The 72,089-nt window shown below is 27.5% G+C and overlaps 2 protein-coding genes and 1 non-coding gene across 4 annotated transcripts; all 3 read right to left on the bottom strand.

The window, feature by feature from the left end:
* Positions 1–37,238: 37,238 nt before the first annotated feature.
* On the bottom strand, positions 37,239–38,949 carry LOC111300590 (uncharacterized). 2 transcript variants are annotated; one of them, XM_022896218.2, is made up of 2 exons: positions 38,810–38,949; positions 37,239–38,710 (listed from the first exon to the last, which is right to left on the bottom strand). In XM_022896218.2, the coding sequence occupies exon 2, from the start codon at positions 38,566–38,568 to the stop codon at positions 37,528–37,530; it is 1,041 nt and encodes a 346-aa protein (XP_022751953.2). In that variant the 5' UTR covers positions 38,569–38,710; positions 38,810–38,949; the 3' UTR covers positions 37,239–37,527. The 2 variants fall into 2 exon arrangements, with proteins under 2 accessions (XP_022751953.2, XP_022751952.2); XM_022896217.2 differs by having other exon boundaries at positions 37,239–38,570; positions 38,810–38,946.
* Positions 38,950–57,338: 18,389 nt separating this feature from the next.
* Positions 57,339–62,537, bottom strand: LOC111299675 (zinc finger BED domain-containing protein RICESLEEPER 2-like). Its single transcript, XM_022895018.2, has 2 exons — positions 62,279–62,537; positions 57,339–59,590 (listed from the first exon to the last, which is right to left on the bottom strand). Exon 2 carries the CDS (start codon positions 59,561–59,563, stop codon positions 57,590–57,592), a length of 1,974 nt encoding a protein of 657 aa, XP_022750753.1. The 5' UTR covers positions 59,564–59,590; positions 62,279–62,537; the 3' UTR covers positions 57,339–57,589.
* Positions 62,538–68,515: 5,978 nt separating this feature from the next.
* LOC149513746 (small nucleolar RNA R71) lies at positions 68,516–68,621 on the bottom strand. The gene has a single exon (XR_016330177.1). It is a non-coding gene; the product is annotated as a small nucleolar RNA R71 (small nucleolar RNA).
* Between the last annotated feature and the right edge of the window lie 3,468 nt (positions 68,622–72,089).

The raw sequence follows: 72,089 nt of genomic DNA, 5'->3' as shown, positions 1-72,089 counted from the left end.
GTTCAAGGGTTACTAACCCTATCCATCATATGCTTACTCTCCATACTACCTTATTGTAAATAATACTTCACCTTGCCCATACCAGCCAGCCCTACAGCCATCTTACCTACCAACATTTCAACTCGCTTTCAGACCCTATGTTCTTATATACAATCCAAACACTCAACCTCCTACAAGACTTCAGATTCATTCTGCTAACTCAACAAATGGTTTCTGAGACTTACAAACTACTCAAGAAAAAATTATATTTGACCCAATCTCCATGACTTATATAGAGTTATATTGAGAGTTCTACAACAACCTTTTAATTGCCCCCAGCCATTTGGAGCCATTCAAACCATCCTATCCTAGGTACTATGATCCTATAGCTCACTGTGACTAACATTATAGAATTGTTGGTCATTTCACTAAGAATTGTATTACCCTAAAGCACAAGATGTAGTGATTAATCAAAAATGAAATGATAAACTTTGATACAGAAAAGATAACGACCCTAAATATTGGTGGTAATCCTTTGTTTACCATAATGTGCATGCTTTGAATAAAGACCATGAGCATCATATAAAAAAGAAAGTGAAAGAAATCAAGACTCTTTTTAGTCAATTATTTGATGTTTTATACAAAGCTGATATGATACAGTCGATGGATCCATGTAATTATCGTAAAAGATAAGTATCAGAGAAAAACTATAATCACAATAGGGTAATTGGCCACTCTATTAAAACTTGTGAACAATTTCATCAAGAGGTACAAAAGCTCATAGATTCTTATAAAAAAAAAGAGATTTCAATAAGTACCGAAGTGTCTATGACTGATAAGCCATCGATATTGTTTTCAAAACCAATAACAATTTACTGTGGGCAAAAACTAAGGTCGATCATAGACAAGCTCATCCCTAAGCCAGTAACTTTTAAAGTCCCTGTTCTATTTCCCTACAAAGACGATAAAGCTATGCCATAGAGATATGGTTGTGATATGGTAATCCAAGGGTAAGAAGAAAATACACCTAAGTTTAATGTTGCCAATATAACTGGTATAAAGGGTATAACCTAAAGTGGAAGATCCTATACGCTAGAAATGCTGGACAGGGCTAGGAAGAAAAAAGCTAAGGTAAGGGAAGAATACAATAAACTAGAAGTGGTGCTTGAGGAAGAATGTTAAAAACTAGTGTAAAAAAAAGAGGCTTGTGAATTCTTAAAGCTGATAAAAGCACAATGAATACTCTGTGATGGAATAATTAAATATGATGCCGGTATGAATCTCATTGTTATCACTATTATTGAATTCTAAACCGTATTGAAATGTCTTGTTGAAGGTGTTGAACCAAGCATATGTGACAAATAATGTGTCTATGGAGTAAGTGAATCACTTAGCTAAAAACCTAGAATGCCAAATTATATAGCATTTAATGATGATGAAACTTCTCTAGAAAAAAGGAGAAGCACTAAGGCTCTACATATTACTGTCTAGTATAAGTGTCATATTATAGCCAAGGTCCTTATCGACAATGGCTTTGCTATTAACATCATATCTATGTCAACTTTGGTAAGGCTTTTAATGAGACTAGGCATAAAGTTCTTAGAGATATTAAGGTGCCCTTGCAAATTGGGTCATGCACATTTAATGTAAAATTTCAGGTGATAGATATCTCTCCATCTTATAGCTGTCTATAGGAAAGGCCATATATTCACATGACATATTCTATTCTCTCTACCTTATATCAAAAGATCAAGTTTAATATGAAAGGTTAATTAGTGCTAGTGTTTGGAGAGGAATATATGCTTATGACTTAGCCATTGAATGCCCTATATGTAAAAGTTGTTGAAGAAGTGCTAGAATGTTCTTACCGATCTTTTAAATTGGTTAATTCTATGAGTGAATGATCTAAAAACCAATAGTTCTAAAAAATAGTGGTGAGTCAGATCATCAACAAGGGTTGGTATCCTGAAGCAAGACAGGATAAAAATTTATAAGGGATAAAAGAGCACTCAGCGATAATTAACGACATCGAAAGGTTGGGCTTAGGCTATGTGGCAAAATGATGGGAGATAAGAAAAAGACAAGCAAATAGAAAAAAAAAGAAAGATGGCAAGGCTAAAAAGGTATGAACTGGAGACTATACTTATGATTATCTCACACTTGTATGACACCTTAAGTATTAGAAGGTTTATGTGCCCGGATATAGTAAAAGATTTTGAGCTAAGTATGAAAGATGCATTCGTTGAGTTGTCTATCTATGTAATTGGAGTTGAAAGAGGGCATGAACAATAAATGTGGTCCTGCCTTTGTTTGCCAGGTTATGAGCTAAATAATTAGAGCATCACCGAAATGCCTACTACTTTTAAGACTTATTCAATGTAATTGTACATCCCAATAGCTTATGCCCAAAGGCATTGGCATGATCTTTTATGTGTAAGCCATTTATTATTATTATTTCAATAAAAATTAGGAATGATGCATTTTTATTCATTTATTTTATTGCTCTCATTTTTTCATTTTTCCAACACATATTGCCAACATATCCAATTTCATTCAATTTTAGGTCCTTAAATGAACATGAGGATAATCATGATAACGATCAAGGAATTAATTTTAAAAATTTGATTAGCACTGATGAACTTGATAACAAAGATGATATTGAGATATATGCCCTCATTTTAGACCTAATAAAATTAATTGAGCAAGAAAACAAACTAATTGAGCCTCATCAAGAAATAAATAAATTGGTAAACTTAGGAGATGAAAAGAATAAGAAAGAGGTTAAAATTGGCACCTTATTTTCATCGACAAACAAACAAAGATTGAAATATTTACTTTGAAAATTCATAAATATATTTGCTTGGTTTTATCAGGATATACCTGGGCTTAACACACAAATATTGGAACATAAATTGCCCCTGAAGTAAGAATGTAAACTAATCCAATAGAAATTAAGGCAAAATAAGCTTGAAATGCTACTAAAGATTAAAGAAAATGTGAAAAAGTAGTTTAATGCATATTTCCTACAAATGGCCAAGTATCTAGAATGGATAGCCAACATAGTATCAGTCCCTAAGAAAGATGAGAAGGTATGAATATGTGTGAATTATCATGACTTGAATAGGGCTAGCCCAAAGGATACCTTTTCTTTGCCTTATATTGACACACTGATGGATAATATGGTCAGACATTCTAGGTTTTTCTTTATAGATGGGTTCTCAGGATATAATCAGATAAAGATGACTGAAAATGACATGGAAAAGACCACTTTTGTGACCATGTGAGGTATATTTTGATATAGGGTTATGCTTTTTGGTTTAAAGAATGCTTGGGCAACATATTAAAGAGCCATGATGATGCTCTTTCACAACATGATGCATAAAGAGATTGAGGTGTATATGGATGATATGTGTTAGCCTTAAATTAATCATTATTTTGAAATGATAAAACACTAAGTTAAATAAACTTGATCAAAATTTCAAAAAAGATTTATTTAGTGCATGTTCTTAAGTTTTATTGTTTTTGGTACTAAATAAATAATATGATTTTCAAAGTTTAAACAAATCTCTATTTATATTTTCTTATTTCTAAAATCAAAACTATATTTAAACATTATTTATTTGAGCTTAAATGAAAGTCCAATTGTTGTTTTTAAAGTGAACATATTCATTTTGGACTTAATACAATGTTGATAATATTGGTTTTGAGAAATAAATTAACTTAAGAAAGTTTTTTTATAGGAGCAAAGTTTTTCAATATTGAACTTTTTTTTTTTGTATTAATTCACAAAGCTTTAATATTTAAATTTTATATGGTTGGAAAGCCCTTTGAGTCTACTTTTTAATGGATCATTAAAATCCAAATTTTCTAGGAAAAGATTTTGAATTTTTACTAGACATTTAGTTGTCTAAAAATTACACAAGAAGTAGATTTGAAAATTCACTATAATTTGTATACAATGAATTTGGTGATGAATTTTATATGATTGAGAGCCCTTTAAGTCTAAATTTTAAATCTTCAAACGGTTTTTGATTTGGATTTGTATAACTCAAGATATGATCAAATTAGTGAGTAAAGTACAAAACATGATACAACTGAGCAGCTTGATTGGATCGATCCCCTAATGCACTGGATCAATCCTTTGGTTAAACCAATCAATCTTCTCTTGTAATGGATTGATTGATTTTTCTTACAAAAGCATTTTTTATGTTAAAAAGGTAAGAAGGATTGATCTCCCTATATAAAAGATCGATCACCCCTTGACAGGATCGATCTTCTACATAAAGGGATCGATCAGGTCATGCATTTGCAAGGCATGAAATGGCATAAAACATAAACCAATCGATCCTCTCAGGGAAGGGATTGATCGAGTCTTCTTAGAATCACTCCAACAGCTAATTGTTTATGCTTCCAATGGGTATTTCTTTTTCCAAACCATTCCCAATGACTAGTTCTTTAATTCCTTTATATAATGGCCACTCCAACACACCAAGTAAATTGATGAATCAAGAGAGCAAGAACCAACAATCTATATTTTTATTCTTTAAAAAAAATTAAGAGTTTTAGAGCTTTAAAGTCTATATCTTTGTATTTATTGTATCCAAATCATATTTGTTGTTCATTCATCATTTTTTTATACTTCATTAAGCAAACACTTAGCCTTTGAGAGATATTTTAAGCTTGTATTTTTTATTAAGTGATATTGTAATCAAGAGGTAAGGTATCCTCTTGAATTTATGGGATTGAGAGGTTGCTACTTAGCCTAAAAAGTAGAAAATGTATGGTTTCTATCTTAAGCCTTAGAGAGAAAAAGATAGGACTGTAATTTTAATTCAAGATTAGTGGATTGAAGCCTTGATGTGAACAACTAAGAAGAGAGGACATAGGTGCCTCATGAAAAAAGACCAAACTTTATAAATCATTGTGTTTATTTCTCTATCCCTATCTCTTTACTTTGATTATAGTTTATATTTGCTTCAAGTTCATCAATTTGTTGTCATTTGCATTTATTGTGATATTGATTTTAATTTTTCATTCAATTATTTTGAAATTATTGTTTGGGACGAATTTGGATAAATCCAATTCACCCTTTCCCTAGATCACCATCTCACCTAAAAAGCTAACAATTGATATCAGAGCTTTGGTCTCTTTTTTTAGGTTTAACCACATCAAGTAAAGATCATATAGCTTAATTTAAGTTCCAAAAGGGTGAGAAAATCCTCAAAATTTCTATGTTTGATAAATATGAATTTTGTGAATGGAGAATGAGGATGAAGGTGTTCATAATAGCCCATGATTTTAAGGCTTAAAATGTGATAAAGAAAGGGCTTGTAATTCCTTCAAATGATGCAAACTATATGAGACAAGTGATGGGTGATGCAAAGGCCAAATGCATTCTCTATGGAGCTCTTGACTCCCATAACTCCAACTTGGTCTCAAATTACTCCACTTCAAATGAAGATGGAGGAAGTTGGATGAGCTACATGAAAGATAAATTTTCAACCAAAATGCATCATATCTTATGGCTCTTGAAGAGCCTAAGGTAACTTCTAACTTAATTGATTCAAATTCAAATACTTTTGATAAATTGCAAAATGCTTTTGATGAGTTAGTTATAGAATTTAAGTCAATGAAATGAAATATAAGAAAATGATTTCAAAATTGAATGCTGAAAATGATTTTTTGATAAATGCAAAAAATATTTTGAAAAAAGAAAATGAAAAATTGAAAATAGATTTTGAAACATCTCAAAGTAGAAATGAATTTCTAAAAAAAAATATTATTTTAAAAAAGAAATTTGATAAATTGATGAATGAAAAACAAAAGCTTTTAAAGAGTTCATTAAGTACTATAATGATTAAATGCAATTTTTGTAATTTTCATGGTCATACTATACATACTTATCCTATTAGAAGAAAAGTCCCATTTAAAATTAGACAAGTATGGGTTCCTAAAGGTACAAGAGACTTGGTCAATAACTATGAAGGATTCAAAGCAATTTGGGTACCAAAAATCAAATAAGATTATCTCTTGTAGGTGTACTAGAGCAAGGAGCTACAATGTGAGATTGAAGATTGAATACTCTAGACACACAATGGAGATGGGTAACTTCTAAACTTTTATTTTAAATGAATATGAAATTGGTTGTCTATTCTTGTTTAACATTTAGTGCTTAATGGATATTAGTATATGCTTTGTTGATATATCTTGAATATACCAATTTTATTTGATATATGTGAGCTTGAATTGAGTATGCATTTATTTTTTCTCTTAAAAGTATGATTTTAATATATTCATCATGCTTGTTAATATTATGTTTAATATTTATTTGCTTGAGATATATTTTTAGAAGAATTCATGAATTCTCTAATGAATTTATGGGAGTACATATGAATGCTCTTGATATTAAGATTGCATGAATGATCTTGATATTTTGATATTATTTGTGAAATTAACATTCTTGAGAACTTGTGCTTATGCATGATTATGTATATAAATGTTGGATATTGATGATATCATGCATGCTTTGTAAAATTATTATTAGTGCTTTATGTGATTAATTGTGTGCTAAATTATTTTTATATTTATGCATAAATTTATGGGGAGCACTTAAAGCTTATTGATTTTGAGACTTTATGTTTTGCTTTGAAAATAATTTTTGCTAGAGTCAAGCCTTGAAATATGAAATTTTATTTTAGCAAATTTTTAATTGTAAAATGAATTTGAATATCTTGAATTCAATAATTTAAACTTGCTCGAGTAAAGAAAACTTGAGAACTTGCATTGGTTTTAATTTTTCATAGTGTTACATGTAAGTTTCAAAGGATTTTGAAGCTCAAATGGTCAAATTTTGTTTTTGAACAATTATGGGCATAAAAACCATTTGGACTTTTTGAAGTGTGATATAAAACTTTTCTAAATGGTTTGAAGAGCTTAAATGTGAGTTTAAACATATTTGCCCACCTTAATAGCCTTTTTCAAATAATATGGGATTAATAGTTGACTTTTTGATTTCCTTGTTTCTAATGCCAAATGACCACTTGAACAACTTTTTTTTGTCATTTGAAACTTGTTAGAATGATTTAAGATGGTTAAAAATGAGCTTGACTAGTTATGAGATTTATTAAGGTCTTTTTCAAGCAAAAATGAGCTTCAAAATATCAAAAATAAAAATCTTGGAAATATTAAGCTTTAAATGATTTGTCCTATGCTATTTTGCGTAAATATATTTGTTTGAATGATTTTGGTATGATGAAAATGATTTTTGTGATTTTTATGCATATTGATTTGTGATTATTGAACATACCATATGACCATGTTGTTTAAAATTGCTTAACTTGTTTATAATGCTTGCATTTATGAAATGTTATTAAAACTTGATTATTTTATTCTTAATTATTTTAACTCTTGATTTGTAATTTCAAAAATTGATGATCTTCTTGTGCCTAAATCATATATATTGATGTTCGATTGTTCATCTCTCGATTTCTTATGAAATAGTCTTGAAATATGCTTTAATTATTTATCCTTATTAATTCAAGATTTATTTCTTCTCTTGTGTTGACAAATTGATGAACTTTATATACTTAAAAGATATATATTGATTTTTTGTTCATCTATATTTCTTGTCAAGATATGTGCTCATATGATCATTAATTCAACTTGATCTTAATGCTTATGATTTGAAAATACTTAAATTTTTTATCTCTTGATTTTTAAAATATTTTTAAATATACTTGCTCTTGTGCTAAATTGATTCATTAATTTTTGTGAAATATTTTAGAACTTGTGTATAATTGACTTATCATTTGGTTTGAGATTAAGTATTGATGAGCTAATTGTCTTTAATGATATGTATTGTTAGTTCATCTATTGTTCCTATCAAATGTGTGCATATATGATAAATATGATTTTTCTTGACTTGACACGGTTGCAATATGACTTGAGTGATTTTCTTATGATGCTTATTTTTTAGCTTAAGTCATTGTCCATTATGGCCTATAATTTGTGTAGACTTATTTATGCTTTTATGTTAAAATTTTCTTGAATATGTTTTTTATGATAAATATGTGTTCCTTGAGCTTTTAGTTTTCATATGGCCTAAAATTTATTTTGACATATTCTTTGGTGATTTTTTGTATACATTCTTATTGAATATGTCCTTTTTGTGTTCATAAATGATCTAGAAAGATTTATGTTTTGCACATTACTTAAGAACTTTTGCTTTAGTGCCACCATTATACTATATGATGTTTATTATGATGAATGGTCTATAGCTTTAGTTAATATTGAATGATTTGCTAGCAAATTGGCAACTTATGCTTAATGAGCAAAATTTTTTTTTGCCTATAATGACTTAGAATATGGAACTGTTTTCCAACAACTGATATAATTTTTATCAATTGATATTCTTGATGCTATTAATGAACATTTCATTATCAAGAATATTTTTTAAGTTTATGCTATGAGAACTTGAAATGAGCATGAATGAACTAACATTTTTGGAATTTCAAGTGGAACAAGCAAAGCAAGTCATCTTCATCAATCAAGCCCAAGTACATCAAAGACTAGCTCAAATGATGTGGAATAGAGGATTCAAAGCCTTACTCAATTACAATGAGCACAACAACATAGCTTGACAAGGGTGGAGGTAATTGTATTGAATCTATGTTATGTGCCTATGATTTATAATGTTTAATGCATGATTTGATAAATACTTGCTTTGATATGTGCAAAAATGAGATATTATGTTTGAATTTGTGAACACTTTGTACAAATTAATCACCAAGCTACTTGATAAAATTTTCTTAACTTTGTTAAATGCTTGGATTGATTAATATTCATGCCTAGTTCTTGATTGCTTTGATTAATAGTTTTTATTGCATGAATATTTGTTTGAATCTTTGGACATGGATATGAGTTGAATATATTGATTTTTTTGATCTTTCAATTGCCTTGACTCATAGATTATGAACTTGCAATTTTAGAATTTTATATACATGTTTCTTGATTGAATCCATTGAGATAACATGTACCAAATTGTGCCTAAATGTTGTATTTTTTTTGAATTAGGTATATTACTTATGTATTTTGCATACGCTTGTATGATTTTGATTGAAATATATGATTGGGTACTTGCATATGTTTAGATTAAATTCATTGCTCTGCATTGAAATAATTTGGATTATAATTGAATAATTATGCTTTCATTATTTCTTTGCTATAGCATATGTGCTCATCATGTTTGAAAAATCATGCTTATATAATCTTTGTTAGGATATGATGATTAAACCTCATTACTCATTAATACCTATGATTTATTATATACATATGAGCTTTTGGTTCTTGTTTGGATAGGATAGCTTATGAATGATTACTAGTATCATTTATGCATGTATTGAATGAATCTTTCATATGTTTGAAGCATGTATACTCTATGAAAGTTATTGAATAAAATTGGTAACAATTGGTATCAAACTTGCTAAATAATTTTTTAACTTTCATGGACACTTGTTTATGTGCCTATCCTTGATATAGCTTACACCTTTCATGCAAAATTGTGCGTGCTTTAAATTGATTAATCCTTATTTTAGAAAGGAGAAGAAATCTTAGAACATAATTTTGCTTGATTTGTTTTAGGATAATAATTGGTATGCTTTATGATAACATATCTTTAACAATTGATATCCTTAACAATTAGTATGAGCTTGTATGCATGTGCTTGAATTTATGCTTAATTGCTATTGATGTTTTAGGTTATAAGCACATATTATGATAACATGATTTATGAGTAAGTTGCATATCATTTATTATCCTTTTGCTCATAAATTTCATGTGGTTAAGTTGAATGAATGATTTTGTGCTATAACATTTTAATTAGATACACTATGCTTTTGTGCTTGAATATATGTATGTGAACTTCATTGTGCATATTATACTTGATTACATGCATTCAAAACACTCTTGATATTATTGGTATAAAGCATTTTATCCCATGCCTTGAATTGATCTCTCTTTCTTTTGAAATGACAAAAAACAGTAGAGAGTTTAGAGATATTTCTTATTGTATGCTTAAGCAATTGATATAAGAGCTTAAACAAAAAGAAAGAGAAATGTTTCATGAATATATTTGTTAATAATGCCTCTTTGTGTTTATTTGCTCATTAATTTGCTAATGCCTTTTTGTTATGACAAAAAATGGGAGAATTATTTGGTGGATAAATTTACTTATGCTTGATATACATATGTTTATATGTGCTTAATTGTTATATATGCTCTAACATATGTCAGTTGAATTGTGTTGAATTAGGATGCATAAATTGAGGAGGAATTTTGTCATACATTGTTTAAGGGAGAGTTTTTCAAACTATTTTTGAAAACTTAAATATCTTAAAGAAAATTATTTTTTTATCAAACAAATTTATCTTTAGGTTTTGTCATATAAAAAATAGGGAGATTCTTAGCCTTGAATTAATCCTTATTTTGAAATGACAAAACATTAAGCTAAATAAAATTGATTTAGATTTTGAAAAAGATTTATTTAGTACATGTTCTTCAGTTTTATTATTTTTGGTACTAAATAAATAATATAATTTTCAAAGTTTAAACAAACCTTTCTTTATGTTTTCTTATTTTTTAAATCAAAACTATCTTTAAACATTATTTATTTAAGCTTAAATGAAAATCCAATTGTTGTTTTTAAAATGAACATATTCATTTCGGACTTAATATAATTTTGATAATATTAGTTTTGAGAAATATATTAACTTAATAAAGTTGTTTTACAAGAACAAAGTTTTCTAATATTGAATTTGTTTTATTTTTCTGTATTAATTCATAAAGCTTTAATATTTGAATTTTATATGGTTGGAAAGCCCTTTGAGTCTACTTTCTAATGGATAAACAAAATTAAAATCCAAATTTTCTAAGAAAAGATTTTGAATTTTTACTAAACACTTTTCAATTATTTAAAAACTATATAAGGGGTAGTTTTAAAAATTCACTATAATTTGTATATAATGAATTAGGTGATAAATTTTATATGGATAGTATGAATAGAAAGCCTTTTAAGTGTAGTTTCCAAATCTTTAAATGGTTTTTGATTTGGATTTGTATAACTTAAGATATGATCAAATTAGTGAATAGACTGCAAAATAAGATACAACTAAGTAGCTTGACCAGATCGATTCTCGAATGCACCAGATCATCCCCTAGTTGAACCAATCGATCCTCTCTTATAATAGATCAGTTGATTTTTCTTACAGAAGCATTTTTGTGTTAAAAAGACAAAAAAGAATTGATCACCCAATGTAGGGGATCAATTACCCTCTTGATAAGATTATTCCCCTACATAAAGGGATCAATCGGGTCATGCATTTGCAAGGCATGAAATGGCATAAAACATAAACCAATCGATCCCTTTAGGGAAGGGATCAATTGGGTGTTTCCTAGAATCACTCAAATGGCTAGTTTTTCATGCTTCCAATGGGCATTTCTTCTTCCAAACCATCCCCAATGACTAGTTCTTCAATTCCTTTATATATTGGCCACTCCAACACACCAATGAGGTTGATGAATCAAGAGAGCAAGAACCAATAATCTATATTTTCATTCTTTCAAAAAAATCAAGAGTTTTAGAGCTTTAAAGTCTATATCTTTGTATTTATTGTATCCAAATCATATTTATTGTTCATTCATCATTTTTTTGTACTTCATTAGGCAAACACTTAACCTTTGAGAGATTTTTTAAGTTTGCATATTTTATTAAGTGATTTTGTAATCAAGACGTGAGGTATCCTCTTGAATTTGTGGGATTGAGAGGTTGCTACTTAGCCTAGAAAGTAGAGAGTGTAAGGTTTCTATCTTAAGCCTTAGAGAGAAAAAGATACAGTTGTAATTTCAATTTAAGATTAGTGGATTGAAGTCTTGGAATGAACAACCAAGAAGAGAGGACGTAGGTGCCTCATGGAAAAAGATAAAACTTCTATAAATTATTGTGTTTGATTTCTCTATCCCTTTCTCTTTTTTTTATTATAGTTTATATTTACTTCAAGTTCATCAATTTGTTTTCATTTGCATTATATTGTGATATTAATTTTAATTTTTCATCAATTATTTTGAAATCATTGTTTGAAAAGAATTTGGAAAAATCCAATTCACCCCCTTCTTGGATCACCATCTCACCTAAAAAGCTAACAATATGATTGTGAAATCTCATGAAAGAGAATATCATGTCACCAATCTCAAGAAGTTATTTAAGAGGTTGAGAAAATTTCAACTCAAGTTGAATCTAGCCAAATGCACATTTAGGGCAAAGTCATGAAAGTTGCTAGGCTTTATGGTCAGTGAAAGAATGATTAAAGTCGATCCAGACAAAATACGAGCTATTCAAAATTTGTCACCTCCAAGAACACTGAAAAAAGTTTGAGATTTTTTAGGTAGACTAAACTACATTTCTCGGTTCATTTCTCAGCTTACCTATAAGTGTGATCCTATTTTTAAGTTTTTTTGCAAGAATAATCATAGAGAATAAAATAAGGAATGCCTAAAGGCTTTTGATTAAATTAAACAATATTTGTCAAAAACCTTTAGTATTGGTACTGCCTGTTCCAATGAGACCTTTAATAAATTTGACAATGAGTGAGAAGTCAATAGATTGTGTGCTAGGATAGTAAGATGAGTTTATTAGAAAAGAGAGAGCTATCTACTATTTGAGTAAGAAGTTCACCAAATATAAGTATGAATATTCTTTTCCAAAGAAAATGTGTTGTGCATTAGCTTGAACTACCAGAAGACTCAGATAGTATATGATATATTACCTAGCTTATAGTAAAACTGGATCCAATCAAATATATCTTTCAAAAGCCCTTATTGTCTAGAAAAATTGCTAGATGATAAGTAATACTCTCGGAATATGATATCGTATACGTGAGCCAAAAAGGTAATTAAAAAAAGTGCTATAGCTGAGTTTCTTACAAATCTACTGTTAAAAATTATGAGACAATGAGGCTGAAATTTTTTTATGAAGATTTGATGGCTATTTCCCAACTTGAAAAGGAAGGGCATGATGAGAAGTGTTAGAAAATGTACTTTGATAGAGTTGTCAATACCTTGGGACATAAAATTAGGGCAATTTTGATTTCTCTGAAAGAACACTATTATACTATAAAAGCGAGGTTAAATTTCAATTGCACAAATAACATCATTGAATATGAGGCCTGTGTCATAGGTTTACAAGCTGCTATAGATAGAAAGATTAGAGTATTGAAAGTGTTTGGAGATTTACTCTAGTTATATATCAGCTGAAAAAGGAATGAGAAATGACAGATTCAAAACTTATCTCATATCATAAGTATTTCCTAGAGTTGATCAAGCAATTTAAAGATATTCGGTTTAAACACTTGTCTTGTGAGGAGAATTTAATTGCTGATGCCTTAGCTACTTTGACCATAATGATTCGAAGTAATGATAGTACCGATATTCAGTCTATCAAGCTAGATGTTAAAGATATATCAGCTCATTGCTCTAATTTAAACAAAAAAAAATATGGAAAGCTATGGTATTATGATATTTTATAGTATATTAAAAATCAGCAATACTCGAACTAAACAATTGAGAATGATGAAAGACTTATTTGGAGACTAAGATGTGTTTTTTCCTGGATGATGATGTCTTATATAAAAAAAGTCATGATCACATATTATTGAGATGTGTAAATGCAAATAAAACAAAAAAGATTATTGACGAAATACATAATGAAATATGTGAGACACATACAAATAGACATATGATGGTAAGACAGATCATGAGAGCTAGGTATTATTGGTTGACAATGGAGAACGATTATGTTAACTATGCTTGAAAATGTTATAAGTGCTAGATTTATGTAGATAAGATTTATGTTACACCTATTGCTTTACATGTTTTGGCACCACCCTGGCCATTCTTCATGTAAGGCATGGATGTCAGTAGTCCTATTACTCTAAAGGCTTCTAATGGCTATAGGTTTGGTTTCATCATGATAGATTATTTCATAAAATGGGTGTAAGCAACTTCATTTGAAAATGTGACTCGATTTATGGTCTATAAGTTCATAAAAAGAAAGATCATTTGTAGATATGAACTTCTAGAAAGAATCATTTTAAATAATACCAAGAACCTAAATAGTAAGATAATATAGGAAATATATGCTCAATACAAGATTAAGCATCATAATTTGATGTCATACCGTTAAAAAATGAATGGGACAATTGAGTTGGTAAACAAGAATATAAAAAAAACTCTTGAGAAAATGATCGAGACCTATAAGACTAGCATAAGAAGTTACCATTTACCCTACATGCTTATTGGACATCAGTGCATACCTCTACTAGGGTAACACCATTTTCTTTGGTTTATGGGATGAAGTTATATTACCTATAGAAGTGGAAATCCTATCCTTGAGAGTTTTAAAAAAAGTTGGACTAAAGAAGCTGAATGAATTCGAAAGTGCTATGAGCAGTTGAATTTCATTAAAGAGAAGAGATTGTTAGGGTTATGTGGTTAGCCATATCAAAGAAAAATGATGAGAGCTCATGATAAAAAGGTTCAACCTCATTGTTTTTGAGAAGGAGATTTGGTTTTGAAAAGAATTCTTCCAACCTAGTATGATAATAGAGAAAAGTGGATTTCGAATTGGAAAGGGCTATATGTAATGAAAAGAGCCTTTTCAGGTGGAGCATTAATATTAGCAGATATGGATGGAGATAATTTACCCAATCCTATAAATTCTAGTGCTACGAACAAATACTATGCTTAAAAAAGAAAAAAAATGAATGAAAAATGAGAACTTAAATCGAAAACCCTAAAAAGGTGAATTGAGTCAAAAGGGGGTTCATCTAAGATGAAAACCTGAAAAGGCATCTTAGATGAGGAGGATACAACATCAAATTTGAGAATTCTCCAGCATGAAGGCTAGGATGTTCTGATGATCTCTAAGTTGTTGGTGTACTAAGTGGTTGAGTTTTCGAGAAAGCTTCAAGATATGTTATTGTGATTATTTGATTGTTTTATTTTGGGTGTTGTTACCCCATACCCATTTTTGTAACCATTATTCTTTATCAATGGCTAAAGTTGTTCTACCAATTTTTAAGAAATATTTCATTTTATTCCTTGTGTCTTTTTTTTATGACTATTTTCCATTTATTCCCAATCTATCCCTTGGTTTTTCCCATTAATACCTTGTAATGGAATAAATGTGTAATTGCATTTTTACTATTTGAAATTGAAATAATGATTGATAAATGAATAACAGCATGAAAGATTTTTGCATTACCTTAGAAAGTTTGAAAATGATAAAGGCAAATATGAAATGTTCAGTTCCTGGTAGAGACATTGAATTTTGAGAGAAAAAGATTTCTTTAAAAGAAGAATATGGGAATTGAATGAGAGGGATGATTGAGAATTAAATTGATTTGGTCTTAATGCTTAAAGATTGAAGAGTTCAAAATCCAAAAAAAAAGAGACTTGAGAATCTATGTACCATAATTGAAAAAAAATTAATCAATTGACATTTGCATAGCATGCATTGCATTTAGAAATGTCTAGTGCATGAATCTAGGAAACAGGGATATTGCAAGATCTCACATGGAGAAGATAAATATGAAGACTTTTTGGTGAAGGAATTTCAAATTCTCGTTTGCAAAAAAAACCAATGAGGTAAGATTCTAATCTTTGGAAAGGATATTTCAAGAAAATCAATCATAGACAAGAAAGATTTTTTGAAAATTTAAGGTTGTGAAGCTTTTGTTCCAAGGAGTATTTTTTTGATATTAGGAATGATTTGTAAAACATCCGGGCATAATCTTTTAAAATTTCTTCAAACATGATCTATAAGACTTCTGGGCATGATTGTTAAAAAAAAGCCTCTATTTAGATGAACCTTATTTATTTTTCAAAAATCTTTGAGCCTCTGTTTAGAGAAGCCTTGTTTATTTTTCAAAAGTTGTTGAGCCTCTGTTTAGAGAAACCTTGTTTATTTTTTCTAAAGTCATTGAGCCTCTGTTTGGAAGAGCATTGTTTATTTTTCTAAAGTTGTTCAGCATCTGTTTAAAGGAGTCTTGTTTATTTTTCAAAAGTCATTGAGCCTCTGTCTAGAGGAGCTTATATATTTTCCAAAAGTTGTAGAGTTCTATTTAGATGAGCCTTATATATTTTTCAAAAGTTGTAAGCATCTGCTTATAAGGGTTTTTATTTGTTTAAAAAAAGTGAGTGTGTCAAGTTGATTATCTAGATAAAAAAAGATGTCTACATCTTCACACAATTCATGTTGCACAAGAAATGCACAAATAGGGGCACCTGTAGATACCCTATTTGGTCTAAATCCAAAATAATTGGACCCGATTCGATTCGGCCTAATTTGATCGAACTCGAATCAAGCCCAACCTAATTCTTATTATTCATATTTTATTGTGTTTATCTTGTTTATTTATTTATTTATTTTAAGTAATTATCTTTGTATTTTTTATCTTACTATTATCTTATTTTTATTATTTTCATTATTATCATACTGTTCATTTATTATCTTTTTATTATTTTATTATTATTTTATTATGTTCTATTAAAAATAAGAAAAAAAAAGAGAATGGTAGAGGCCTAATTAGGGAAGGATTCAATCAGTTGAGGAAATTTTTATTAAAGATAATAGTAAAGTTTAATCTTAATCTAACTGTCAGATAGACTCTTTGAGGAGTTTAATTTGAGTCGGATCCCCATTTGGATTTGGATTCTTCATTATAAATAAGTATTAAATCAACATAATAAAGAGAAAGAGTTTTAGTTTAGATTTGGTTTTTTGAGGATTTCGGGGCTTGGGAATCAAATTGGTGAGGTTTAAGAAGTTTGATTACTGTTTGTTGAACGTTTCTTTTTTATTTGGAGATTTTCTAGAAATTTCTAAAATTTTGAATTTTTCAGCGAAGAATTCTAGTTTTCGGTGAAGTTTTCGACAAGAAATCCAAATTCTGACGATATTTTGATGATTTTTACAGATTTTGATGACTTCCCAATGAAGGTCTCCAGAATCTATTGAATACAACTAGAGTTTTTCTTGTTCTAGAGAGAGAAAGAGGGAAAAAAGAAAAGGAGAGAGAGGGAGAAGAAGAAATATGAGGAAAAAAGGATTTTGGCCCTTTTATATGCCTACCAAACTATGTCATTTTAGATATTTAATTCAGCCTAGGATCTGCGTGCTTTTCAATGGGTATTCCGACCTGAGCTCTCGACCCACTTTTTGACCCATATTCCAACCGTTGGCTCTAGTTGAGCCTACCCAAGAGTAGAGCCTCTCCAGTTGCTATCTTTTTCTGCAGTCAAGTCGTCTAGCCGTCAAGCCAAGCCGATTCTCTGTTTTGGTTTTGTTTATTTAATTTTATTTTTATATTTTTAAGTATTTTGCATGATTAAATTTTAAGAAAATTAGAGAAGAAAATTAAAAAAAATATAACTAAATAAAACATTAATAAATTTTTTAGAATAAGTAATAATTATCCAATGATAAAATTTTTAGAAATTGAAAAAGGTTAATTTCTATAAAATTTTTAGGTGAGAAATTTTTTTTTAAATTTATCCCAAATTGAGGAGAATTTATATAAAGTTTTAATAATAACAATTAATATTTATTTTTAAAAATAAAAAAAAAAACATAAATTTAATAAAAATTTTGAAATTTAGTACTAATTACCCAATGATGAGAATATTAAAAATTTCAAAAGATAAATTTCCTAATAAATCTCTACGTGATAAATTTCTTTAAATTTATCCCAAATAGTGGCAAAATTTAAATGAAACTTTTAAAAAATAATTGTCATATTATTTTCTTTGCAAAGATTAGGAAACTAACAAGAGTTTTTTTTTTCTAAATAAACCAAAATGGTGAAAATTTTAAAAATAAAACTTATAAAAAATTTTCTAAATAAACCTAAATGGTGAAAAATTTAGAAATAAAAAAATAAAAATAAAAAATAAATTCTGAGAATGAAATTCTTAGTAATCACAAATGGATAATTTCTAGGATATTGTTAGCCTTGAATTCATCATTATTTTGAAATAAAAAAATATTAAACTAAATAAGTTTGATCAAGATTTTGAAAAAGATTTATTTAGTACATGTTCTTAAGTTTTATTATTTTGGTACAAAATAATTAATACGATTTTCAAAGTTTAAACAAACATTTTTTTATATGTTCTTATTTCTCAAATCAAAGGTATCTTTAAATATTATTTGTTTGAGTTTAAATAGAAGTCGAATTGTTGATTTTAAAGTGAACTTATTCATTTTGGACTCAATACAATGTTGATAATATTGGTTTCGAGAAATAGTTTAACTTAAGAAAGTTGTTTTACAAAAACAAAATTTTTCAACATTGAGCTTTTTTTTGTATTAATTCACAAAGGTTTAATATTTGAATTTTATATTGTTGAAAAGTTCTTTGGGTCTACTTTCAAATGGATCAAACAAAATCGAAATCTAAATTTCTTAAGTAAAGATTTTAAATTTTTGCTAGACACTTTGCAGTTGTTTAAAAACTGCACAAATGGTAGTTTTGAAATTTCACTATAATTAGTATACAATGAATTAGATGATGAATTTTTTATGGATAGAAAGCCCTTTAAGTCTAGTTTCTAATCCTCAAACAGTTTTTGATTTGGAATTGTATAACTCAAGATATGATAAAATTAATGAGAGGAGTACAAAATAAGAGACAACCACCCAGCTTGACCGGATCAATCCCTTCCTTGTAGGGATCGATTGGTTAGGGTTTTAAAATGACCCAATCGACCTCCCTTTAAGTGATTGATCCATTTTTTATATAGAAAGAGATTGGGGTTAAAAACTTACAAAAGGGATAGATCGCCTTGCATAGAGAATCAATCACCTGGGTAGGGGATTGATCAGGTCCCTTACTTGATCAATCAGGTAGCCTTTGTTTAGCACAAAGATTGGTCTTGTTTCAACTGACTCAATCAATCCCCTATGCCCAAAAACACTCAAATGGCTAGTTTTTAAAAATTCCAATAGGCATTTTTTCTTTCAAACCATCCTTAACGGCTTATTCTTCAATTCCTCTATACATTAGGCATTTCAACACACCAAAAAGGTTGATGAATTAAAAAAACAAGATCAAACAAGTCATATTTTCATTCTTTCAAAGAAATCAAGAGTTTTAGAGCTTTAAAGTCTATATCTTTGTATTTGTTGCATCCAAATCATTATCATTGTTCATTCATCAAATTTCTTAGCACTTTATTAGGCAAACACTCAACCTTTAGAGGTATTTTAGTTTGCAAAAACTAGTTGTGTTATCTTGTAAGTAAGAGGTGAGGTATCTTCTTAATATTATAAGAGTAAAAGTTGTTATCTAAGCTTTAAGAAAAAAATAAAGATTTAGTACAAGATAGGTTTGTACCTTGTAAGATTTTTTCTTCAATTAGTGGATTGAAGCCTTGGTGAGGACAATCAAGAAAAGAGGACGTAGGTGTCTTGTGGAGAAGGATTGAATCTCTATAAATCATTATGTTTGATTTTTTTATCCCTATCTCCTTATATTTATAATTGTTTATATTTGATTCTAAGTTCATTAATTGTTATTGATTGTATTATATTTTCATTAAAAGTGCTTATTGATTTAATTCCTTATTCAGTTATCTTGAAGTCATTGTTTTGAGAAAAATTTAGAGAGATCCAATTCACCCCCTCTTGGATTACCATCTCACCTAAAAAGCTAACATTTGGTATCATAGCTTTGATCTCTTTTTGTAGGTTTAACCATCTTGAGTAAAAGTCCTGTAGCTCAATTTAGGTTCTAAGATGATGAGGAAGTCCTCAAACTTTTTATGTTTGATAAATTTGAATTTTGTGAATGAAAAATAAGGATGAAGGTGTTCATAATGGCCCAAGATTTTAGAGCTTGGAATGTGATAAAAAAAAGGCTTGGAATTCTTTCAAATGATGCATACTACATAAGGCAAGTGATGGATGATGCCAAGGCTAAGTGCTTACTATATGGAGCTCTTGACTCCCAGAACTTTAACTTGTTATCAAAGCGTTCAACTTTAAATGAGATATAAAAAAAGTTGGATAAAATACAGGAAAGACAACAATCCAATCAAAATGCATCATGTCTCATTGCTCTTAAAGATCTAGAGATAACCTTTAATTCTATTTATTTAAATTCATATAATTTTGATAAATTGCAAGATGCTTATAATGAGCTTTATGTTGAATGCGAATCAATGAAGATGAAATATAAAAAAATGATTTCAAAATTGAATGTTAAAAATGATTTTTTGATGAATGCAATAAATATTTTAGAAAAAAATGAAAAAATGAAAAAAGATTTTAAAACCTCTCAAAGTAAAAATGAATTTTTAGAAAAAGATAATATTGTTTTGAATAACAAATTTGATGAATTGATGAATGAAAAACAAAAGTTTTCAAAGAATTCATTAAGTACTAAAATGACAAAATGTAATTTTTATAATTTTCATGGTCATGCTACACATACTTATCTTATAAAGAGAAAAGTTTCATTTAGAATTAAACATGTGTCGGTTCCAAAAGGAACTAAAGACTTGGTCACTAACTCTCAAGGACCTAAAACAATTTGAGTATCAAAAATCAAATGAAAAATATCTCTTATAGGTGTGCTAAAGGAAAGAGTTACATTGTGATTTTGAAGATTGAATGCTCTAGACATATAATGGAGATGGGGTAACCTCTAAACTTTTATTTTAAGTGAATATGAAATTGGTTGCCTATTCTAGTTGGACATTGAGTGCTTGGTGGATATTGGTATATGCTTTATTAATATATCTTGAATATACCAATTTTATTTGATATATATGAGCTTGAATTGAGTAGGCATTTATTTATTTTTCTCTTGAATGTATGATTTTAATAAATTACTTGTGCTTATTGATATTGTGTTTAATACTTATTTGCTTGAGATACATTTTTAAAAGAATTCATGAGTGCTTTAATGAATTTGTGGGATTACATGTGAATGGTCTTGATATTGGGATTACATGAATGATTTTGATATTTTGATATTATTTATGAAATTGTTATTGGTGCTTGAAGTGATTAATTGTGTACTAAATTATTTTTATATTTGTGCACAAACTTAGGGGAGCATTCAAAGCTTAATGATTTTGAAATTTTATGTTTTGCTTTGAAAATGATTTTTGTTAGAGTTAAGCTTTAAATTATGAAATATTGTTTTAGCAAGTTTTAAATGGAAATGAATTTGAATATCTTGAATTCAATGATTTAAACTTGCTTAAACAAAGATAACTTGATAACTTGCAATAGTTTAAAACTTTCATAAGTGCTACATGCAAATTTCAAAGGATTATGGAGCTTAAAATATCAAATCTTTTTTTTGAACATTTATGGGCATAAAAACCATTTGAACTTTTTCAATGTGTGATATAAAACTTTTCTAAATAGCTTGAAGAGCTTAAATGTGTGTTTAAACATATTTACCCATCTTAATAACCTTTTTCAAGGAAATATGGGATTAAGAGTTAACTTTTTTATTTCCTTGTTTTTAATGCCAAATGATCACTTGAACAACTTTGTTTTGCCATTTGAAATTTGTTGGAAAGGTTCAAGATGGTTAAAATTGACCTTGACTAGTTTTGAGATTTATTAAGGTATTTTTCAAACAAAAATGAGTTTTAAAGTGCAAAAATCAAAATCCTAAACATATTATGCTTTGAATCGATTATCTTATTGTGTTTTACATAAATATATTTGTTTGAATGATTTTAGCTTGATGAATATGTTTCATATTTTTTTATGCACTTTATATGATATACATTGATTTGTGATTATTTAAAATGCCTATATGACCATGTTATTTAAAATTGCTTAACTTGTTTATAATGCTTAGATCTTGTGAAATATTTTTTTAAAACTTGATTGTTATATTCTAAATTATTATAACTCTTGATTTGTAAATTGATGAACATTTGTGCTTAAGTGGTATATAGTGATTCATTGTTCATCTTAATTTTTGGTCAAGAGATGCACTCATATGATCATTAATTCAACTTGACCTTAATGCTTATGATTTGAAAATAATTAAAATTTTTTTATCTATTGATTTTTTAAATATTTTTAAATATACTTGTTCTTGTGCTGAATTGATTCGTTAATTTTATAAAATATTTTAGAACTTGTGCTTAATTGACCTATCTTTTGGTTTGGGATTAAGTATTGATGAACTAATTGTTTATAATGATATGTGTTGTTAGTTCATCTACTGCTATTGTCAAGTGTGTGCATATATAATAAATATGATTTTTCTTGACTTGACATGGTTGCAACATGACTTAAGTAAATGATTTTATTGTGATGCTTATTTGAGCTTAAGTCATTGTTGATTATGGCCTATAATTTGTGTAGACATATTTATGCTTTTGTGCTAAAATTTTCTTAAATATGTTTTTAATGATAAATACATCTTCCTTGAGTTTTTAGTTTTCATATGGCCAAAACTTTATTTTGACATATTCTTTAGTGATTTCTTGAATATACATGATTATTGAATATGTCCCTTTTGTGTTCATAAATTATTTAGAAAGATTGATGTTTTGCACATTACTTAAGAACTTTTACTTTAGTGCCACCTTTGTGCTAAATGATGAATGGTCTATAGCTTTAGTTAATATTAAATGATTTGCTAGCAAATTGGCAACTTGTGCTTAATGAACAAAATTTTCTTTTGCCTATAATGACTTAGAATACGGAATTCATTTCCTAACAATTAGTATAATTTTTATCAATTGATATTCTTGATGCTATTAATGAACATTTCTTTGCCAAGAATATTTTCTAAGTCTATGCTAGGAAAACTTGAAATGAGCATGAATGAGCCTACATTTTTGGAATTTCAAGTATAGCAAGCAAAACATGTCATCGTCATCATTCAAACCTAGTTTTGCTCAAATGAAGTGGATTGGAGAATTCAAAGGCAAATGAGCACAATAACATAACTTGATAAAGATGGAGATAATTGTATTGAATCTATACTATGTGCCTATGATTTTATAATGTTTAATGCATGATTTGATAAATGCTTGCTTTGATATGTACAAAAATAAGATATTATGTTTGAATTTGTGAACACTTTACACAAATTAATCACCAAGCTACTTGACAGAATTTGTCTTAACTTTGATAAATGCTTGGATTGATTATAATCATGCCTAGTACTTGATTACTTTGATTAATAGTTTTTATTGCATAAAGATTTGTATGAATCATTGGCCATGGATATGAGTTAAATAGATTGATTTCTTTGAACATGTTCATTGATTGAGACCATTGAGATAGCATGCATTACATTATGTCTAAATGTTTGTATCTTTATTATTATGTTGCTATATATGATTCGAAATGTTTTTTGTATATTCTTGTATGATTTTGATTGAAAAATATGTTTGAATTATATTTATGTACTTGCATAGTTTGGATTAAGAATATTGCTTTACATTGAAATAATTTGAAATATATTTGAATATTTATACTTTTATTATTTCGTTGCTATAGCTTATGTGTTTATCATGTTTGAAAAATGCTTGAATAATCTTTGTTATGACATGATGATAATTGAACCTTATTCCTCATTAGTATTCATGTTTTATTAAATACATATGAGCTTTTGGTTCTTGCTTGGATAGGATAGCTTATGAAACATTGCTATTATCATTTATGCATGTATTGAATGAATATTTCATATGCTTGAAGTATGAGTGCGTTATGAAAGCTGTTAAATAAAATAGCTAATAATTGGCATCAAAATTGCTAAAGAATTTTTTAAACTTTCATGGACACTTATTTATGTGCCTATCCTTGATATAGCTTGTATCTTTCATGTAAAATTATGTGTGCCTTAAATTGATTAATCCTTATTTTGAAAAGTAAGAGAAAGCTTAGAATACAATTTTCTTAATTTGTTTTGTGATAACATATTTTTAACAATTGGTATGAGGTTGTATGCATGTGCTTGAATTTATACTTCATTGCTATTGATGTTTTAGGTTCTAAGCACATCTTATACTAACATGATTTATGAGTAGGTTGAATATCATTCATTATCCTTTTACTCATAATTTCATGTAATAAATTTGATGACTTGTGCTAAAATGCTAAAATTGGATACATTGATGCTTTTGTACTTGAATAATGTACGTGAACTTTATTATGCATATTACACTTGATTACATGCATTCAAAATACTGTTGATATTATTGGTTTCAAGCACTTTGTCCTATGCCTTAAATTGATCTCTCTTTCTTTTACAATAACAAAAATGGGGAAAGTTTATAAATATTTCTTCTAGTATGTTTATAACAATTGGTATAAATAGCTTAAACAAAAAAAAGAAAGAAATGTTTCATGAATATATTTGTTAATTATACCTCTTTGTGTTTACTTACTCATTAATATGCTTATGCCTTTTTGCTATGATAAAAATGGGAAAAAATATCATATGGACAAATTTGCTTGTGCTTGATAGGCATATGTTTGATTGTGCTTATTTGATATTTTGGCTAACATATGTTTGTTGAGTTGTGTTATACTATGATGATTAATTGAAGGGGAGTTTTGTCTTGCAAAGTTTAAGGGAAGTTGTTCAAAATATTTTTCAAAATCTTACATGCCTTAAAGAAAGTCTTTTATCAAACAAATTTATCTTTAAGTTTTGTCATATTAAAAAGGGAGAGATTTGTTAGCCTTGAATTGATCTTTATTTTGAAATGACAAAACATTATGCTAAATAAGCTTGATCAAGATTTTGAAAAAGATTTATTTAATATATGTTTTTAACTTTTATTATTTTGGTACTAAATAAATAATATGATTTTTAAAGTTTAAACAAACCTTTCTTTATGTTATCTTATTTCTCAAATCAAAGGTATCTTTAAACATTATTTATTTGAGTTTAAATGCAAATCTAATTGTTTATTTTAAAGTGAACTTATTCATTTTGGACTCAATACAATTTTGATAATATTTGTTTTGAGAAATAGATTAACTTAAGAAAGTTGTTTTACAAGAACAAAGTTTTCCAACATTGAATTTGTTTTATTTTTTTTGTATTAATTGACAAAGTTTTAATATTTTAATTTTATATGGTTTGAAAGCTCTTTGAGTCTACTTTTTAATAGATCAAACAAAATTAAAATCCAAATTTTCTAAAAAATAATTTTGAATTTTTACTAGACACTTTGTAGTTGTTTAAAAATTACACAAATGGTAGATTTAAAAATTCACTATAATTTTGTATACAATGAATTAGGCGATTAATTTTATATGGATAGAAAGTCTTTTAAGTCTAGTTTCTAAATCTTCAAATATTCTTTGATTTGGAATTGTATAGCTCAACATATGATCAAATTAGTGAGTGGAGTACAAAATTAGAGACAACCACCCAGCTTGATCGGATCGATCCCCTCGCTATAGGGATTAATTGGTTAGGGTTTCAAAGTAACCCGATTGATCCCCCCTTTAAGGAATCGATCTATTTTTTAAATAGAAAGAATTTAAGGTTAAAAAGTTACAAAAGGGATCAATCCCCTTATATAGGGTATCAATCACTTGGGTAAGGAATCGATCAGGTCCGTTACCTTATCGATCGTGTAGCCTGTATTTGGCACAAATATTGGTCTTGTTTCAATTGACCCAATTGATCCCCTATATGAAGGGATCAATCCCCTATGCCCAAAAACACTCTAACGGCTAGTTTTTCAAGTTTTCAATGGGCATTTCTTCTTCCAAGCCATCCCTAACGGCTAATTTTTCAATTCATCTATAAATTGAGCATTCCAACACAACAAGAAGGTTGATGAATTAAGAGAGCAAGATCAAACGAGTCATATTTTCATTCTTTCAAAGAAATCAAAAGTTTTAGAACTTTAAAGTCTATATCTTTGTATTTATTGTATCCAAATCATTGATGTTTTTCATTTATCAAATTTCTGTATACTTCATTAGGTAAACACTCAACCTTTAAAGGTATTTTAGTTTGCAAAAATCATTTAAGTTATCTTGTAAGCAAGAGGTGAGATATCCTCTTGATATTATAAAGGTAGAGGTTGTTATGTAATCCTTAAGAAAAAGATAGAGATTTAGTAGAAGATAAGATTATATCTTGTAAGAAGTTTTCTTCAATTAGTGGATTGAAGCCTTGGTGTGGACAACCAAGAAGAGAGGATGCAGGTACCTTATGGAAAAGAATCGAATCTCTATAAATCATTGTATTTGATTTCTCTATCCGTATCTTCTTACATTTATTGTTGTTAATATTTGATTCTAAGTTCATTAATTGTTATTGATTGTATTATATTTTCACCAAAAATGCTTATTTATTTAATTCCTCATTCAATTATCTTGAAATCATTGTTTTGAGAAAATTTTGAAGAGATCCAATTCACACCCTCTTAGATGACCATCTCATCTAAAAAGATAATAGATATATTTTTAATAAAAAACCAAAAATAAAAAAATATGATTAAATCTTTTTTCGACTACAGAGCCTCTTCAAGAAAACAAATAGGATTCTTGAATACTCTTTAGATAAGAAAATATTTTTAAGAATTCTACCAGATTGATTAAGAATCTTAAAAGTTATTTCCAATATTCAATATTAAAATTTAAGACCAATAGAATCAAGACCTTAGGATAATTTAAAATAAAATGGAACCATTATTTGGATAGGCATGTGGAGGCGTTATAACCCTCCTCATATGTAGCTGAACTCCCCAACCCTGTTATGATTAGTAGACCAGAATCTATTCTTTTATTGACCCTTAATCAAGTTTAAGAGCTCCTTCAAAGGATAAATTCATTAGATGGCCAATCACATCTAAATAAAAAGATTAGTGGCAACTCCTTAAATTGTGTCTAGATATAGATTTTCGGATCTATACATTATGACAATTATCATTTGTTTATACTAAGTTATTTATGATTTACTACTATATTTATTAATTAATTCTACTAAATTAAAACTAATTTACTATTAAGTTATAACTAATTTATTATTAAGTTATCATTAATTTAATTATAAGTTATTACTGATTAATTATTAAGTTATCATTTTTTTTATTAAACCATCATTGATTTATTAATATTTTGTTATGTATTTACAACTATGAAACATAAATTTAAAAAGTCCACTAATAATATATGAGATAAATTTCTTTTTATATAATAACATTATTATTTTATTCAAGTTTACAATTTTTTACTAATTTTTTTATTAAATAGGCTCATGATAGGTTTATCCTAGTCCCTATAATGAAAGTTTTGACTTCGTTTTTGTTAGTAATTAGGGTTCAATCCCTAACAACTTCAAATGAAAAAGTTACTAATAATTGACAATTAAGTTATCGGTTATATATTAATAAGCTATCAATGATTTACTATTAAATTATCAATAATTTACTACTAATTTATGAATGATTTGTCATTAAGTTATGAATAATTTACTATTAAATTATAAATGATTTCTATTAAATTGTTGGTGATCTATCACGAAATTATTGATGATTTATTACAAAGTTATAACTGATTTACTATTAATTTATTGATGATTTATTAAAAAGTTATCAATGATTAACTAATTTACTATTAAATTATCACTAATTTACAACTAAATTATTAATAATTTACTATTACATTATTATTAATTTATTACTAAGTTATCAATTTACTACTAAATTATCAATAATTTATTATTATATATTTATATATTTACTATTATGTTATGATTGATTTACTAAATTTTTAATTATTTACTATAAAATTATCACTGATTTACCCCTAAATTACCTGTGATTTACTACCAAATTATTACTAATTTATATTAAATTATGCATGATTTACTAGTAAGTTATTACTGATTGGTAGTTTTCTATTGTGTTATATTGATTTATTTTTAAGTTTTCAATGGTTAACTACTAAAATATCAATTGTTTACAATTAATTGATGATTAATTTACTACAAAGTAATTTGTAATTTACTACTATCAATTAATTATTATTAAACTGAAAGTGATTTACTATTAAAATATCACTAATTTACTATTAAGTTATCATTAATTTATTATTAAGTTATTAATAATTAACTATTAAGTTATCACTTATTTTTTGTTAGCTTATCCTTGATTTAGTATTATATTGTTATGCATTTATGATTATATTATAATTGATTTACCATTAAGGTGTTGGGCATTTATTATTATATTATTACTTATTTACTAAAAAGTTATCAATTATTGACTGCTAATTTACTATGAGGCTATCATTACACTAATTTACTATTAGATTATATTGATTATATTTAAGTTTTCAATGATTAATTACTAAGTTATTAATTATCTATTTCTATGTTATCATTGATTTGTGTATGTCCAAAAAGAAAGTAACCACAATATATGATAGATGATGTAATTTACAAAATAAAGAAAAAAAGAAGAAAAAGTTTAAGTGTAAATGACTTGAATAGTATAAGTAAATGTTCTTAATTTACTATTTATAGTTTAACACATAATAATGAGTTAAAATTATAATTTTTTATACTAACGCAAAGATTAAAACTAAATTAAATAAATATATACAATATACATTAAGTCAATATTTCTAAGATTTCTTCAATTTGTTTAGTTTATGGTAAAATAATACATACTAAGATAAGATTTATTCATAATTTGATTGAATTATTAGTGTATGTATATTTATAGCTATTAGCAAAGTACAATTGCATATAAACAATTGAAAATTTTGAAGTATGAAGACCCACACTTAACTTGCGAGGTATTATCTGCTTTGACTTGAAATTCTCACGATTTTATCCCCTAAAAGACGTTTCATAAGTATAGGTTTAAATCTCAACATATATACATCGTTTCATATCTTCACATTCTTTTAATGTATGATTGGGAATGTCAACAATCTCTCTCGTTAAAGCTTGATGTCCCTGTCAAACCTAACAAAGATTGACATCCCATGAAACTCAACACAAATCACACATAGATCCATAGAACCAGGATCATATTAGATGTTAGGATTCTATAGATGGCTCTGACCATGTAGCTCTTAACTCTTTTGGAATTTTAGAGGTGGTTCCCATGGCATAACATTTAGCTCCCATTCGACTGGCGATCGCTTTGTTTCCATTTATGAATAACTGTATATAACCTGCGAGGTATTATCCACTTTTACTCAAAGGTCTTATTGGTTTTTTCTACAAAGGGTGCCCCACAAGTATGGGTTCAGATTTCAACATATATATATATATATATCATATCATATCCTCACATTCTTCTAATATGGAATTAGAGGTGTCACAATCTCTCTTTGTTAAAACTTAACATCCCTATTAAGCCCATCATAAAATATATCCAAATCCACAGAATCAAGATCACACCAGACGTTGAAATTTTAGAGGTGGTTTCCATCGTATAGCACTTAGTTTTCTTAAGATTCTAGAGGTGATTCTCATGATGTAGCATTTAGCTCCCTTCCACCCGATGATCACTCTAATACTACTTTATGTCATGCCCTAAGCTAAGACGCAACACAGCAATATTACTTTGAAGTAAAACCCTAAAGTAATACAAAGCCTTCTTTCTTAATCATTCTAAAATTCTTTAATAAGCTGATGATAAATCTCCATATATCCAAATAAAAACTAATAAAAAATATAAAATCATTTTGTAAAACCTCATTTGCCAATGATATCTCCAATGCTCAAGTAATTTTTCAATTTGATCTCCTAGCCTCTCACAAGATTAAGCAAACTTTTCATTTACTTATCTGTAAAGAGAAAGTAAAAGTGGAATAACCAAACTACAGGTCAGCAAATATAGGGTCACATATCTTACCAGATCAAACATCATTTTCATGTATACCATTAAATCATTCAAAACATTCATCAAATCATAATGTTAAAACATTTCAAAACATTATAATGATGTCAAACATTTCATAAATTCATAAATCAATATCAAAACATGTCAATTTATAAATCATTGTAACATATGCTATCATTCAACTATCATAATAGAACCAAATCATTAATCAATCTTTATAAATCATCATGAATCATCATCAGTTCTTTTCATAATCTTTGCTTATACAAATCATGGATCAATCCTTAAAATCAGAAATTCATTGTCATAAATATAATTATTAGTTCATCATTAGCCATAATTATTGCTATAACCCGTGACAATGGTCGTATCGATAATTTCATCCTCATGATAATTTCTAACTATTATAACCTACTAGCCAGGGCTGTATGATCATGACTATACTAACTATTATAACCTGTTAGCCAACACCATAGAACTAGTTCTAGTGTTAATGATCCCACTTCTTAAGGATATAAATTCGTAATTATCATAAAATCATTTTTTAAGCATAAATCAACTTCTCGTTTCATTTATAAATAGGATCAATCATTTATATAGCAAAACATAAAATAATCACATACTTGATCCTATATTCATGTACCAAAAATAAAGAAATAAAATCTTCACATATTTAGAAACATACATATATACATAAGTTCGAAAACAAGCAAAATGTGTAAGATTTTACTTACGTTCTTTCTATTCTACCATTTAGCTTTTCCCCCAATATAATTAATGGCCTATTCAAGGTCATTGCAATATATCAAAATTTAATCAACCTTTTTTAAGACCTTTTATACTAAAAACAACTAAATTATACAAGGGTTAATTTAACTAACTAATATTGGTAGCCTAAACTCCTTTCATTAAAATGACTCTGTCTTAAGATATAAAACTCATATTTAACATCTTTTTAGTGCGTTAGAAACTAAACTCGATAAGCTTTCTAATAATAAATGGTCCACCTCGTAATTCTTTGTAGATTAATTGTAATAATTTTTTTAATCCACATCATTTGCTACTACCAGACAACATGTATACCTTTTAGTAAAAATTAATATTTATTCATAAGAGACTCCAAATTTAGTTCTACTTATTTCATTAGAAAATATACTCTATAAATTTTCTAAACATATATGACTCAATCCTTAATTCCTTGTATAAAATTTACGATAATTTTCATAATTTATCCTTACTGTTGCTACCATACAACTTGCACATCCATAAGTTAAAATTAGACAACTTTTTGAAAAAAACTCGGAATCAACTTCCATTTCATTGGTAAGTAGATTCAACAAGCTTTCTAGCGGTATATAATAATCATAATAATATTTTATTTTTTAATACAAAATTTTGTTTTAATCCACCATTGCAGAGACCATAATTCATGCGAAACATAATTTTTTCCGTTCTAACCCCATCCAATTTTTATTTTCTATTTTTACAACTATAAAATCACATTACTAAATCTTTTTTAACACTTCATTATGAACTAATTAAGCCTAATTGACTTGCCTAAACCAATCTTGAAGAGTGATAATAGATTATAAGGTTTTTAGGTTTCTCGATTACAAGTTAAACTTTAAGACTCAACAATCAAAAACTATTTCTCCAAAATTAAATGATAATATTTACTCACCTTTGGAAGATAAATCTCTTTATAGATTTCACTCTTGACTTTCAACTAAAGTCGCTCTGTATAAAGAAGAGAGGAAAATAAACCTTTTCTTTTATTTCAATCAATTGTCAACCAAACAACTAGTATATGTTAATCCTATTAAAAGTTGTATAGTTACAAAATCGTAACCTAGGCTCTAATACCCATATAAAAAAAGAGGGACTATTTTAAATATTTTAATAAATGGAAGAGGATATTTACTCATATTTGGAAGACAAATTCCATTGTAGATTTTATTCTTGACTTTCAACTAAAATCCTTCAACTTGTTTGCTCTGTATAAAAAACAAAGGAAAAATAAACCTTTTCTTTTATTTTGATCAATTGTTGGCTAAACAGCTAGTATATGTTAACCCTATTAAAAGCTGGGTATTTATCATTAAATCCTATACACTTCTCATTCTTTATTAAAAAGTCCTTCAACTTACAAAAATATTCAAAATAGCCCCTTTTTTGTTTATAATGGTATCAAAGCCTAGGTTATGATCCTTGGAAATCTTCTAAGAGTTCAAATTTTGATCTTTATATTACATTTGTAAATATCCACACTCAACCTACAATGTATTATCTGCTTTGATATAAATGTTTCATGTATTTGTCTCATAAAAGACGCCTTAAAATATGATTTATATCTCAACATATATAGCATATCATATCCTCACATTCTTCCAATGTGGGATTGGGAGCATAACATATATAAAGTGTTCTGTCACCAATAAAAGTAATAAACTTTGCCATATATTTCTATCTTTAAGTATATAATTTTAGGTAAAAATTTTATATTATATATATGATAAAAGTACTAATAAAAAAATTTGCTAAATAAAATTTATGAAAATTAAATGGATAATAATTTTTAAAAACATCAAATTCACAATAATTACCTTAAAATTCTCCATAATTTTTTTTACTAAACAAAAAAATGGTAGATTTTTAATTGTTACTTCATTTCTATTACCATCATTCAAAATGACTTTTTTTATATTTTAATATCAATCAATTTCTTCATTTGGAAAAAATAAGGATTGTTGTAAAAATTATAACAACCAAAATATTGTTTAACTCTATATTAATTTCCTAACTATGATATCTCTATCAAATAAAATGTTTGAATTATTTCCCTCAACTCATATAGTAGCAACTTGATCAACAAATGAACGATTATAAACTTGTTGATCTAGATTAATATTTCTACATTACGAATTTCAAAATACTCAAAAGAAGATATATCCTTTAATCTCTACAAGACTTAGGCATAAATATTTTTTTTCTAGAATTATCATTAGTATCTCCATCACTTTTACAATTAAATTTTCATTGTATTGTGTTCTCATTCAATTTTGAAATTTATTACCGATGTCATAAAAGTATAGCTAAAATAACATAAATTAATAAACTCAAAACTTGAAACAATTCAAAACTCAAATTAAGTATAAATAAATTTTTTACTAATTTTAAATTTTAATGTAATTAAAATAACATAATACACATAATTATAAAAATGAACTAACTTGACTCGATTTCAATTTATTTTAAAAAGTCAACAACTTAATAGTTATTTAAAACTTGAAATGATTTAACATTACAAAAATATGAATTGAAATAGTAATCTAATCAAAATTCAGTATTTCTTATTCATCTTCCATAACAATTCAAAAGTTCCTTAAGTTTTTTCTTTCATCTTCAATATCTTATTTTTATTGTCTTTATGATTGAATTAGTTAATTAATTTTAACAGAATTTATAAAGTGAAATTTCAATTATAAGTAATTAAATATATTTCTTTTTTATTTGGATTCAAGACGATATGAATTAAACCTTTTAAACAAAAAAAAGCATGTATCAATTATTGAGTCAAGTTTGCTTAAGTTGATAAACGAATAATTGAGTACAGTATGAATATAAGTAGATGATAAGACTTGAATCAACTTAATTGGTTACTGATCATAAATTTAAAATCCAACTTAAATTATGAAAAGTCAAAATTAAAAATGATTGAAATACTAAATACACAATTAAATAAAAATTTATCAAATAAATTTTGTTAATGAATGTTCTTAAATCACTTTTAAGTTTAGTTAAATTATATATATAATAATATTTGATTTTAAATGTAATAGTGATAATTAATTTGATAAATTTCAATTCTTTTGAACAAATATTATTTAATATGGTAATCTTAAAATTTTTTATACAATAGTCAACATTTTTCAACTGATAAAAAGGAGAAAATAAAAGATTATATAATATTGTTCAAAATAAAAAAGCTTCTTATTAATCCTAAAGAAATTTGAAATTAATACATTTATATTTTTTTTATTGAAACATTATATAACATTAATCTTCTTTTTCATATAGAGAAGATAAAGTTATGCAAAACCAATCAACCTTTCATCTCATTTTTCAGCTTAAAATAATATTTAATTGGTACTTCTTTTAATTGAATGTAATTGTACATTCTATCAATTAAAAACTTAATTTTTTTAAATATTTTCTCTTTTAGTTACATAATTTTTTGTTATACAAAAATATTAAAATACATTATTTTAAAATTTAAAATAAAATAAAAAATAAATTACTACCTTGGTACTTTCCTATTTTCTTAAGAAAATTTTAATTCTAAGAATTACAAACTTGTTATATAATATCCATACAATTTATAATGATTTCATTTTTGGCATTAACAACATCAATTTTCATGAATAAATGTAATTTTAGCATAAACACATTAAAAAAAAAAAAACTATTCCATTGAATTTTGTAACACCTTGAAAGATTTCATAAACAACAATTAATTTTACTTGATAATTTTTTAGTTAGAATAATTCATGTTAGGTCGTTCATCCACTTAAATGACTAAAAAAGGGGGCAATTTAATACAATTAAGAAAGATTAAATAATTTTGAGATATAAATTAATCATATATATATGCATATTAAGATTAAAGTTGAGAGAAAATTAAATCAATTATTGTTTCAATCAATGTGAACAATTCTTATGACAATTTGACGAAATCCAATCTTAAGTTACTAGTAGCTTCACCACCTCTTGAATCATTGAACAATCCAATTAAAGTATTTAATAAATCACGTAATGCTAATTGTTCATAGAAAAGTACAATTGATTTGTATTTAATTTGATAGTAGTTTTTGTTTATGAGTATAACAATTATAAAAATTTCGAAGGAAAATAATACAAAAGAAAAATTAATTGTACATATCAGATTAACCTATAAGAATTATATATTAAAGAATTATTTTAAGGGACTAAAAAAATTAATTATGTTTTCACTTATCAAATGATCAAGTCATAAAACATATAAATAATAAAATCATTAACATATATCTATAGTTTAATATATTAAAACAAAAAAATTGAAAGACAAAAAATAAAAAAAGAAATAAATATGTTTTAATAACTTACTTAGGATTATTTTTAATGAATTTATTTATCAACATAAATTACATATACAATTATTTTTATAACAACCAAAGAAACAAACTTCAGATAATTATTTTATTTCTATGCATACTAAGTTTTGATCAAGTTCTATTTGTACTTTCATTTAAAATAAAAAATGATTCTACTTATAAAAAAAAATCAAATAATAAAAAAAGTAATTTAAATTAAAATTTTATAAAAAAAATTACAAATGTTATTTTAATCAATCACTTTTAACATTTTAAGAATTAAAATTTTATTGAAAGTATTTTAATCAATCACTTAACACTTTTTTAGTCTAATTATAAAAGGAGTCTAACAATAAAAAAAATTCATTTAAATTAAAATTTAGAAAAATATTTACTAAAAGTATCTTAGCCAATAACTTTTAACACTTTTGAAATTAAAATTTTAAGTAGTTTAATTTCACATAAATCCTATTTTTAATTTTAGTTGATTTATATTAAACTTTAATAAATTAATAAAAATTATATATTTATAGATAAATTTGTTAATTTAAAAATTTATAAAGATATTTATAATTATAAAATTTTAAATCGATGATTATTAATATTTTTGGAATTCACTCTTTTATATATATAAACGACATAATCCAATGAGCAAAGACATCTTCATATTCTCCAACATCACAAGTATAAAATTTCAGATATTGATTTTTGAGACACAAATGCAATCTACAAACACACTTTGTAGAGTGTTGTACAAACTTTGGGGATGAAGAGACGAAGTGTCACACGCCAAAGTATTGGGATGGAAAATAGAATTCAGAAAAGAATATCGAAACCGTCCGGAACAAAAGCAGCAAGGATAAAGAATAGAAGAATGACAACTAATGATAGTGAATAATAGACATTTCACATATTTAGAGTAAAAAAAATAGACATTTCACATATTTAGAGTAATAACAATAAGACCATGCACTCAAATAAGAACTAATTCTATCCATCATCAGAATCATCCATTACCATAATCTTTCAATCAAGCATTCTCATATCCAATATTAATTGATAAAAATAATAAGTGGAGATTTCAATACATAGCAATTTTAATTCCTCCACACATGTGAGAATTAAAACATCATTTACTATTTAATTAACTCAGAGTAGACTATCAATGTATTTTGCATATTACTTTGGTGAATAGAAATGTTTGGAATATGTAATATAGGATCTTATTTAACGGAACTATAGAGTCATGTAAAACAAACCCACAAGCACAACACCAAGATAGCAAACTCAATTGCATAATTAATGCAAAGACTAAAGCATATACATCTATAATCCCATATTTTACTCATAAAGTACGAACTCTCCACTCTCCATTCTTCCATGGAGAAAAAATTGAAGGACAAACAGTTTTTTCTGCACTTTCATTCTAAAATACATATCTAAAGTTCTTTTCTGTTTTTTCCTCCAAACACATAATTAATGCTTGTTTGGGTGCTTAGAAGTGTTAATCACTGCATTTTCTTCTTCTAACCATCAGCAAGGATTAAGTTCTCGAAGCCTTGCAGTCCAGACTAGTTTCATTCAAGGTTTATAACACCAATAAGTTGATTGCTGAAACTTGGGGTATAAATATAGAAGTACCCCTTTCCTCCTATATGGCTAGGATTCTTTTCTCTCTCTCTCTCTCTCTCTCTCTCTCTCTTGTTTTATTTTTAAATTTCAGAATAGATCATCTACTAGTTTTAAGTTTCTTTAGAGTAGAAATAAAATTAAAACAGCAAAGTGAAATTGAAAGGGGGGGGGGGGGGGGGGAGAAGGGGTGCTTTTACTGAATAATATATTAATACATCAGAATCAATTTTTAATCATCCAAGAGGGAGGGGAAGGGTTGCAAAATAATAAAAAAAAATCCTATTTTTCAAACATTTCAAGCAGGTGAATAAAATTGTGGACCACCCTAAGCCTTAAGTTTACCAAAGCACTAAAATGTTTTTATTCCAGAAGACATCAACAAAGTCCAGCAGTCAAATATTTTTCAGACTTCACATACAAAATTGTTAAGCTATAGGTGAACTAGCAAGGAGAAAATGCCAAATGAAAAAGTATAAAGACAACACAAAAGATACCTCATTCAAAGCAAGCATAAACAGACCCCTAAAAGGCAAAAAGAGATACTTTGCAATTCCACAAAAAATGTATGTAATAGTATTCAGAGTGTAATGAAGATTGCTTTATTTCCCAAATATAGCTAAGTTTACCTAATACATAGTGCATGCTGCAGTTTGGTTTTAATGCAAGGTGGTGGCTTTACATTCCATTGTCTTTGGTTGTTTGAAGATAAGCTTCAACCTGTAGACAATTTAGTCCAGCTCAAGTTGAGGGATTGTAACTATAAGCTGTAAGTAAGATCATTTTCGACTGACAGTACTTTGGTTGGAAACAGTCTGCAAAGCTTTTTCCGTGGCTGCGAAAGGAGAATGTGGCACAAAAGAATACTTCAGGTCATATGAGATTCAACCCATTTAAAGATCTCTTCAGATTGCAAACTAGTCATTTCATGGTGTGCAAACGCAAGATTTAGCTCCTCCTGAACAGGATGCACCCAGTCCTTCAACAAAGTAGTCTTACTATCCTCGACAGCTTCTTTCCAATGTGTTGCACGCCCATCCCTTTTCATATACCCATTCTCATCTATAAAGCCTTTCTCCCGGAATAAATTGAACAATCTAGCAGAAATAGTCTGAGTGAGACCTGGGATTCTGTCAGATAAAAAAGTTGGTGACAGAGGTAATTCCATACATTCAATCTCTGCAACATCAATCCCTTTATTTCTCAAAACTTCCATAAATTCAGTTATTTTTTGTTGCCTATGAGCGTCTTTTGGCATGTGCACAAATAGGGTTGGCGGATAGTCCTGTCTGATGTCCATTTGATCAAATATTCCTTCAGCAATCATAAGTGTTATACTACTAAACTTCAAATCATTAGCAAGTGCAGATACAAAGTACCCACCAGAAGAGGCCCCCAACGCCACAAGAGGAAGCTTTTCAAGCTTCTGTCTATTAATCCACCATCTTATAATATCTTCAACAATCAATTTTTCCTTCCCAAACGTCCAGCATCTCCCTACACTCGATATAGTCAAGACAGCAAATTTCCGTGCAAGTGCATGAAGAACAAGCAGCCTTTCCTCCGGTAAACCAACACATTTAGGGCATTTAGAAGACCTATCCCAAAAGTTAACAGCTCTACCACTACATCCATGAGCCAGAAAAAGAACACCCTTAGGCGAGTCGGGTATTTGCCATATCAAATCCGTCCCATTCCTGAATTCCCTTTCAGGATTAAATTGCACCAAAGACTCAAACCTATTCCATTTTTGCTCATGTAGTCCATATGCCGACATCGGGTTTACATCATCTTTTTGGAAAAGCAAAACCAATGCTACTAAGACTGATACCAGAAACATAACTGGCACTATAACTGGGTAGTTTTGAGGCCCATGCCATGCCTTTGACTTTGTTCCACGATTGAACATTACTGTCAACAGACAAACAACAATAACCTTGAACGCTTGCAAAACTTGTAAAAATTATAACCCCTAAATGCATTCACAAATTCAGAGTCCAGTAATTGAGTGTAGGATTAGCCTAAGAGTCTCAACGGTTATTGCAATAAATCTGAAATGTTAGAAATTATCTTACGTTATTTGTAGTGGGTAAACACAAATGTTTCAGATGGAAAATGATAGAATTAAACAAGGCACGAAAAGTAAATACCTGGAAAAAAATTTTGGGTTGTTGGAGATCTAGTCCTCTGGCTTCGATTCTCGAGATTCTGTTTCCACTTCTTGCAGCTTTGAAACGGGTTAAGGTGTTTAAATCTTACCGAATCTAATTCTAAAACCCATTAATTTATCAATTTATTTATGTTTCGTAAAATAATATAATGAAATTACGGTAAATTAGAATAAGTTAGGACCATCAGTTTTAAAAGAATTAATCCATCGTATTGATTTAATTTAATTAATTAATTAATTATTGAATTAATTTTAGTTGATTATAAAAGTTATTTTTAAAAATTTTAATTTTTGATTAATTTTATTTGAAAATTAAAATAATTAAATTTATCAAAATTTTAAATCAAATATTATAAAGTTTATATATAAAATTAAAAATATATGAAATTATTTATTTCACTTCAAGTTATTAGACTGTTTAACTAAATGTTTTGGCATTTGAATATTTTTATTAAATAATTTTATTTAATTTATTTTATATATGAAAAAATTAAAAATTAAAATATAATTTAACTTAATATATTTTATTATTCAATTAATCAAAAAAATTAAGTGAACCGATTAAATTAATTTCAATCAACTAATTTTTAAAATTAAAAAATTTAGTTCGATTAATAAAAATAAAATAACATAATTAAATTAATTCAATTTAAAATTAATCAAACTAATCAAATGAACACTCTTAAAAATTAGTATTTTGTATGCTATTATTGTTAGACCATACCAAATAGAATTAATAATTTAAAATAAGATATAATGATATGATACGAATATAATATAAAAATAAGATGCGAATGTGATATAATTTAAAATTTTAACAATCGCTATACATAGATTTAATAAAACAAAAAAAAAAGTATTTTATGATTTTATATTAACACGAATTGTAACACATAATTTTTATATAAAATATTATATAAATATATAAATTTCAGTGTTTTATATAATACGAATACACAAATCGTTAGGTTTAAGCCCAAGTGTTGGGTTATTCATTTAAAATTTAAAAGGTTTGGATATAAATATTAGATATGTTAAATGAATTTAAACTTAATTAAAGGTTTGTTTAAAAAAATCACATAACATTTAAGGATTATATTTGATTCAAATAACTATTTTATATATTCTATAGTTATAATTATATTAAATAAAGAAGAAAGATCAACTTATGATGTAAAACTTAAAAAAATTTATATATTTTTTAACTATTGATTTCAATAGATCTAAGAATGAGAAAAACATGTAAAAAAAGGATTTAATCTCATATCTTGAATCTATTGAAATTAATAATTTAAAAAAATGTATAAATTTTTTTAATTTTATATTGTATAAGTTGATCACTCCTAAAAATAAATAAACAATTAACTAATATGTGTAAACATTAATGTCTTATACCTACATGTATCAAATTTGTTCAAAATTACATTAATAAAGTCATTTTTTAGGTTTTATTTTATCATAGTTCATTTTATTATATATTTTATTATTTTTTTCTTTTAAAAATTGAAATATAGGTAGATTTGAGCTGAGTTTAGGAAACTTTCTTTACAATCTGAATATGTCTGGACAGCAAATGAGGCCCACATTACAAGTTAAGTCGGGTTTGAACAAGTCTAAAGCTTACTAATATCCTGTTTGGGCCTAATTCAGTTTATAGATAGATTAAGTAGTAACTTGTAGGCTTTTTGTTTTTAGAATAATTATGGTTTAGATTTTATAACTTTTAGTAAACATATTTTTTTTTAAAAAAATTTTAAAAAAGAACTTCATACAAATAACAATTTTATTAAAAAGACATGTATCTATCTCTATTCCTATCTTCAACAAAAATTTGGAGTCTCGAAGATTTAATCTTTAACAAATGCAATAGATCTCTTTCATTTAGTGGAACAATATTGAAAAACAATTTTTTGAAAAATCTTAAAGCCTAAATAAGTAATAATATTATTTGAATTTTCACGGTATCATTTCCTCTATATATGACTAGATGCATGAGTTGTAATAGTCTTTCATTCAATACGCAACTCTTTTAAACTTTCTCGATAACCTTTCAGCGTGTGGGTTTTTATAAATATATATATATATATATTTGGTAATTTCATACACTAATACAAAAAATACACAAAAAATTATATATATTATATATATTTTAAAAATATGTGTTATATTTATTCGTATCGATATGAATTTTAACATGATGTAATTCATATTTTATATATGTTGATATATCTAAATACGTACAAGACACGAAAAATATATTTAGATAAAATATATCACACGGATATATATTTAAGACGTGATATAACATGAAAAATACGTTTAATTTAATCATGTCACAAGATACACGTTTAACATATTTAACACATTTAATGCACTTTTATATTTATTTTAATGTAATAAAAACATATAAAGATTAGTTTAATTTTTAATTTTTTAATTATGATATCTAATTATCTATTTAATACTATATAAAAATTATTTAAACATTTAATTATAATACTCATTTAATAATATTATAAAATTATTTTTATATTAATAATATAAATACAATATAAATAATAATATTAATATAATACATTATTATTTTATTCCTTAGTCTTTAGTAGTTCATTATTTTGGATTTAGTACTAAAAACTAATATAATTGTGTATATATTTATGATTGTTATATTAGTAATGTATATATTAAAATTTAAATATAAATATATATATATTAAATGCATATTAAATAGATATCAAACTTTTTTATATTTTTTTAATATGTAAGTATTTTTTTATATTAATAATGTATATATTACATTTATAAATCTTAAAATACTAAATATGTATCGTTCTTAGTAACTTTTTATAACAAAATTAAAAAAGGTCTTTTATCCAAAAAAGAATTGAGAAAAACGATATACATTTAATTATTAATAACAAGTAACATCTAACATTATGATCTAGACACCCTACTTTGTCTAGAAATTTTTTCGAAATCCAAAACCGACATTTGACCATAAAATGGGCCTAATTGGGAAATATTGGGCCTAATAAGATAAAAGCTCAAAAATTTTTTAATTTTTAATTTTAATTTTGATTCTTTTAGATTTAGTTTTGATTTTAATTTTGTTATTTGTTTGGGTTTCATAAAAAAGAAGTTAGAGGAAAAAAAAGTTAAAGCCAAAAAAAAAAAGAAAAAAAATAAAAAATGGGAAACTATGGATTTATTCTAGGATTCAATCAAACCAAATCACATGTTATAGAATCAAATTACAAAAAAAAATCGATTAAATTGATTTAGGTTCTAAATTTGAGAAAGATTCAATCCTTATAAGAACAAAATCAATCACCAAGAAAAAACACACATAAACGGGGATGAGCAGGAATAAATAAAAGTTTTTTGGGTTTTTAATTTTGAGAGGTTCATTGTGTTTTTTAAATCAGTTTAAGGATTAAAAATTCCTAGGGTTTGGTTTTTTTTTTTTATTACTGGTATCTAGGTAATGATGGGAGTTTTTGATTTCGATTGATTGGAGATTAAGGTTCTTTTTTGGAATTTAAATTTCTGGGTTTTGAGTTTTAATTCAATTGTTTGGTGTTAAAAATTCTAGGTTTGTTTAAATTTCTAGATTTTTTTGGAATTGAGGTTAAATTTATTGTTTTGTCTTTTTAGTAAATTTTTTGCGTTTGGGTTTGAAGTGCTAAGAATTTTTTGGATTTAGTTTTTATTTTTTTTGATGAAGCTTTAAAGATTTCGATGACGTTCATAATGGTCGAAGAATTTTGGACGGTGGTTTTTGCGTTGTTATAGGTTGGATTGAATATTTCGATGACCATTTGAAGTTTTTGACATTGGAATCTGGGTTGATTAGCTAGATTCTAAATATTTTGATTTTTCTAATTAAAGTTTGTAGAGAAAAGGTGGAGAGAAAATATTTTAGAAAGAGAGTGGAGAAGGACTGATTTGAGGACAATCGCTAAAAATTGGCATTTATACCAACTCCATACGGTGTCATTTTGGAATAGGATAGGATCCGCCTAACTTGCGTATAACCCACGTTCAAATTGGACGGTCAACACATGTTTTCCCTTTTCTTTTTTTGCTTATTTTCGGTTTTGAATTTTGTTTTATTTTATTTTATTGTTTGATTTTTATTTTCTTATTTTATTTTATTGTTTTGGTTTTTTATATATTAGTTTTATATTTTAATATTTATTATGGTTGTTTAAATTAATGTGGTGAGAAAAAAGAAAGAAAAAAATTGTTTATTTTTGCATGAGTTTATTTTTTTAGTACTTATTTTAGCATGAATTTAATATATTTGCATGAATTATATATATATATATAATTGCATGTTTTCATATTTATTGTGTGATCTATTAGATATATTTTGTATAATTGCATGATTATATTTAATTGCATGAAAATTGCATGATATTTTATTATTATTGCAATATATATTTTATGGTATTATTTGCATGATGATTTTTGTTTATTCTAATTGATTTTTTTAATTAAAAAAAAGGTTTTCAAAAAATGTTTTTCAATCCTAATAAACTATTAGAGAATTTTAAATCTTGAACTAAGTCTTACCAAACTATTAGAGGGCTTAATGAATTTTCTTGAAAAAATATTTTTTAATCCTATCAACATTTTGAAGGATAATTCTTGATAGAAAATCTTACCAACATCTTAAAAGATATTTCTAAAAATAAATTGTTTTCACAAACAAATAAATTTTTAATTCTACCAACATATTAAAGGATAGTTTTTGACAAAAAATCTTACTAACATATTGGAAGATATTTTTGAAAATAAATTGATTTCACAAATCAAAGATTTTTAAGTGAATCCGATGACGGAATTTCTTCAAAGTGAGATATTAATCTCCATGAATACTTATAAGGTGAGAAAATTATCTTAAAGTGCTACCAAACTATTGGAGTAATTTAAGATCAATTTTCAATAATTAAATTATTCGATAAAATTACAAAAAGACTTTATGGCTTGGATAATTTGAAATCAAATTGGTACAATCTTTCGGATAAGCGCTGTGAGTGTGCTATAACGTTTTTCACGTGTAACCATACTCCTGAACTTAAAATTTGATTTCATAGACTAGAATTTATCTTTTAAATATACCCAAATCAAGTTTGAGATTCTTTTTTAAAATAGGACAGGTTCAGTTAAGTGACCAATCACACATAAATGAAAAAGATTAATGGCAACTCCTAAGATTATGTTCAGCGATACATCCGTAGATCTATACGTTATGACAGTTTGATGACTCCATTAGGGATATCGAGAGTCAGGCTAATAAATGATTTCTTGTTATCGAAGCCCAACTTAATAAATTTAAGAATTTTTCTTCTTATTTGCATTTTATTTATTTATGTATTGTTTATATCTATCATTCATTTACATATGCATAACATGAGCTCCACACCCAAGTTTTATCCCTTAAGAGGGGGTAAAGTACCTACGCTTTCGTGAGATTTCATGCCTTCGCATGGGCTAGCAAATAACTCCTACGTAAATCAAATACTTTTCATTTATAGCCTATAATGGGTGAAGATTGAGGTGCTTTATTAATCTATAATGGACAATGATGTAAGAAACAATTTGAAAACCCTTAGACTATCAAATCATTGTACCTAGCATATAAGTAAACCTTAAGGGTTCGAATCTAAGTTAGAGCCCTACTTTCTCTTGTGTTAGAAAATCCTAAATAGGACATATGATTAGATATTTATTTTGCTTGTAATTTATATATTGTTTTTTTTTTTTTTGTATACAAACCCTTTATGTTGTTCTTTGTATATATTATATTGTTCTTTGCATATATTATGTCTATACTAAACTTTTTTTTTATTATCATGCATTCACATAATTAGATTTATCATAAAGAGTAATTGTCACAAAACAATTTAACAAGAAGAATTTTAGTTATATCTATAAAGAGCCTAGCAAAGTCCTCTACTGGCTTGGGAGTCCGAAAAGTTGAGGCTTGCAAACAAAAGGTTAAAAAGGGAAGTTCAAGCACTTGGACAAGAAAAGGATGAATGTAAGAGTTTGTTCGCTGACCTTAACATAATTGGCCCAACTTTTGAAAGAAAATGTACAATTGCAAGCAAAGTTATAAAAAAAGGGAAGAGGCACTCTCTAATGCATAAAGGCACATCCAAATGCTTAATGGAGTTATGGTTGAAATTAAAACAAAAATGAGAGCCTTGAATGAGGAATGTGAGTAAGTAAAAGAGGCATATGTGAGAAAGCATAACCAATTAGAGTTCCTGTTTAACAAAATCACTATGGTTGTTTACAAAGCCAAAGACACGGTAGAAAATGTTGATGAATGGAAGACAAAGGTACCATTAATGGGAGTACATAACCAAAAACTACTAGATTTCTTTAATAAAGTACAAAACTAGTATCAATAAACTAGGGATTTCTTTCCTTAATAAATTCTAGACTTTTCATGGATGTAATATTGGATTTGATTAGAAATAACTTTAAATTCAATAATGATTTTCTTTGTTAACAATTGTTATGTGATAAATTCTCCTTATTATAGTCATGCATTCCTGCATTTATTCTTATGCATAATTGGATGGTTGCATGAACATTGTTCTAAATATGTACCCTAATTATGGTAAATCAAGGTTTAAAGATAGCTCAACCAACTCACTATAAGTATAACACTGGAACCCAAGCCAAAAAAATGGAGCAAGATAATTTGAGCCGCATTGAGAAGTTGGAGAGGGCTTAAGAAGAAATTAAGGAGGAGTTGAACAAAATTTTAAAGCATTAGGTAAGTTGAAATAAAAAAAAAAACTATAAAAGAAAATGCTAGACCTAAAAACCATTCGTTATAAGATATTGTTGACCCTTTGTATCCTTCTAGTTATGGCCCACATTAGGTCCAGTCTACTCAAGGCATTTCATTACAATAATTCACATTTCTTGCAGGGTATACTTACACGAGAATGCCATATACACTAACTTAAGGGCAATTTCAAAGTTTTGTTAATCTTGTTTTCACTGAAAGGGTAGTAGAGCCAGTCTCAGTCCCTAACTTAGATGACTTCAAGAAGAATGAAAAGCTAAAATTGAAAACAGTTAAAATTTTAAAGGACTCAAAGTTTGAACATAAGATGAACTTACTGAAGGAAAGACTACGAGCCATAGAAGGTATAGACTTTTACAGCTCTATGGATATAGTCAGCCTTTGCTTGGTACTAGATGTTGAAATCCAGTCAAAGTTCAAGGTCTTTGAGTTTGAGAAGTATAATGGTACTCTATGTCCAGTCACACATGTCACTACGTATTATCGCAAAATGATTACCTATACCAATGATGAAAAGCTATTGATGCATGTATTCTAAGATAGCTTTACTAGCTCAATTATAAGGTGACATGTTCAGCTAGATCGAACTCGCATCTATTCTTGGAATGAGCTTGCTCGGACGTTTATTAATCAGGACTACTATATCATTAACTTGGCCCTTAATCATTTTTCTTTACAAAACATGAAGAATAAGGTAATAAAATCTTTTAAAGAACATGCTCAATGATGGAGGAATGTGGTTGCTCAAATTCAACCACCTCTAACTGAAAAAAAAATTATAGTACTATTTGTTAGCACCATAAAAGCACTTTATTATGAAAAAATGATAGGAAACTCTATAAAGAACTTTGCTAACATGGTAATCTCAAGAGAGATTATTGAAAATACCATCAAGAGTGGCAAGCTTGAGAAGGAAGAAGTTAGCAGTACCAAAAAAAGTGGAATGCCTAAAAAAAAAGAAGCTGAAACCCAAGTCGTGAGTTTTGAGAGACAACAATTCATAGGTTATGCTCTATATCCACCATCTATTCATTCTGCTTACTAACCTGCAATCAATAATATTGCATAAGTTCTTTACCAGTTTTATTACCCAACCATGTATAACATCTACCCAAACCCTTATCAACTAGCCTTTCAAGCACCTGTATATAGGCCTAATCCTATTACTACACTAGTTTTAAAACCTAATAATCAGATGAGTGGTTTGAGAAGATCCAGGTGCAATAAAAAAAGAGCTCACATTGATTTTATCCTTATAACATAAACTGAGCTATTTTTAGAATTGGTCAAGAATGGCTTAATATCTCCAGCTCATTTGAAACAAGTAAAGTCACCTTATCATAAATTGTATAATGTTAATGCCACATGTGATTATCATAATGGAAATGTGGGTCACTCTATAGAAATCAACCTTACTTTCAAGTACAAGGTATAAAGTTTGATCCGAATAGGCTTAGTGAGCTTTAACGAATCAGAAAAGTTGAATGTTAGTAAAAATCATTTGCCTGATCACCTTGGGGCATAAGATGAAAAGGTTGATTGAAACTACTTGTCATCTTAGGATTTCTTTATAATATGAATCTTTGTTATATACTTGAATTTCATTTTATTTTTCATCATCTTAATAAAAATGGTAGATATGATACATTTTCATGATATTTTCTCTTTTATGTGAATCACCATTATATGCTTTTACCTTTTCATATCTTTTCTTATATCTATTCCTAGATTTTAAATAATGAATGTTTGGACAATCATGATAATAATTTAAGATTCGATTTTAAAAACATCATTCATGTTGATATGACTGATAAGTTAAGATTATTAATTGGAGATTCCTAAATAAAGAAGACTGATGTGGAAAAGAATTTTGCTCACTAAAAGATAAAATTGATGCAATATGTGATCTTTTTTTTTGTTAATAAATGTTTTTCATTAAGAATATTTATATTTGAAATAAAAAATAATCATCTTTCTTCTACTCTTTCACAAAAAGGGTAAAATTATCCTTTATTACCCTATTTGAGCTTATCAAAATTTTCTTTTAAGGAACCCTAACCAAAGATCACTCCTACACTATGGGCAAAGTTTGAAAAGCTTTTTTACATAAAGAAAGTGAAGATCTTTAGGGATTTCAAGGGCAAAGCCCTTTTATGTTCAAATATTTCTTGAAAATGATGAAAAGTGCAAAAAAAAAAAAAGGGTAAGAAAGAAAAAGAAATTGATGGGGCAAAATGTCAAGGTATTCTACATGGAAAGAAATGATCATTGGCTTGGTTACCTTTCAAATACATTTTGGGCTTGTTTTATCCATTTCTTTCATAACCCCTAATCCTAGCCTACGTTATGTCTTTTAAAAGTCCATTTTGATCGAGTGTGAATACTTAAATTGGAGAATCATAAATTGATCTGAAGTAGATTTGCTATTAGGTTGTTTGAGATTTTCATTTAAATGTCACTGATAGATCAAGGGGAAAGAGAAATGACAAAAAATATGAGAAAAAAATGTGCAAAAAAGTGACAAAATGAAAAAAAAAAAAGGAAGACATAAACTGAAAACCTGAAAGGGCTGTTTAAGTAAAAAAATAAGGACTTAGGAAAACAACTTCATTTAAGGATCCTAAGAATATGGATAATGATTGATTCAAAGATTAAGGATATTGATGAAATGTGCTTTGAGAAAAAATTCTGAGTTAGAGTTCAAAATTGTTTGAATAGTCATTATCCTAGATGTTAATATCCTGTTTAAACAATCACAACATTTTACTTTTGTTCATCTTTGATTTGTTATTGACTGGACTTCCTTTTGATAATAAATACCCAATTTCTTTTTTTTTTACTAGATGTGTATCCCTGGAATGAATTGAGAAAATATATCATGTCATGAATTAGAAGGATGATAAATAACTGAATGACCATGTCCGTAAAAGAATTTTCCAGTATTTGGAAAGAAATTTAAGATGACAAAAGTGAAAGAAGCCTAAGAAGATGATTTGAAAAGGGCAAATGAGATGACCTAATAATGATACAATGATGGATTGGTCAACATAACCTATGAGTTATGACTAAACTAAGAAACTAACATGGATCAAATAAAGGAATAATGAAATTTATTCTAAAATCATTAATGCTAAGAAACTAAAAAAGAATATATGAGATGGTAGAGTCTTAAGAACCTTGTTACCATAATTAAAATTTCATGACATTGATTTAGTAACATCTGTGTTACATTCATTGTGTTTACATTATACATATATAACTTGATGAATATTTGAATATTTGATAATTCCACTTGCATCATGGTTGGGGCATGCATTTGCATTATGGTTGGGGTATGAATTTGAATCATAGTATGACATTTGCATTTTTGTTTAAGATATGCATTTGCATCATTTAGTGAGAATTTGGATTATTGCATTGGTATTATTTAGAAGGCATTTGCATAATGACATTTATCACATACAAGAATTTGACTTTGATTGGAGATAATTTTTAACTTTTAAATCCTTGAATGAGGAAGATCTTTCATGATGAGTTTTTTTTTTTTTTTTTGACAAGGAAAACTTTTCAAACTTTTAATAGAGCCTTTGTTTAAAGAAGCTTTTCAAATAAGAATCTTTAAAATTTTGGATACGAAACCCTAAAATTTTTTTCAAATAAAAATCTTTAAAATTTTAGATGTAAAGCCATAAAGTTTATAAAAGAGCCTTTAAAACTTTGGATATGAATCTCTAATTTTTTGAATGTGAATCTTTGTAACTTTAGATGTGAATCTCTAAAATATTTTGAGTGCGAATCTTTAAAATTTTAGATAGAAATTTCTAAAATTTTTCAAATAAGAATCATTGAATTTTGGTTGTGAACCTTGAAATCTTTGATGTGAACCTTGAATTTTTCAAATATAAAGCTTTTAAATTTTAGATGTGAATCGCTAACAAAAATATTTAAAATGCGAATATTTAATTTAAAAATTTAGGGAATTTTCAATTCTTGCAAATCTAAAACTCTTGCGAAACTTTGAGCTTGTAAGAATTTGAAAAGCCTAAAAATCTTGCAATTTTTATGTATTTGAAAATTCTTCCAAAGCTTTGAATTCTTGCAAAACTGAAATTCTTACGAATTTGAAAATCTTACGAATTTTTGAGTTCTTACGATACTGAAATTTTTGTGAACCTAAAATTTTTTACGAATCTAAAAATTTTTACAAATCTAAAACCTTTGCGAATCTGGAACCTTTGTGAAATTTGGAACTTTATGAGTCTGGCAGCCATGTCTTTTGTAACCTTTACTAGGTGAGCCATCATGTGTAAGCTTGGTACAGGGCTTCACCAGCGTTTTCCGAGGTTAAGAGGAAAATTTTTGTTGAATTGCACAGAATGACTTCAAACTTAGCAAAATTACAAACACTAATAAAACTGAGCAAAAGTCACAACTAATACTTATCAAAAAGAGGGACTATGACTTTATTGGATCTTTTTGCCATGGTTAGGCTCATGATGGGGTGATCGATAGAAATATATGCAAAGCTGGTGGAGTTCTTTTCTGAGTTGGACCTCAAAACCCTAACCTCGAGGTTCTTCGGGTGAAAGAAGAGGCCTCCACACATAGCCTTTTGGCAGGAAGAAGTGGTGTTAATGTCAAGGTTGATGATAGGTCTTAGCCTACGCTAGCTTTGGTTTTTTGACCTACAAGAGAGCAACACGAAGTGTTGATCACCTTGTTTCACCCTTGAGATGAGGCCCCAAGCTTAATTTTCTTTTGGCCTCTCATAGGCCTGGAGGTGTGTTGGTATAGCTCAAAGTCAAAGTCTTCTTTGTTGGCCATCTCTATAAAATTGAGTTAACAGTTAGATATAAATTAAGTAAAATAAAATCTTATGAGGTTACATCAAACCTATCATAATAATTCATCATGTTTATTACTTTTGGGGAGGTCAGTTCATGGGTATCAATGATGACCTTTTTCTTACATGTATGTTCCAAAATTTTATTTTGATTTGATATATCTAGGATGAAGAGTTCCACTAATGCGTTTATAAAAGAACCAAGTGTACTCTTTATTTACCAAACCATAACCTTAGGAGAAGCTTCAACCTTAGGCTCATCATCTTTATTTACTCTTTGTTTCTCAGGGTAAAAGAAAAGCAACTTTCAATTTTTTATTAACCTCAAGCAATTGCCAAGGAGCTTTTTATTTGGTCGAGCTATTATATAATACCACTTGCTATCAATGGGATGTTTCTTAAAAGCAAAGAATTTCCTAAATAAAAGGAGAAAAGGAAAAATGTTTAAGTGTTGGCAAAGAATAATGAACACTACTATGTATTGTATAGAGTTAGGAGTAAGCTGAGTAATAGTCAAAATGTAAGAATTAAAAATCAAATTGAATAAGGGATGAAGTGAGAACCTCAGCCCAGTCATAAAAGAATCTCAATACACTAGAGCCGATATGGTTATAACCTATCAGTGACCCGATTTAAGAAGTTTGTCATTATTATATTATTATCCTCTCTAGGAAAAAGAAAAGTTATACTTAGAGCATGGATGTGGTGAGTTGAACACATGTTAGGGTAGTCTTCAAAATTTGTCCTACACTTTAGTTCGCTCATCACATCTTTGAGGCTAATGCCGAGGTCGTAAGGAGTATATACAAGGATCTCAACAAGTTTGCCCTCCATTAGAGGGTTTTTTTCTCTTTTGTTTCTTTTCTTGGTTGAGGTACTCCCCTCTTCTTTGTCCTCCTTAAAACCTTTCTCATTAGAATCTTCACTGCTAGAAGAATCTTTAGTAAAAGTAGGATTCCAAGACAAAGTAATAGATGAAAGTAACTCAATTTTAAAGAAAGAATGACGAGGTGGAAATCCTTTAAGAGAGGAAAAGATATCAACTAAAATTGATGAATGAGGGATGAAAGTAATAATGAAAGCATGGATAAGAGAGAGAGTACAAGAAAAAGAAAAAGGGTTGATAAGATTGAACCCCAAAAAGAGGAATAATTGAAGATAAAGAAAGGTCGACCATAAAAGATGAACCAACCTGAGAGAAAAAAAAGAAGGTGGATTTTGTAAGTCAAAGTTGATTTAAGCATATAGCTCCTCTGTGCTTAAAACTTATTCCCCACTTGCCCGAGCATTCTTTTTATTTTATCGATGCCCTTTTTTAGACATCAAAATGAACAAATAAGCTATCTCTTCATAATTGTGACTTCCAATAATTGGTAAGATTAGATCATCATCTTACTACCCATACTAACCTCTCTTAAGTTTTACCCAGTAACTCCTGGCCTCTCCAGAACCCATACTAGAATCCATGATTAAGAAAATATACTAAAAAAAGTGTGGAAAAACTTTAAAGGTTAGAAAAAACTCAAGTCGGATTAAAAGCAAAAAAAGCAAAAATATAGAAAATTAAAGCCCTAGCGACTTTTTATATAGACGCGTTACAAACTAAATGAATGGCACGGACTATGCCACATGTTGGAGCAAATGCAGGAAGACATCTTTTTGTATCCTCGCTTTAAATCCATTCACTCAGACTATCTCTCTTTTCATTAATTGCTGTCACACTAACCTAACTGGACGAACCCCCAGGTCAGACAAGATGAATTAAGCGACTTTCTAGGGCAAACCAAAAGCTCGATTCACTGTTAGAGTTTAAAGTGGAGGACTAAAGCCAAGATTTTAAAATAAAATATAAGTTTTACCATGGTCAGATGAACTCCAATACTAACCTTAAATCATTCCAAACAATTATCACCTTGGTAACCTTTTAGCCGAGTATGCACTCAACCCAAGATGCATTTATGGGATTGGGCAACTGCAAGATTGGACTATGACTCAAAGCTTGCTATCCTCTAAGATCGTCTTCCCCTTATAACATCGACTTCAAAGACTTAAACTTTCAAGTTATTTCCTTCTGCTAATGTCTTACACTAGGGACATCAGTCGTACATTTGATGATCTGATACTCAAATTACTTGGTAAGGGAACAGTGAGTTAGAGGCATTTAATGGTCAAAAGGGCATAATAATTTTTTTGTCTCTTTGAAGCCTTCAACAGGCAACTAGGGTTATCTTTGTCATTTGTATCGACTTGACATGTCAGGTTAATCTAACATGTTCAGTGCCACATCAACTCGATACTGTTCTTATTATCCCCTATAGCTTACTTATAAATATGAAGATCCATACACCATTAAGGCATGTTGATCTTACCCCATTTCTCTCTTTCTTACTTCTTTTTCGACCTGAGCCTTTCTGACTTATGCATTGACATGCAAACATAGGGAACATACTCTGCTTTTGCCTTTAACCATCATTTTCTTTTCTTTTATCTTTTCAAGAATGCCTCCAGGTCAGAGCTCGACACCAACAGATCAGGTACATATACCAACAGATCTAGGTTTGACATGAACATTCAAGTCCCTTTTAGGAGTCATATAAATTAATTTATTAACATGTTGCAATTTTGAGCTTCCATATTAGTATTTTTGGTTACCACTAACATAGTAACTCAAAGCCTAATTTGCATATAGCTTGAATATGGAGTGGCCAAGCTATGAACATGTTAAGTTAATTTGGAAGAAAGCTATGAGTTAGTATTTATAACTGCTTAAAGTAACCTAGGAGTAGTAGGATCATCTATAACACCAACCTGAAAACCATTTTTCATATTATTTTTAAATTCATTTGTAGGCATGTATGTAATGCATGCATTAATCCTACAAAAAGAGTCATTGTTTGTGTCGATTAATGTTTTTGCTTTAACAAAAGATGCTAAAAGATATTAAAAAAAAAGAAGGTAAAACTATCAAATTAAAATGGTTGTTGTTTGATATCCATGATCTTCTATGTATGTTGAGTTTGAGTGGTTTTTTCTCTAGCTATGAAGATATAAAAGTAGGGATGAACATTTACCCTATTTTGCATGAACTTGATTTCTGCTAATAGTAATTAGTCCTGCTAGAGTTTAATATTGTTGGTGAATAAGGAAATTTTCTTCAATCAAATAAATAAGTAACCCAATAATGAAAAAAAGGAAAGGATGAAATATCATATCAATTAAGTATAAATAATTTAACAATATTTTAGTTGGAACTTGCTTACCATATGTGAATCAATGTAAATTTTTAAACAATAGAGTTTTCATCTTATTCAAAATAGAAAATCCCATACATTGCACTCAAAAGAAAAAAAAACAAAAAAACAAAATTGATAATCCCATCCAAGTCAGCTATAAAATGTTAAATATCATTAATTTCACAATTTCTGTTAACAAGTGGAAGGCATTCTTGCCAAGGTTGTTAATATCATATTGAATAACATCTTGATTTTTTAAAAACATATGGTATATATCAATACCAGTTGTTCAACATATTATTTCAAAATTTTCAGTTTAATACAAATATATTTATAAACATGCATGAAATAATATTATTAATAATTTACAAAATAAATATGCAATATCTTCAGAAATCAAATAAATAAGTTTTAAAATATAAGAAATAATATCATAATTTTTTCATGATATTTATAAATACTTAATTTGATCATATTATATTTAAATAAATATTTTTTTCATGTAAATATTAAGATAAAAACAAAGAGATGAAAAAAATAACAAAGGCTTTATGATTGTTAAACTTTATATAGGGAGTATAATTTCTTTCTTGAAAAAAATTAAAATACTTATAAACTCTGGTTTGAAAAAATAAAATATAAAATTATAAATTTTGGTTTGAAAACATATAATATAAAAAAAAACAAGTTAAAATAAAAAAATAAAGAAACTCAACTTTTAAAGTTTATTTTATCAATTAATTTTATTTTTATTATGTTAAAAATAGATAAATAAATAAAGATAAGTTAAAAATTATAAAAATATTTTACATTTATATATCGGTCGAAACATGCTATTTTACAAAATTCATCGAAATCGATTGAGACTAATAAAAACAATCGATATTACCTGATATCAAACTCGATACAATAAATTATCTTTTAGTGTATCATATTTATTCTAACTAAAGCACATGGTCAATACCAAAATAAAATTAACAACTATGATTCTTGCCCCTTAAGATTCATCGCCTTCTTTTCCCATTCATTTCTTTCCATGTTTACACATTTACATAAGCAGTGATGAATTGAATTTTTTTCCATTTATAATATATAAAACATTTCCTAATTGATTTTGTTAATTTTATGAATGGAAAAAGTATTTAGAATAATTTTTAAGGTATTGAAAAGAAAGATTTTCCTTTAATTTTTCTTATTTTTCAATTTTCCAGGATGTTCATAGACAATTTATGACACCATTTAGATCTACCCCTATACACAAAAGACAATTCTAGGTGAGAATATCATAACCAACTATAGCATAATATATCGGCTTCTATTGTACTTTGTAATAAAACAAGAAATGCCGATCCATTTGGATATGTGAAGATATTTATTTCGGTAATATTGAAAACAACAATGACGGTAAGATTAAATATTTTAAAAAACATGATAAGAAAAAATTATCTTAAAATATTAAATTAAAATTTATATGTAATAAAATTTATAGTATATATTTGATAAAAAGATTAAAAAAACTCTTAAAGTAAAATTTAATAAATCATCAAAATCTTTATTGCTTTCTACAATCAATTAAATCCGTAAATATTTATTTTTACTAATTGAGCTCTCGTTAGAATAAAAATGTTTAATTGGTTCTCTTCAATTGAAAACTTGATCGAGTAAAAATAAATATTTAAAGATTCAATTGATTCAAAATAAAAAAATTCAAGATTTGATTAATTGTGATAAAATTTTAGGAGCTTAAATAATTATTAAATTTTTATTTGAAAGTTTTTTTATTTTTTGCCTATATACTTTTTATATTTGAAAATTTAATAAGTATTATAAATTACTAAAATTATTTATATAAGTAATATTTTTATAAATAAATATTTAAAAATATATTTATATGTATATTTACTAAATTATACGGAATCTAATTACTACCTTAGCGTTGATTATCTCTATGTAAATCGATAGGACAATTGTCCGAAATGATAAACGCGGCCTGAAAGGGACAGAACCTTTGGACAAATTTAATATCTAATAATGTTAAGTAAAATTATTTTAAATGTTTTGCACATATAATATATTTAGATTTTCGGGTGAAGTAAGTCAAATATTTAGCGAAAGACAAATCACTTTTTAAAAGAGTAATCGACTGACTGATACAAGAAAGTCGACTGTCCTATAAATAAAATAAAAGTGGTTTAATTTTTCATTGAGAAACCTTCTATTTAATAAACGAGATGTGTCACGATTTGAATGAACCAACCATGCCACACCAATTGAATCAAAACACCTTATTGGTGTGATTAAGTTCAAAATGTAATTCAGAAAGTGATCCAATCTCATTGAAATAGAAGTACGAATGAATCCAAATCAACCCTAAATCTATATGATAATTTTTATCAGCCAAATATGTGACAAAATGATAGAAACTCTAATTCAATTACATCAAAAGCAGCCTAAAGGTGGGCAAAAAGCTTGGATAGAATGATTTGAAGTTTGATATATAAATTACCAGAAAAATAAAATTTTAAAGACTAAATTTTGTGTCGGTGAAAAATTTCTCAGCTTATTTAGCGTCTAAAATATACATCAATAATTCTCAAACCAATATTTTTATTTCCCTTTAAATATTTACCAACGAATTATTATTTATTAATAAATTTCTTTGACATTTTATCGAAATTTCATTAGTAATAATTATACTAATTTCTATTGATACTAAACTTAATTTTGATAGTGTAAATCATATTTATCAAAGTCAAATCAAATCATTGATTGAATCAATTGAATCAGTGATATGATACTTAAATCGATTTGATTATATTATCAGAGTAGATTTACAATTAACTTATTTTAAATTGTACTGAACTCACGATTTAATTAATATGTGGATAATTTTGTTACACCGAACGAGCTTTAAATTTTTTGACAAAAAGGATCTTAAAAATTATTATTAATTTAATTTTTATAATTAAAATTATGAATTATTGTGCTATTTAATTAAAATAATATATTTTGAAGTAAAATAGAAATTTTAAATTTTAAAATATAAATAAAATGGTGATGTATCTCGTGCACTTTACGCACATTAAAGAATTAACTTAAAAAACCAAATCCCTTTTTCATTTCTATTTCTAGGTGATACACTCACGTCAAGTTGAAAGATAAAACTTGGTTGGTTAAAATTAATAATTTATCTATTAATTTGGAATTTGATTGATTTTATATCAAATATCATAATTTTGAACGTACTTTCTATTTTTTATTTTTTCTCAATTTATATTTATATGAGTTTTCTCTTTTTTTTTTGTGTTTTTAAGTTTTTAAGGTATTTATTTTTATTTTATTATTTAAATTAATATAATTGAGTTATTTGATATTTTGACTAGTATTTTCAATTAGAAATTAGAAGTTTAAATTTTAAATTTATCATATTTAAATATACATACATTTTTGTGCTTATTATATTATGTTATATATTTTAATATTTTAAGTGCAAAATTATCTATAATAAAAATTTATTATTTATCATATAATAGATTAAAATTTTACAATATTTATAATTTTAAATATCTTTATCAGTTTAACACTTGACCCAATTGCTCAATGATTGAACAAGTGAGCCGACACATTAAAAAATTCATTATTCGATCCAACTTTAATAACTATGGTGTGATTGTGTAAACCCATAAAATTCTTAAAATGACACAGAAAGAAAGAAAGAAAGAAAGTTATCGACAAATAGCAGGTAGAGAAAATGATCCTAACCTCCTATGCACCCACCTCCATCCTCTCTTCCATCCAAACAAAAATTTTTTAAACAAAAAAAAATGGTGGTGGGTGCAATGGGGGCAGGGAAAACTAACTCTCAAGTTCACTCCGTATCCAATCTTGTGAACATATCAAGGCTTGAATGGTAGTCGGAGGCAATGACCTCCAATTATGATCAAGCACTCTTCCTCCGGTGTCAAATGCTGATTCTGCAGAAACTTTTGATACGGGTATTCCTAGAATATTGCGTGCCATCATCGATAAGATAGGATACCGTGGAGTGTGAACCTTCCACCAATTTAATATGTTGAAATCAACATTACGAGGAAATAGAGGTTCCTCCAGGTACCTGTCTAAATCTGAATTTGAGCTTTCACTCTGAGAAGTTTCATGAAGGAACTTGTCAAACCCCATCAGCCTATCCCTAGAATCTTTTCCGGAACCAGAAATACCGCTCATTTGCCAATCCAGTCCCTGATCAAGGGACGATGCTAATGGAGAGACGATAGAATGTTCATTGTAAAGCGATTTAATACACTCGAAAACATCATCAATAAGCTCCAAAGCACTATCGCCATATAATTGCGGGTAGTAATACTCCAAGAGCTTCATTTTGAATCGAGGATCCAACATAGCTGCAATTGCTAAACCCAAACTGCACTTATCCCAGTAGTCTTCAAACTTCTTTCTCATCTTTACAGCCAGAGAACTGATATAATCATCAGGATTCTTGCACCAGTCAATCAACTGCAAGTGAATATCACATATCTCAGGAAAAAATATATTTGCAGCTGGATACTCACTTCTTGTAAAAACATTAGTAACTTCAACAAATAGCTTCAAGAAGCTAGTAATGACACTCATTCTATTCCATTCCAAATCAGATAGGCAGAACTTCATGTTGACAAGGTCACGATCCTGCAGACAGGAGAAAACTTTCCTGTATTCTAAGGCAACTTCAAGCATAAAATATGTTGAGTTCCATTTCAATGGATTATCAATACATAAGCATTTTTTACTTTCAACCTGAACTTCATTACCCAGCTCAGTGAACATGGAGTTTGTTGCTTCTGAACTTTTAACATAACGAATGCATTCCCGAATTTTCTGGGTAACTTCACAGAGAGCTTCCAAGGCATCCTGAGCCATGCGGTTGAGAAGATCTACGGCACAGCGAACATCAAATAATTGACCATTACAATAAAGGAACCTATTTTGCGACAGCCGATCTCTGATTCTATCAACAATGTTTTCACTGGTAAAACTATCAAATATCATACAAAACAACTTACGATCTATATCCCAATCCATCAGACAAGTCATTATAACTTCAGAATGCATGTCTTCTGTATGAGAAGGATCGATGGTAAAAAAATTTAAAATCCTCTTTTTTAATTGCCAATCCTCATCAATGAAGTATGCTGTCAAACTCAAGCATGCAGCATCATCTGAAGCAGTCCACACATCAGCAGTTACACTGATTTTTCCAGGCATCTTATCCAAAATTTCATACACCTTTTGCTTCTGCTTTGCATAGATTTCCACACAATCAGCTTCAACTTTATTATATGTGACAAGCTCAAACAATGGCTGTAGATTCCTGACAAATATCTTGAATCCAACATGCTCCACCATAGCCAGTGGATAGTTATGCAATATGATCATACGAGCAAGATCAAATTGGCTCCGCCTTTGATCCAAGCTATTACTACCAATGCTAACAGGCTCGTTTTTAATCTGTTCCTGCTCATATCTAGGATTCACTAGACTAAGCACTTCATCCTTCTTCTGCTCCTGATCGATAGTTACAAGGGCAAGAGATCCCTCCATTTTCTTTTCTCTAGCAGAAAAGTATTGAGATATGCCATGATTAGATCTTCTCTGACACCTAATTAAATGGTTCCTCAGATGTGAAGTTCCACTAGTACTTGATCCACTAAGCTTCTTTTTACAATGCCTACAAATAGCCACAAATGTATCACCCTTTTTAACCCTATCAAAGTCATTCCACACAATAGATTTCAATCTGCTCGAATTTACTATGACTGCATCAGACAAATCCATCACATGAACCTGTTATTTTGCAAATATCTGCACAATAAAAACATAGTAGCTTATATCATTATTACAACTACCAACGAATGAGAAAAGGATTGCAGCCATGAAACCCCAAGAAAAAACCACATTTGTTATAGAAAAAAATTATAGAACATATATAGTCATTTTCAATATTTGGGATCAATTATTCAGAATGATGTTGAGATAGAAAAGGATTTAAATCATTGGATTCAAGTAGGAGGGTGAGGTGGCAAAGTGCATCAGGTGTGTTGTGCAGTCACAGCATGCCTTTAAAGTTAAAGCGAAATTGTATAAAATAACTATAAGGCTTGCATTGTTATATCGAACTAAGTGTTGAGCTGTCAAGAAACAACATGAGAAGAAAATGAGTTTGGCTGAGATGAAGATACTTAGATGGATATGTGGTAAAACTAGAAGAGACAAAATAAAAAATGAAGAGATTTGAGAAAAATTAGGGGAAGTTGAATTGAGGAAAAGATGAGAGAAGACCATTTGGGATGGTTTAGACATGTGAAATGTAGGCTTATCTGTGCACCAGTTAGGAGAAATGAGCTTCTAAATTTAGGAGAGACCAAAACTTCTAGAGGTAGACCACGAAAAACGTAGATGTAAGTAATAAAAAATGATATGAAGATTAAGGAAGTAGATGAAAAGGTTGTTGTTGATAGAAATGAGTGGTGCAAGAAAATTCAAAACTATGACCTAACATGATTCTTTTTTTGGCCTTTCATATAGCAGACCCCAAAATTATAGGATATAAGACTTAGTTTGTTGTTGTTGTATACAAGATATCAAAATAATTCAAGATCCAAAATAATTTAAAACTGCAAAAAATTTCATAACAAATTAAGAGGATACATTTTCCTAGGTCCCATAAAATTACTAACAAAGTCTTTAGACATAAGGCAACGGCAATCCACAAATCTTTTTCATTTTCCAAGAAGATGCAATCCCCATATTTCCAAGACACGAAAAATAGTCAAAAAGTTTTGTGTTAACTACAGAAAACATGATCAGACCATGTGGATAAACAAAAGGAAACAATTTTTAAAACCAAAAAGGTTGAAAACAGGTAACTTGAAATAGTTTCACTCAGCAACAGCCTATTAAAACAAATTCAACCATCAACTAGTGCTTATAATCTATATTCTAAGATTACAGAAAAGATACTATGACATGGAAACATAATGACTCAAAATGACTTAAGACCCTAAAATGCAAAAACCAAGTAACTGAACTTATAACATGTTGCAGTCTGAAAAAGAATTTTTATCCTTACCCTATATTTGGTTGAGAACTTTCATTCATGACAAATTTATTTGGTTATCATACAAAACACGATAAAGGGTGTAATAACTGACCTTTTCATTTTCAGGTTCTGAGAAAGAGTGTGATAAGTTCAAAGAAATCCACTTAAAATGACTTTAACATGCATAGAAAATAAGCAACTAAATGTAGAATTTAGCCAAGAAAAAATTAGCAAAACCCCAAAAATATTCTTTAAGGGGCATGTAGAACAAAAAAAAATTTGATGTTGCCCTGAAGCAGAACTGTACAAGATTATCCATGCAAACAAAGTTTGGAAATTAAATCAAGACTAAGCTAATTTTGGTTGCATATTCATCCATGATAAGCATTTAAAGGCCTCTAAAGCTCTTATATGGGATTTACTTATAAGCACAAAATATTTGACTACAGATCCATTGAAACAAACAAAATTCTTCGATGTCTCTTAGACATACAACAAAACAAGTTAATGGTATCACCATGAGATGAATTTCAACAAAACCACCCTTTAATGGAAAACTGGGAAAACATAGCAGCACCAAGGAAAGATTTAATAAATTCAAGTTCACCTACTGCTTTCCTTTCTTCCATCATTTTTTTTGTCTATTCCATGAAATTTTTCTTTCATTTTTGTCAGTGTATTTTACTTTTCACTTCCAAAAATTTTTTTAAAAAAAGAAAAAAACCACATTTTAGCCAAATTAATTTCTTTTTTCATTTTATAACTACAAGGCAAGAATTATTGCCCAATTATATATCTTCTTTTTTGGCCAATCAACAAATCTTATTCCTTTCCTTCAAAATCAATCTCATACAGTACATAGTCATCTATTCTTCTATACTTTACACATGCAACTCTACAAATACATTCGAGACCAATCAAAACGCAGTCTCCGTTTTCTAAAGTGACCTATACAGCTTTACACCTCATGGTAGGCAGGCACCCCATCCTTATCCAAAATGAAAACTAAAGAAGATGGGGTGAGGTTAACCAGTTTGATAAATACATATCTCCTTTTAGGACTGTTTAGCTAACTAATACGCCGCTCTATTGGATTTTCTGTGAATCCACCTATTAATCCTTTCAAACATCCTTAACAAACGGCCATGCCCCTTCCTTCCTGTTCACCTCCCTATATAAGTTGCTTGAATCAGTTTCCACATTAACCTTCTTAAAATTCATCTTTTCAGCTAGCAACGCTCCTTCTCTCAAAGCCGTTGCCTCTGCTTCAATACTGGAGATCACTCTTGCCATTTTGGGTTACCCAATTATATTCAACGTAAAAGAAAATGCGCGAATTGAAAAAAAAAAAAAGCACAACATATATTTAATCACGAACAGAAATTCCAAATTAAAATCAAAATTATATATGTAAAAATAAAAATTAAAGTAGAAAGAAAGGGGAGTAATACCTGTATGGCGGAACTGATTTCTTTTTGCTTTTGTTTCCCGGTAGGGTTAAGTTAAAATGGAGGTAAAGAGGGATCGGAGTCTGAGAAGACAAATAGAGTTACACCGCCGTGAAGGCCTGGTTTTATTAAACAAGGTGTTTATCACACTTTCGATCCAACGGCCAACATTCTCTTTTATTTATCCCATCGTGCAAGATGGTTTTTAGGATAATAATGCCATTTTGAAAAGTTTTTGAATTGTTTTTCTTCATATGCATCTAAACTTAACAATTCGTGTATTCTTATTTCGTATTATATATATAATATGAATTATTAAAATATAAATATAACATAAATTATAAGTATATTTAAATATTAAACACAAATACGATACATTTATCATAAATTTTATATATTAAATGATATAATTAATATGTGTATAACCGATTCATTTAAATATAATACAAGTAATGGAACTAATACAAATTTACAAAGCCAAAATAATAAACAACTAATTATTTATAAGTTACAATTAGACTAATAAAACTAAGTACTAAATAGGAGAAGACATTAAACACTAAATAATAGCTTATTCAATATTTATACAATGTAAATTACATAACTCCAAATCCAAGTCTCCAATTTCCATAAGAGATGTTCTACTAAAAATATTAATCAATAACTTACATAACAAAATAATAATGTCTTCAATCCATTCCATAATATATATTTGAAATAGAAAAATAATTCACAAATACCCAAATCATGTGCTATTTAAAATAATTCATAAATATACTCCATAATATATATTTAACATAATATCTTCAATTAACAAAATACTCGACAATTTATATTTAAATAGTAAAATAATAATTATAATTATTTAGAATATATATTGTTTTTAATTTTAAATATATAATCTCCTATGTTGATTTTTACATATAATTTAAAATAATCTCTTATCATGATTTATGTTATTAAGATAATTATATAGTTTTTTTTTATCATTATTCATGTTATTTAGAATAATTTATCAATATAATTTATTATTATATATCAATGTGATTTGGATTAGTTTGTTAATGACAATAATGCTGGATGTTACTTGTTATTAATAATTAAATATATATTGTTCCTCTCAATTGTTTTTTAAATAATATTTTTAATCTTATTATAAAAAGTTACAAAACATAATATAATTTTAATATGTTAAGATTTATACATATTTAATATAAAAAATACTTATATATTAAAAGTATAAACATTTAATACCCATTTAATATGCATTTAACATATATATATTTAATATACACATTACTAATATAAAACTCATAAATGGATATATAATTATATTTATTTTTAGCACCAACAAATCCAAAACACTAGCTACTAAAGATTAAACAATAAATATAAATTACTAAATAATGATCTATCATACTAATATTATTATTTATGTTGTACTTATATTATTAATATAAAAAATATTCAATGTAAATTATTAAATGAGTATCATAATTAAATGCTTCAAATAATCTTTATATGATTATATTGAGTAGAATATTAGATATCATAACAACAAATTAAAAATTAAAATAATTTTTATGTGTTTATATTAAACTAAAATAAAATAAAAATGTGTTATGCCCAAGTGACATGATTTAATTAAATATGTTTTTCGTGTTATATCATGTGTTAAATGTGTATCAATGTGACACATTTTATTTAAATATATTTTTGTATCAATAATGTGTAAGACACAAAACACGTTTTTTCTAAGATTCATATTATTTTTTACGTTGAGTCAATATGTTATATTTAAAATTATTATATCTATATATATTACTCACACATATATAATTTTTAGTTCTAATTTTACCCGATTATAATTCTAATAATTAACATAACTAGAAAATTATTTAATTTTCTTGCCCATTATAATCTTATATCAGAAAATTAAATGCACAAATTATTATTACTTGGTGGATATCCACGAGCTACCGCGATTCAAAAATTTATTTTGCTATTCCTTTTCATCAAATTTTTGTTGTAAAATTTACCTACTTAAAAAAAATGATAGGTGAAAAAAGTAAATGATGTGACACGTAAATACTTTAATTGGCATCTTTTCTCACAAAATTATCTAATAAAAAAATAAAAATTGAAAAAGAAAAAAGTGATAAAATGACAAAAAACAAAAAACAAAAAAAAATGAAGAACAAAAAGAAAAGGCTCATAAAGAGTGCTACGTGAACACGAGCTTAAAAAATTAATTTCTTAAATTAAGGTATCAAATAATAATTTTATTAATATAATATATATAAATATAAAATTAAAAATAATAAAATATACACTATATATATATATATATATCCCAAAATGGGTCATGAAAGAGTATTTTAAACATATTTTCACCTTGATCTCATTTCTTTTAAAAAAATTTTATCTGTCTTAATTCAATCCTATTTTAAAAACAAATGAGCCATTATTAGATCGGGATAAATCAAAAAATGTCAAATATGAATTATTTTGGTATTTCTATCGATTTGCATCTTTTGTTGTAAAATTTATATAATTTAAAAAAAATTTTAAAATAGATGAAAGGAAAAAAAAAAAAAACCAAATGGGCATGCCATGTGGACATCCCTTTTGGCTTCATTTTTTCATAAAATTAATTTAAATAAAAAGTATAAAAACAAAAAAAAAAAAAAAGAAAGAATTGAAAAAACAAATAAAATAAAAAAAAGGGAAAGGAAAATCATTGGGGTCAATCAGCTCATTTTGTTATAAAATTTATCTAATTAAAAAATACAAAAAAATACAAAAGTAAATAAACAAATGAAAGTGTGACATAGTCTCTTTTATTGACATCATTTTTTACAAAATTTATCAAATTTAAAAAACTATAAACAAAGAAAAACCAAAAACCAAAAAGTAAAAGTTAAAAAAAAAAAAACCAAAAAAGAGAGAAAAATCATCTCTATCTGATTGAGTTGGGTCAAAACTCATCGGATACAAATTGTTTTATCATTCTTATGTATTGACTTCTTTTATTACAAAATTTATTTAATTAAAAAAAGGAATAAAACCAAATGAGTATCATATGTGGACACTTTCATTGTGTTTTTTTTTTTTTTTTCACAAAATTTATTTAAATTTAAAAAAATTAAAAAACCAAAATGTTTAAGAAAGAAAAAGGAAAAAAAAAGGATAGAAACATTGGGTACCATGCAGACACCTTGAATAAGGGTCAAATAGAAATTAAAATAAGTAAAATTTATATATCGGATGAATTACATCTTAATTATGTATAAATATGATATTTTAATTAAATTAATATATTAAATAATAATATTATTAATATAATATATATAAATATAAAATTAAATAAACAAATAAATATATAATTATATATATACTCGGTGCAAGAAAGAACTAATAACTCTATAAAACAGAATTATTTTTAGTACTTAATTATGTGAATTTTACTTTGTTCTTGGCAAAATAATTTAATTTTTCTCCTTAATTAGTCTAATTTGTTCATGTGTAGGAAATTTTCAAAAAAAAGATGAAAAAGTTGAATATTTGGCAAATTCGTTTGATTTTTGGAGAATATGGTAGATTGACTAACAGCTTAGTTGATGCAATTAACCAGATTTTTTTAGAGGCTGTTTGAAGCTTTTACAAGCTGTTTTGAGCTACTTTGGAGCTGAAGTTGGGAAGAAAAATGGCAAAAAAAAAAAAAAAAATTTTTTTAAGGCAGTATGAGGATGAATTCGATTCAAGAACATGTTACATTTACAAGCATGCAGCCATTACAATTTAATTATACAGTTTTCAATTTGATAGCGGCAGAATTTTACGTTAAGAAATCTTATGCAAGTCCTTTGTAGATACACATGCAGGGGATGATTTTTAATTATGTTGCAAGCAGCTGGTATTTTATTGGATAGTTAGGATGCTTACTTGGCAGCTGACTTAGCATGAAGGAACTTAAATTTTGTTCAAAAATACCAAACCGGATTGGAATTCCAACTTCTACTTTTAATTGGCATTCAAGAATTGCAAGAAGCCAAAGCAAGATGGGATTCCTTGGTGGCAAGAGAAGAAATTGCATGAGAAAAAAAAAAAAAAAGAAAAATAAAGCCACGTTGTTGCATGGAGTGGTTACTTGAATTCAAGAAGCAATTGAAATCCTAGTAGGAAGTGGCATAATAAGAACTCAAGTAGATTGCATGGGAGAAAACCGTGGCTACATACAAGAAATCAAGTAGGAATTGTCTCCTAGTTTTAACTGAAGTGGTATAAATCAGAATTTTCATGGGTTGTTGACTTGGATGCTTGGGAGATAAAAACCAAAATTTCTCCTTCTCATGAGGTATTCTAAATTAACAACGAATCAAGGTCAGAATTTATCTCAATTTCTGGGAGCCTTAAACCTGTGTTGGTTCAAAGCTTGTGAAGAGTTTTATTTTCCTCCAACCGAAATTCATGAAGTACTCCAACTTTTCTACAATTCCATCCAGTCAAAATCTTCAAGATTTACAATTATAAATATCTAGTTCTAAACATTAAGAAAAGTATGGTTGGAATGACAGACTAGTCTATCTTTAGGTTTCTTCAGCTTTCTTGTTCTTCTAGTTTTTAAGTTTTCCAATTTCTTTAAATTTTCTTTAAACAGTTTTGATTCTTGCACTTTTACTTTCTTGTAATTTAATTTCAATTTTGTTTTAATTCTTATTCAAGCTTTTTTAATTTATTTTCATGCAATTTAAGTCTCGTTTGAATTTCAATTTAATCTAAGTTGTTTTAGGATTGCAATTTAATATTCTTTAACAATTTCGGTTTAGATTAAATTTCTTTCATTATAGTTCTTTGATAGTTTCAATTTTTAGTTCATTATTTAGGTCTAATTTTACTGCATTAATTTCTGTTTTAGTTACTACATATCTTAGAATTAATTTACGGTTGTTCAATTTCATTGTTTTGCATTGTAGTTAATTCTTATTTATTATTTTAGATACTGCATAAATTTTTCTACACCTTTTAATTTTTCTGCATATAATTTAGGTTTAATTTTTTGTTTTAGCACTTTTAAAAATTATTCTACACTTAAATTATATTATAGCTATTGCATTAGTTTACTTAAACAATTATGCATTAGATTTAAATTATTTAATTTCGATTTAGTTTGTTTATTTTGGTTTTGCAAATTAGTTCAATAACTGCTTTCATTTTTGGTTTTTTGAATATTGTTAAATGTGTTCAATTTTGGTACTTAATTCTCTATTAAAATCTCAATGGGATTAAAGTCTATGAGAACGAACTTTACTTATCACTTTATTACTTGATATGATTATGTGTGCTTGCAGATTCTCAATCAAGTTTTTAGTACCGTTGTCGAGGATTGGTGCAATAGAACTAATATCATACTTCTTGACTGTAGTTTTTATTTTTATTTTATTTTGTTTTTATTCTTAGATTCGTAGATTAAAGAGTTTAGAGCTTTTCCCCCTTGACCCTAAAATTGAAAGAATTTTAAAAGGCTAAGAAGATAAAGAAAACAAGCTTTTGCTCTACAAATTACTATGATTGAACCTCAAGAGCCTAAAACACTAAAAGACTATGCTATCTTGTAAATAGATGGTTTTTGACCCTGAATTAGGAGGCCTGCCATATAGGTAAATAATTTTGAAATAAAGCTACAATTACAATAAAAAAAACTTCTTGTATCACAACAAATTCAAAGAAAGAACCCATTATTTGAATGAAGTGAAGTGCCAAACTTGTGGGTGGGGATAAATAGATCTATTTATCTACGATTGAATTATATTTGTTTGATGCACTGTTGTCAATATGATTGTAAATTTTGAATATAAATGTTGAGAAAAGAATAAAAAATATAAAAAAGACTATAAAAAAATACAATGAAAAAAAGAATTAAGTTAATTTTTTTATTGTATTTTTTTTATTAATTATTAATAATATTTATCAATTATACAAATGGTCAAAACTTCTGTACAATTTGGTGGGTTGTCCAATGATGACTCTAATACTCATTTATCTAATTTCTTGAGATATACAATACTTTTAAATATAATGGTGTTACTAATGATGTTATTAGACTAAGATTATTTCCTTTTTCTCTCAAGAATAAAACTAAAAGCTAGTTAGTATCTTTTTCTCCTGGATCCATTACTACATAGGATGATCTAACAAAGAAGTTCCTTGCCAAATTCTTCCCTTTTGCGAAAACTGCAAAGATACGCAATGATATCACAACTTTTATGTAGTTTGAGTCTGAATTCTTAAATGAAGCTTGGGAGAGGTACAAGGAGATGTTAAGGAAGTGCCTACACCACAATCTGCCTAAGTGGTTACAAATCCAAATTTTTTACAATGGTTTAATGGGGCATATTAGAACCACCATTAATGTTGTTGTTAGCGGTGTTTTAATGAGTAAGTTAGTTGATAAGGCTTATGAATTAATTAAAGATATAGTAACCAATAACTACCAATGGTCCAATGAAAGGTTAGTCTATAAGAAAAATGTTGGGTTTTATGAGATTAATACTTTTTTTTGCCTTAACCTCCCAAATTGCAGCCTTAGCCAAACTGGTAGAAGCTATGGGAACCAATCTCATCCCTTTCCAAGTCCAATCCATTCAAAGTCCCTTCTTTACTTGTGATATTTATGGGGGTAACCATTCTAGTGATAGTTGTCTTATACATGTTGAAACAGTCCAATATGTTGCTTCACCCAAGCAATAATATAATCCATCTAGTAACACAAATAACCAAGGTTGGAAACACCACCCAAACCTTTTATGAGGTAACTAAAGCTAAACTTCAAATTGAAATTTCAAACCCTTTTACCCTATAGTTTTCAACTACCACCTTCACAATTCCAAACACCACTTCCATAATACTAACCTCATTCACCACTCCAAGAAAACAAACAATCTTTAAAGGAGATGTTCAACCAAATTCTTCAAAACCAAATAGCCACATCCAAAATCAAACAGCCTGTGTAAAGAACCTTGAATTGCAAGTGGGTTAATTAGCCAATATTTTAAGTAACAGTCCACACAGCACCTTGCCAAGTAACATAAAGACAAATGTAAGAAGGCAAGGTAAGGAGGAATTCAAAGTTATTGATGAAGGGTTGAATAGGTTGGATTATGATTATGATTATGATTATGATTTTGGTGATATGATGAAAATGAGTATTATGATAGAGATGTCTAGGTTTGTAAGGGTAGTGAAAAAGGATCTTATTGAAAATGAAAGTTTAGTGGATGAAGATAAAGTAATTGATGAAGATCTTATTAAACAAGAGGATTCAATATTAGTGGAGACTAGAGATGAGGAAATTGAAATTAGAAAAGAACCTATGGTAGGATACAAGATGAAACTAGTGTTTAGTAATGTAATAATGAAGAAGAAGGTGGGAAAATGAGGAAAAGAAAATTGAAAAAAAAATCATGATTAATGATGATAAACAAAGAGTTGTGAAAAAGAAGGTTGAAATTGAGGATTTAAATTTTATGGAAGAAGTTGCTAATTTCGAATTTCAAGAAGAAAATGTTGTAGATACCCTATTTTGTCATGGAAAAGTTTTCAAGATTGAAATGGGTTTTGATCGTGAATTGGGTTTTAATAAAAATTTTTGGGCCTAAGAATTAAAAGCTTGAAAATCTTAATTTTAACTTTATTTTTTATTTTATTTTAATTTTAGTTTTAATTGTAATTCTATTTTTGATTCTAATTCTAATTTTAATTTTAATTTATTTTATTGGCTAAAGTAAAAAAAAAGTCAGAAAATCAAAGAAAAAATTTGTGGGATTTGGGAATTGGTAGAAAATCTTGAATTCCATTTCAAAATTTATCCTGGATTTAATTTTGGATTTTGAAATTTATTGATTAAATGTTTATAGAAAACTTGGGCATCAATTCATTGCAAAAAAGGAAAATTACAGGAAATTGAATATTGGAGATTTTTTCTAGTTCAGATAGAATTAAAGTTTTTCGAATTGAATTGGGATTTTGATCCTTATATAAGACCTTGAATATGTGATCAAAGGGGAGGAACATCAAGCATTCAAGCATAAGGAGGCAAGAGCAATCAAGTAGCTAAAATCAATCCCAGAAAGCATCATCAAGCATTAAGCAATCCCAACATAATTGATAGAGCAATCCAGTAGTGAACCATAAACAATTACTCAACAACCCATCAGAAGACAAAAAAAGCTAGCCCACCATTCAATAAAGCCATAGAAAACAAAAGAGTTTCAAAACTAAGACAATGTCAAGCAATTTAGCAACAATGAACCCAATTTGCACAAAAAGCCAAAAATTACAAAAGAATAAAAATTGGGCAAATATTTTCTATTGGGTTTCAGTTACGGGAAGAGAAAAAGGAATTGATTCTGGGCAGTCCTAGATTGTTAAGAGGGTGGTAACTAGTTTCTTGGTCAAGTTTTGATTCGAGGTTGAAGAAAAAAGAAAAGGAGTTGTTGCTAGTGTAAAAGGAGCTGGAAAGGAAATTTCATATTAGGCTATCAATTAGTGGCAGCAGTGGCGAAGTATGGCTGAAGTTTGGGTTATTGCTAGGATTAATTTAGGTAGAGGGATTTGTAGAGAAAAAGAACTAGAAATTAAAAGAAATAACCCAAAGAAGGAGTTTATTTGATGTTGAAAATTGTGCATTTTAGAAGAAAACCATTTGTAACTTGAAACCATAAAGAGGACCCGCACCTTCACCTATTGTCAAACTGACCCATTTTTAGTGCAAACCTTTTATTTATTTATTATTGGCTTTTTTGGTATTTTATTTTTGGATTTTATTAATTGTGAATGATGAGAAAAAAAAAAGAAAAAAAACTTTGGTAAGATTTTTTATAGTTTTATTTGCATGGTTTTTATAATATTTAGTCGTATGTTTTATTTTGATATGAATATATACATATTTGCATGATTTATTACTTAATATTTTATTTGCATTTTTTCAAATATTTTTGCTTGGTATTTGTTTTTGCATAAATTTAATTTAATTGCATGTTTTGTGTATGATTAATAACATATTTGCATGACTATTTATTAATTGAATGATTATGGATTATTTGCATGATTTTTGCATGTTTATTTTTTTATATTTTTGGCATGATTTTATATTTATTGCATGATATTTCTAATTATTGCATGATTTGATTCTTGATAAAATTTTTGTATCACCATGTTATGTAAATAAATAAAAAAGATTGGAATTGATTTATGTGCACGATAAAACCGGTTTTGATTAAGGCTTAAATTAGATAACAAATGGTTAACTTGGTATCAATTTTAGGTGTAATAGGGTGCTAATACCTTCCCTACACTTAACGGACTCTCGAATCTTAGTTCTATTTATGTAAACCAAAACTTATTCTTTTTAAGGACCTTTAGTTTACATTTAGGATAAATTTAAAAATGATAGATTCACATAGGTGGCCAATCACACTTAGATAAAAAAGATTGGTGGTGACTCCATGAATTTTTTTTTTTTGTGTCTAATGGGTAAGTTCTTGGGCCTAGATATTATGATAGTTTGGCAACTCCATTAGGGACATTAGAGAGTTAAGCCATTAGTTAGTTATGTGTTATCTTAAACCTTGCTTTGATGGTTTTATTATGTAATTATTTATGATTTTTATATTACTAACCTATTTTTTCTTGTTTTGTAAATTTTAATTTTTTATGTGCATTAATTTATTTGATTATTTTGCATGTCCCTTTACACACACCACTTTTGCATTCATGCATAAGCTCTAGACTATGGCTTTGTCCTTTATTAGGA

Source organism: Durio zibethinus, chromosome 18 (assembly GCF_047325235.1).
Source record: "Durio zibethinus cultivar Kanyao isolate XHJ-2024 chromosome 18, ASM4732523v1, whole genome shotgun sequence".
In the NCBI taxonomy this organism is placed as follows: domain Eukaryota; kingdom Viridiplantae; phylum Streptophyta; class Magnoliopsida; order Malvales; family Malvaceae; genus Durio; species Durio zibethinus.
This window is presented reverse-complemented; position numbering and strand designations above follow the sequence as displayed.

What these genes read in the sequence shown, in the direction of transcription:
- LOC111300590 (XM_022896218.2), bottom strand. Translation starts at nt 38,568, where the DNA reads ATGTTCAATCGTGGAACAAAGTCAAAGGCATGGCATGGGCCTCAAAAC.
- LOC111299675 (XM_022895018.2), bottom strand. Translation starts at nt 59,563, where the DNA reads ATGGATTTGTCTGATGCAGTCATAGTAAATTCGAGCAGATTGAAATCT.